This window comes from Triticum urartu, chromosome 6A (assembly GCF_056163025.1).
Source record: "Triticum urartu cultivar PI428250 chromosome 6A, HENAU_Tu73, whole genome shotgun sequence".
NCBI classification, from domain to species: Eukaryota; Viridiplantae; Streptophyta; class Magnoliopsida; order Poales; family Poaceae; genus Triticum; species Triticum urartu.
The window spans coordinates 510,552,897-510,624,985 of record NC_141878.1 but is presented as its reverse complement, the minus strand read 5'-3'; the positions used below and the strand labels follow the sequence as shown (position 1 = coordinate 510,624,985).

Below are 72,089 nucleotides of genomic sequence, written 5' to 3'. Positions count from 1 at the left end.
CGAATAGGTATTACACGTGGGAGTTTGAGAGAGTCGTTTCTTCCTTAATTTGGTCAGCAGTAATTCGCGAAATGCAAGCCAAAAAATGACGAATGGTCAGAAATTATGATGAAGAGCCAAGATGTTCATGCCAATTAACTTCTTTCTAATCCCCACTCTGCTATGTTAATAAAATGAGTTGTGGTAATAAAAAGAGTACAACCGTCCCAAAAGATCATGTCTTAATTAACTTCCTTTCTTAAAAAAAAACTGTTGCATAACGCGGCCCTAGCAATGAATGGTGCCGCGTCCCCGGCAGCGGAGCGTGGCGCCACACGGGATCCGGAACCCGTCGCTCCCCGGGGGCTGCAGCCAGGCGGGCACCGATTTCCTGGCAATTGTTTACTCCGGTCTGCCCGGGAATCTCTCCTCCTCTCCTCACGCGAACGGCAGCCAGTGGCCACCCCACCCCCAGCTCACCTCCCCTCCCCTCCCCTCCCGCACGGCCTGCACCTGCACCTCACCGGAGCCTCGCTCCTCCCCAGCTAGCTAGCTGCCGCCAACCCGAGCCCAGCCCCGCAATTCATTAACCCACAGCCCACCATCGTCGTCGCCATCATCACCCCTTTCCTTCCCCGAGCCCCCTCGCACCACGCGGCTGGCTGCGCCTGCGCGGGCGCTCCTCCCTACTCCTACATTACTGCCGACGTTGACATTGCAGATTGGCATGCCCCCTCCCCCCTCCGCTTCCCCACCGCCACCGTCACCGCTTCCACTTCCCGCGGAGTCCTGACCCGGGGCGTCGCGATGGCGGCGACGGCCGGGGCGGCAGCGGAGATCGTGCGGGAGATCGCGGCCGTGGGCGCCGCCGACCTGGCCGCCGCGCCGGAGCCGCTGCGGGCCGACTGCCTCCGCCTCGCGCGGAAGGTGTCACTGCTCACGCACCTCGTGGCCGAGGTCGCCGAGGCGGCGGGGGAGGACGGCGCGGCGGGGCCCGAGGCGGCGGCGTGGGTGGCCGACCTGCTCCGGGCGCTCCAGGCCGCCAGGAGGTTCGTCGCGCTCGGCCGCGTGCCGGCAGTCGACACGGGGGCCGCGGATCAGGTGACTGGCGGAGATCTCTCGGTCGAATCAAACCTTCTGCATTGCTCGCTTCTTGATGCGCGGCTCTTGGCGAGATTCCGTCGAACACTTGAGCGCGATTGCGCGGCGTCTAGTTCGGGCCTTCTCTATATAGTTCTCTTTTCGGCATGTGGTTCGTTTCCGTTGACGATTAGTATAGCGGGCAAGATTTTAGAAATTCATTCACGAAACTTTTAGTTTCTCTTGCGCATAGATCTTCCTGTCCAGCGGCTCCAGTTGCAGCTGTGATATTTTAAGTGCTACAGCTGTAGATCTTATTAGACTTGGGTGCATCTTGATATGTTCAAATCATGCGTGCCCTCCTATACTTCTACGATGCATCGATGAATATAAACTTGTGTGCACCAAGGAAGAAGAACGAAGGTGTCAAACAAGTAACGTCTTAGCATGCTTAGCAAGGACGACAGGTTTACGGTGTCATGTTGACCTGGTTTCCTACCGTCCCTTTTTTCCGTTATCCACCCGAAATCTCATTGCTATTTTGCAACCTTCAATATCTAATAAAGAATGCATATCAAGTCTACATGAACTCATCGAATGTATAAATTGGGTTAGGTGTTGCCTAAAAGTATTTATTAGGGTTTTCTTATCTAAATTGTTGTTGCTTACTGGAGCCTTTTGATCTCTGGTCTTGTATTTTGTCAAATTAGCTTTTGGTCTCAATACCACACTATGCTACTTGGGATAACATTGACAAATTTGAATGATTGTGTGCATGCGGTGGAGTAGATAAGCCAGTCATTTGACTGCTTGAAACCATCTCTCCTAAAATTGGTCCAAGTAAGATAAGTGTTTAGTAGTTGTCACTGTAAATTTGTAACTTCTAAATTTTCACGAGGTTCTTTGAGCTATTTGTCCCCAAGTTACTCTTTACTTCAGTCTTCAGGACTCAGGCGCACAAATGATCTTTAGCAAAATATATTAGTACTAGATTCTATCTTTAAGAGGAGACACAATAGTATGATACTTTTAGCTTGTGTTCCCTGCAGGATAGTTCTCTCCACATGATGTTTATATTTGTAGGGCCAAACTGATCTTGTTTGAAGTATATAAATAGCACATGTTTCCTTTTATCCGAAATCTCCTAGAAAGCTAGCACATGATTAAACTAACTGACAGGATTGGATGTAGGAAAAAACTTTTTCTTGTGTTAGTTCGTAATGCAAATCTGTCATGCCTAAATAATTAAACTTTCATACAACATGTGCATATGAAATCTAGTTCATTATTCTTTCCAATGCTGTATTCATATCGTATCGACATCCTGGGTTACTGCCAACTTAGATATGATTTTTAATGGCTTGGTACGTGCATGTCAGTCGGCTCAGTTGAGAACAACCTTTTGAATATGACCACAGATGCACTTGTATCGAATCTGTAGTCTGACCTGCTTCATGCCCTTTTATATAGTCATTTTGCATTCAATAACATGTTAGTATCTTTAATTCTTATGCTTCATTGTTTTCATTGTTAAGGATGTCAACGACAAGAATATTGCTGTTCAGTTCAAGTATGTGACTTGGCAGTTGCAAGCAGCTCTAACAAATCTACCGCATAGTTGTTTTCAAATATCTGATGAAGTTCAAGAAGAGGTATAGTTAACCTGATTGACCGATACATTTCTGAGATTGATCCTTCATTAATTAATCAAACCTGCTTTAATTTGATTAATCTGTAGGTTGATTTAGTGCGGGGTCAGCTTAAAAGAGAAATGGAGAAGAAGGGAGCCCTTGATCTAAATATTTTTTCAAAAATTCATGATATCTTAGCTCATCATGTTGATAATGTTGGATCACAATCTGAAGAACCACACAGCCAGCGAGAGACATTGTCGTTGGAAAACTTGAGCAGTGATCATCTGGAGTTGCAACATGTTGCTTTACTAATTTCAGAAATAAGCGGGATATCTAAATCTGACATTAAAAAAATAACGTCTGAGCTAATTGAAGGGCTTGAAAACGCTACAGTTGCTGATTCTGCAAAACCAACAAATGGTGATAACCAAACAAGTGATGAAGCAAAAGACTCACCTGACAATGTTAAGAAGCCTGACACTGTAGCTATGCCTGAAGATTTCCGTTGCCCAATATCTCTTGAGCTGATGAGAGATCCTGTCATTGTGTCAACAGGGCAGGTAAATTTCCACACCATCACTTATTATTTATTCGCCCTGCCCTTAGGGTGTTGCTGTTTACGATTCAAATATATTTGGCATCTTCTGACAATATTCTTGCTATTGTTGTAGACATATGAGCGTGCTTTCATTCAAAGGTGGATTGATGGTGGAAACCGGACATGCCCAAAAACTCAACAGAAGCTCCTAAACCTTACATTAACCCCAAACTATGTACTGAGAAGTTTGATATTGCAATGGTGTGAGGAAAAAGGGATCGAACCACCTACAAGATCGAAATATGAAGGTTCTTCCATAGAGGTCGGTGAGGACAGATTGGCAATTGAAGCATTAGTTCGCAATCTTTCTTGCAGCTCATTGGATGAACGGAAATCTGCTGCTGCTGAAATAAGATCCTTGGCCAAAAAAAGTACAGACAACCGCATGCTTCTAGCAGAGTCCGGTGCCATTCCTGCTCTAGTGAAACTTTTGTCCTCAAAAGACCCAAAAACCCAGGAACACGCAGTTACATCTCTTTTGAATCTCTCCATATATGATCAAAACAAGGAACTGATAGTGGTCGGTGGTGCCATTGTCCCAATCATACAAGTGCTTAGGACGGGTAGCATGGAGGCAAGAGAAAATGCAGCTGCAGCTATTTTCAGCCTGTCACTAATCGATGATAACAAGATAATGATAGGAAGCACCCCCGGGGCGATTGAAGCATTGGTTGAGCTGCTGAAGAGTGGTAGTTCAAGAGGTAGAAAAGATGCAGCAACAGCACTGTTCAATCTATGCATATACCAGGCAAACAAGGTCCGCGCGGTCCGGGCAGGAATATTGTCGCCACTGGTTCAGATGCTGCAAGATTCATCTAGCGCCGGAGCCACCGACGAGGCGCTCACAATCCTGTCGGTTCTCGTGAGTCACCACGAGTGCAAAACGGCGATAGCCAAGGCTCACACCATCCCCTTCTTGATCGATTTGTTAAGATCAAGCCAGGCCCGCAACAAGGAGAATGCCGCTGCCATTTTACTTGCACTCTGCAAGAAGGATGCCCAGAATCTCGCTTGCATAGGGAGGCTGGGTGCTCAAATACCATTAACGGAGCTGTCCAAGACCGGCTCGGACAGAGCCAAGCGCAAGGCGACCTCTCTCCTGGAGCATCTCAGTAAGTTGCAGGTGCTCTAGCCTGCTCGCCCGTCGCATACCATTTTTCACGTGTGCGTCTGTTATACATACGGGAAGTTGTAAACTCATCTGTTATTCAGTGTGAAAGTAGTGGGCTGGTGTGGAGGTTTCAGACACCCTCAGATGTGTTCATTGATGGCTACAATAAAAAGGGTCGGTGTTGCTGAATCTGAATGTGTTGTTTCTCATCTCATGTGCATGAAGTTCCATTTATGCCTTTTAGTTTATAGAAGAAAATTGTTGCGGTCTCCATCGAAACATCTATTCACGACCTCTTCGTTTTCCAGCCTACCAGTTTGACATAACTATATGTTTTTTTTCTAGGAGTACTTTTGTGCCGTTAACCCCCATTCCTCTGAAAGACCAGAGATTTTGACAGCACTGAGTGCTGGTATAAATCTTACGTCGCCATCATCTGTTGCAATCCAATTTGTTAGAGGTCCCGAGTATGCTCGTCTGGACATGACAGCAACAAAGGTGATTCCGGTTTGAAAATCCACACGGTAATTGTGACCCTTTTTGCTCCAAGATCCTGGTGATGCAGGTATGGATACTGACGATGACATGCATGGACCCCCTTTTCTTTAACAGTTTGAAACTGTGTAGTCTCTTGTGAACATTTGACTTCTCAGGGGTAAGAACTTTCCATTAACCAACGGGTGCAGCATCTGTTGAGAGAGCCTGTGGCCGTGATAGCATCTCCAACCGATTATGTATAACAGGCCAAGTGTCTAAAAAAACTGTTTTTTAGATCATTTGTACAAAAACACAGCTTCAGCAGATGCCCTATCTTTTTTTGGTGCTGCAAATTTTTTGGGGTGGCCTCATGTTTTGCCTCCAAGTACTGCAAATATGCAATAGCTGCAAAAAAGAAAAAAAAAATCAAAGCCGTGGGCATGCCAACCGCCACCCTTAAAACTTCCTCCACCCCTCCACCCTATCGATCGCCAACGTGTTAAGCAACATGGTCGATTCTTCGAGTAGAGGAGGTATTGCGCCAGAGATCTTGGGCATAACACTATCCAGAAGGTGACCACCGCATTGTGCATGATGACGTATGGTTATCGTGCAGATTTTATTGATGACAAATTGGCAATGGAAGAGATCACTTCAATTTTGTGTATCAAGAAATTTGCAAAGACGGTGATTAAAGTGTTTGGGCCAGAGTATTTGAGAGCAGTCAATGCTCATGACAGTGAGAGGATTCTTGTTCTTCTTTTGTGGCGTTAACCCCCATTCCTCTGAAAGACTTTTTTATTTTGAAACATAGGCATAAGATTTGCGCCACCTATTTATTAAGAAGATAATAGAGTTTTACAAGTGTTCCTCAATACAACACATGAATGTGTTGGGAAACGCAGTATTTCAAAAATTTCCCTACGATCACGCAAGATCTAACTAGGAGATGCATAGCAACGAGACGGAAGAGTGTGTCCACGTACCCTCGTAGACCGAAAGCAGAAGCGTTTAGTAACGCAGTTGATGTAGTCGAACGTCTTCGCGATCCAACCGATCTAAGTACCGAACGTACGACACCTCCGTGTTCAGCACACGTTCAGCACAATGACGTCCCTCGAGCTCTTGATCCAGTTGAGGATGAGGGAGAGTTCCGTCAGCACGACGGCGTGGCGACGGTGATGATGAAGTTACCGGCGCAGGGCTTCACCTAAGCACTACGACGATATGACCGAGGTGTTGAACTGTGGAGGGGGGCACCGCACACGGCGAAGAGATTGTCTGTTTTTCTTTGGGGTGCCCCCTTCGCACGTATATAAAGGAGGGGGAGGAGGAGGCCGGCCAAGGGGGGCGCGCACCATAGGGGAGTCCAACTAGGATTCCCAATCCTAATTGGAGTCCCCTTCCTTTTCCAAGAGGGGGAGAGAGGGAGAAGGAAAGAGGGGCGCGCCGCCCCCTCCCTAGTCCAATTCGGACTTGCCATGGGGGGGGGCACCCCTTGTGGCCCTTCTCTCCTTTCCACTAAAGCCCATTAAGGCCCAATACTTCCCGGGGGGGAGGGGGGGTTCCGGTAACCTCCCAGTATTCGGAAAAATACCCGAATCACTTCAGAACCATACCAGTGTCCGAATATAACCTTCAAATATATTGATCTTTACCTCTCGACCATTTCGAGACTCCTCATCATGTCCGTGATCTCATCCGGGACTCCGAACAAACTTCGGTCATCAAATCACATAACTCATAATACAAATCGTCATCGAACGTTAAGCGTGCGGACCCTACGGGTTCGAGAACTATGTAGACATGACCGAGACTCATCTCCGGTCAATAACCAATATGAGAACCTGGATGCTCATATTGGCTCCTACATATTCTACGAAGATCTTTATCGGTCAAACCGCATAACAACATACGCCATTCCCTTTGTCATCGGTATGTTACTTGCCCGAGATTCGATCGTCGGTATCATCATACCTGGTTCAATCTCGTTACCGGCAAGTCTCTTTACTCGTTCCGTAATGCATCATCCCGTAACTAACTCATTAGTCACATAGCTTGCAAGGCTTATAGTGATGTGCATTACCCAGAGGGCTCAGAGATACCTCTCCGATACACGGAGTGAAAAATACTAATCTCGATCTATGCCAACTCAACAAACACCATCGGAGACACATGTAGAGCATCTTTATAATCACCCAGTTACATTGTGACGTTTGATAGCACACAAGGTGTTCCTCCGGTATTCGGGAGTTGCATAATATCATAGTCAAATGAATATGTATAAGTCATGAAGAAAGCAATAGCAATAAAACTGAACGATCAACATGCTAAGCTAACAGATGGGTCTTGTCCATCACATCATTCTCCTAATGATGTGATCCTGTTCATCAAATGACAACACATGCCTATTTTGACCTTAATATGCAATGGTCTTAGATTTTATTAACCATTCTCAAATCAGTTTACCTTGTCAATCTCACAGCACACAATCTGTATAGCTAACTCGACTGCGATCTTTGACATTATTGCACACAGTTTGTTTCTTCCACCGTGTGCACTGTAGAGCGCAGAATTACTTATCGCACTCGAGTGTCCATCATCACCCTTCCGTGTAACTTTGACCTCATCACCCACGGGTAAACTTATTATCGAAGTCATTCCACACACTTCGTTTTTACAAAGCCTTTTGCCAATAAACGCCCATGATTTGTCCCTCTTCTAGCCGACGAGTGGCCAAACAAGTCGGGCGGGAAGCTTGCGTAGTAAACAGCACGGTAGCGCGGGAACAGGCTCACCAACGATACATTTGGCGCCTCTTCAAGCCCATGCGTGTGGGGCGGTGTTGTCAAGCGTGCACTGGAATCCTCCGCTATGAATGCCGTGACAAGACATGATGATTACAGGCCGACCGCCCCCATTTATTACAGCGGCCATTTAACCCTTGTGTCTCTTCAACCTTTCGATCGTGCTCCACCATTGCAAGAGGCACACCCACCCCGAGAAATTCTTAGAGGGTATCCTGCGCGGCTCCAATGGCGCTCCGAGCGACTGCCGACGACGAGCAACAGTTCACCATGCGTGCCATGGTGGACACCCACGCAAGGTTCATGGACCTCTCGGTGGTGTACACCAATGAGCCGGTATGGGTGGAGCACTCCATCCACATCATGGAGCTGTTGCTTGCCGCAGAGAAGTACAGGGTGGTCGGGTTCGACCTCGAGTACACCCGCGCTCGTGTCGGGTCTCGTCCCAAGGTCTTCGTCGCCCAGATGTACGTGCACCACCACGTCCTCGTCTACCACTACTGCCTGGCCACAAGGCCTTGCGAGCGTTTCGCTAGGTTTTTTAACAACCCCCACTACATGTTTGCTACGGTGGACATCACCAACGATGTAAAGGCGCTCGAGAATTCGGGCATCGCCTGCCAGAATCTTGTCGACATCCAGGGCCAATACAAGATCTGGGGCAGTAAGGAGCATGAGAAGGACTCACTGGTTCACCTTGCCGAGGCCATCATCGACCCCCACTACAGAGACATGAAGGACTCGTGCAACAAGGACAAGCGTGCCTGGCACTCGGCTTGGATGGAGAAACTCGACAAAGCTCACGTCGTGTACGCGGCCAAGGAGGCGTACACGAGCTGCGACATGTACAGTCGGATCGTTGACATGAGAATGTGCCTCCTTCCCCAAAACGGCCAGGGATCCAGCTGGAAGCAGAGCAATGGCAAGCGTCGTCGCAACAATAAGTAGATGATTAGATCCGCATTTCTCCTACTTTAGTATGCATGTAATTGCTTACTTTGGTGTGTGGAAATGTTATGTGTGTAGTCACTTGTGTAATTGTATGCTTAATTTGGTTATGCAATGCTGCCTTTTTAAGTATATATGTCGATGCTCTGTAGAGAGAGTGTAGATGTTGTGCGGACAAAGAAAATCACATCGCACACGGACTAAACAATGTAACCCGTCGGTGATGTTTTCATCAATCACTCACAATTGTATACCAGCAATCGTTTTCTCACAATACACACGGTTTCTTAGCAGTAATCGTCTATGTTGTTTTCGGTATTCGCACTCGTTTCCGATTACACACCCGTTTGCCTCATATCACACTCATCTTGTTCATTTGAACCGTTTCTGCTCTCATGTCTCAATGCAAACAGTTCATCCGAGTGAACCGCATGCCGTATATCACAGACACCTTTGATCTGGCTGACCGTTTCTTTTTTGTTACCTAATCACAAACAGTTCATCTGAGTGAACCGTATGATGTACATCGCACAGACCTTCATCTGGCTGCCCGTTTCTTTTGTTCCTCCTCATCACAAATAGTTAATTGAGCTGAACCGTATGCCCTGCATCGCACACGCAACTAAAATCTGAACCGTGTTTGATGCATCCATCATCGCAAACGTTTTGCACCTTTTTTGACAGGTTTTTTACACCACTATTTGCGATTATGGCATCACACACAGTTTCGTCGAAGGGTCTCTGATCGTAGTGTTGCGTTAGCAGCATCCTGCAGTAGTGGATATGCTATTTAATACCCCTCTGATCTTGAGCATGATTATTATGTGTGAGTAGTTACTTTTATTATGTGTGTGTAAGCATGTGAATTTGATATGTGTTTGATATTTTGATAGTATGTATGTTGTGATTCCCTTAGTGGTGTCATGTGAACGTTGACTACATGACACTTCACCATATTTGGGCCTAAGGGAATGCATTGTGGAGTAGTAAATAGATGGTGGGCTGCGAGAGTGATAGAAACTTAAACCCTAGTTTATGCACTATTCCGTAAGGGACCGATTGGATCCTAGAGTTTAATGCTATGGTTAGAATTTATTCTTAATACTTTTCTCGTAGTTGTGGATGCTTGCGGGAGGGTTAATCATAAGTAGGAGGTTTGTTCAAGTAAGAACAACACCTAAGAACCGGTCCACCCACATATCAAATTATCAAAGTAGCGAACACAAATTGAACCAACATGATGAAAGTGACTAGATGAAATTCCAGTGTACCCTCAAGAACACTTTGCTCATTATAAGAAACCGTTTTGGAATGTCCTTTGCCTCAAAAGGATTGGGCTACCTTGATGCACACTTGTTACAGTTATTGTTACTTGCTCGTTACAAATTACCTTGCCATGAAACTACTCGCTACTTACAATTTCAGCACTTGCACACACTACCTTACTGAGAACTACTTGTCATTTCCTTCTGCTCCTGGTTGGGTTAGACACTCTTACTTATCGAAAAGAGATACAATTTATCCCCTATACTTTTGGGTCATCACCCATGAGGCATCGTTCGCAAGCATCAAATGATTCATAATCAAGTGATTCCAAAAGTCCATCCACATGGAGTTTCTTCATGCGCTTTACACCAATATAACCTAAACGGCAGTGCCACAAATATGTTGCACTATCATTATCAACTTTGCATCTTTTGGCATCAATATTATGAATATGTGTATAACCACAATCGAGATTCAACAAAACATTCACATTGGGTGTATGAACATTGAAGGTTTTGTTCATGTAAACAGAACAACAATTATTCTCCGACTTAAATGAATAACCATATTGCAATAAAAACATGATCCAATCATATTTATGCTCAACGCAAACACCAAATAACATTTATTTAGGTTTAACACTAACCCAAAGGTAGAGGGAGTATGCGATGGTGATCTTATCAACCTTGGAATCACTTCCAACACTCATCGTTGCCTCGCCCTCAACTAGTCTCTGTTCATTTTGTAACTCTTGTTTCAAGTTACCAATCATAGCAACTGAACCAATATCAAATACCCAGGGGCTACTATGAACACCAGTAAAGTACACATCAATACCATGTATATCATATATACATTTGTTCACTTTGCCATCCTTCTTATCCGCCAAGTATTTGGGGCAGTTCCGCTTCCAGTGACAATTTCCTTTGCAGTAGAAGCACTCAGTTTCAGGCTTGAGTCTAGCTTTGGGATTCTTCATGGGAGTGGTAACTTGCTTTCCATTCTTCTTGAAGTTCCATTTCTTTCCCTTGCCCTTTTACTTGAAACTAGTGGCCCTGTTAACCATCAACACTTGATTCTTTTCTTGATTTCTACCTTCACCGATTTCATCATCGCGAAGAGCTCGGGAATCGTTTTCGTCATCCCTTGCATATTATAGTTCATCACAAAGTTCTAGTAACTTGGTGATAGTGACTAGAGAACTCTGTCAATCACTATCTTATCTGGAAGATTAACTCCCACTTGATTCAAGAGATTGTAGTACTCAGACATCCTGAGCACATGCTCACTGGTTGAGTTATTCTCCTCCATCTTGTAGGCAAAGTACTTGTCAGAGGTATCATACCTCTCGACTCGGGCATGAGTCTGAAATACCAATTTCATCTCTTGGAACATCTTATATGCTCCGTGGCGTTCAAAATGTTTTTGAAGTCCCAGTTCTAAGCTGTAAAGCATGGTTCCCTAAACTATTAAGTAGCCATCATACCGAGCTTGCCAAACGTTCATAACGTCTGCATATGCTCCTGCAATAGGTCCGTCACCTAGCGGTGCATCAAAGACATAATTCTTCTTTGCAGCAATGAGGATAATCCTCAGATCATGGATCCAGTCCGCATCATTGCTACTATCCTCTTTCAACTTATTTTCTCTAGCAACATATCAAAAATAAACGGGGAGCTATAACGTGAGCTATTGATCTACAACATAATTTGCAAATACTATCAAGACTAAGTTCATGATAAATTAAAGTTCAATTAGTCATATTACTTAAGAACTCCCACTTACACTACAGGAATCAGGCACTTTGCCGTCTGCCATGGCTGACGACAAAGGCATGCCTGGCGGACGGTGAAGGCCTTTGCCGTCCGTCAGCAGGTGGCAACAGGTCCGGCTGAATAGGCTACGGGAAGGGCTCTTTGCCGTCTGCTGGCGGACGACAAAGATGAAATGGTATTTTCCGTCCGCTAGCGGACGACAAAGGACCTGGACGACACACGTGGCAGCTTATGGCCGTTAGGGGGTTAACAGTGTGCTTTGCCATTTGCTGGCAGACAGCAAAGACCATTGCACCTTTGCCGTCTGCCAGCGGACGACAAAGTAACCAAATAGGCCAACCCCCAGGTGCTGCCAGTGCCCCAGGTTGCACAGGTAGCTGCCACGTGGCAACTTTGCCGTCTGCCAGCAGACGGCAAATAGCCTGTATAGCCCCTGTTTTTTTTGTTTTTTCTTAAATCCATTCAATTTCAACACACAAGTTTCAACACACAAATTTCACAGCAGACATATGACATATCCAACACACAAGTTTCATCATATATACATACATAACCAACACATAGTTCCATCCATACATATTACAATAGTTTCACATTGTTCATCCAACACCTATCCATCATCCATCCATATAACAAGTTCCACATTGTTCATCGATACAAAAGAAGAGCGGAAAGGGAAAATAAGCACTCCATCCATGCAAGCTTCCGTGAAGTAAATGAAATCTGCAAAATGGGAAACAAGAAAGTTAGAAGAAGAAGACTAGAAGAAGAAGAAGAAAATGAAGAAGAAGTAAGCATACTTAGGTAAAATGGAGCTAACCTAGCTAATTATGCCATTTTTGAGTGAACTAAGCATATTATGCCATTTTTGATATAAAGCATCTAACTATAGGTCTTTATTGAGCTAACCTAGGTAACTAAGCATATTAGAGCTAACTTAGGTCATTTTGGGGAAGAAGAAGAAGAAGACTAAAAGAAGAAGAATAAGAAGACTAGAAGAAGAAGGTTTTTACCCTTTTCCTTCTCATTCTTCTTCTTTTATTCTTTCTTTTTCTTCTCTTTCTTCTTCTATTCTTCCCTTTTCTCCTCTTTCTTGTTTTTCTTCTTCTTATTCCTTATTTGTGTCATTTTAGAGCTTACATAGGTAATTATGCCATTTTAGCTAACTAATAAGCTTATTATGTCAATTTGGAGGAAAGTAAGGTAAGTATAGGTCATTTTTGTGCTAACATAAGTAATTATGCCATTTTTGAGCTAACATAGGTAAAATGGATCATTTTGTAGCTAACTAGCTAAAATGGATCATATTGGAGCTAACCTAGGTAAACTTACTCATTTTGGAGCTAACCTATGTCATTTCGGAGGAAACAAAGCTAAGTATAGATCATTTTGGAGATCTGGCATACCTGACATAGTTCACTCCTTCTTCTCCTTCTCCTTCATCATCCTGATGCGCTTAGAGCGGCGAGGCAGTGGGATGTAGTCTTCTACCACAATTGGCATGGTCATGTCGCCCAGCTGTGGGATTGCCGGCGCCACCACCATCGCGAGGTCATTGTCAGGCACCACCACCATCGTGAGGCCATCTTCAAGTAGCACCATCGCTAGGTCATCCTCAGCCACCACCATCTCTTGCCCATCGTCAACCACTACCATTTCTTGGCCATCATCAGCTACCACCATCGTGAGGTCATCGTTAGACAGAATAGGCTGCACCTCCTCATCCCCACTCTGCTCCTCTTCTTCCCCACTCCATTCCGTATCATCCTCGCTGCTGCTTTCGCTGTAGCCAGACTCGCTGCTGCTTTTGATGTAACCAGAGTCGTTGCCGCTGCTCCGATTGCCTGACCAAATGCAACAAAGTTTTTTAACAATCAGTGTGAGTGTCGGTGTCAAAACCGGCGGATCTCGGGTAGGGGGTCCCGAACTGTGCGTCTAGGCCGGATGGTAACAGGAGGCAAGGAACACGATGTTTTACCCAGGTTCGGGCCCTCTTGATGGAGGTAAAACCCTACGTCCTGCTTGATTAATATTGATGATATGGGTAGTACAAGAGTAGATCTACCACGGGATCAAGGAGGCTAAACCCTAAAAGCTAGCCTATGGTAAGATTGTTGTATGATGAAGTTGTCCTACGGACTAAAACCCTCCGATTTATATAGACACCGGAGAGGGTTAGGGTTACACAAAGTCGGTTACAATGGTAGGAGATCTTGAATATCCGCATCGCCAAGCTTGCCTTCCACGCCAAGGAAAGTCCCATCCGGACACGGGACGAAGTCTTTAATCTTGTATCTTCATAGTCATGGAGTCCGGCGGAAGGTATAGTCCGGCTACCCGAACACCCCCTAATCCAGGACTCCCTCAGTAGCCCCTGAACCAGGCTTCAATGACGACAAGTCCGGCGCGTAGATTGTCTTTGGCATTGCAAGGCGGATTCCTCCTCCAAATTCCTCATAAAAGTTTGTAAACACCAAGAGTAGTGTCCGGCTCTACAAAATAAGTTTCCACGTATTGCCACAGAGAGAATAATATTAACACAAATCTAATCCGCTGACGTATTCCACAGCATGACACCACACTACGGCCAAGCCTTTATTTGAATCGTTTTCACTTTTCCACCTCAGCGTGTTTTGCGAGGCGGTTTCCTTGGCACGTCTTGTCAAAGCAGAGATCGTGTCCCCCATTTACGGGATTCTCATCAATACGGACGTGGGTAACCCAACCGCGCCATTTATCACGGCGCTTGGGAGGCAAGTGAGTTTTACTAGGCTGGTGGGGACGCATAGTCGCATCCGCTCATATAAGGGGATAAGGATCCACCTTTTTACCTACGCCTTCTTCCTCCTTTGCCTATCCATCTTCTGCGCACCCGAGCTCCAGCGCCCAAGCCCGCACTTCCTACCTCAACCTTCTCCAACAATGTCCAGAGCGGGAGGCAAGTGGATGGTCTCCTCCGTCACGGAGGGCCATGTCAAAAAGCTAAGGAAGGCCGGATACCTGTCCAAAGACATCGTGCACCGGCTTCCTGAGGAGGGGCAGCTTCTCCCCACCCCAAGGCCCCATGAGAGGGTAGTATTTCTTCCCCACTTCCTCCGCGGACTGGGTTTTCCTCTCCACCCATTTGTCCGCGGGCTCATGTTCTACTATGGCCTAGATTTCCACGATCTGGCCCCGAACTTCACCCTCAATATCTCGGCGTTTATCGTCGTGTGCGAGGCTTTCCTCTGCATCCGCCCCCATTTCTTCCTCTGGCTCAAGACCTTCAACGTCAAGCCAAAGGTGGTGCGCGGCAACCAGGCGGAGTGTGGAGGTGCCATGGCGGGCAAAATAGCCAACGTCCTATGGCTCGAGGGCTCCTTTGTGGAGACCTTGAAGGGGTGGCAGTCAGGGTGGTTTTACATCACTGAGCCACGTGATCCGAAGTGGATCGCAGCCCCTGAATTCCGATCCGGATCCCCTACGCGGCTCACGTCCTGGAAGGAGACGGGCTTGTCGTGGGGCGACGAAGAAGAGGTGACCGGACTGCAAAAATGCATCCAGTCCCTAGTGAACAAGCAGCTCAAGCTTGTCAACGTAGTCCAGGTCATGCTCGTCCGCCGGATCCTTCCGTGTCAAGAACGGGACTTCAATTTGTGGGAGTTCAACCCGGCGCAGCACCGAACTCTGAGCAGGCTCTTCAACACGACGTACGAAGATGTCTGGAAGGGGCTAACCAAAGGCGCCAAGGCTCCCACATCCGCCTCCGAAGACCGCGGATTCAGCTTGCAGCGTCCTGCTGGCGAGGTAAAATATTTTAATCTTTTACAGGATGTTAAGTTTTCTTCAGTTTGACTCTATGCGGGATCTAAACTCCCTCACCTTTGACAGGATTGGTAGGCGAAGTCCAGACTGATTAACTGTCCGGCTCCCTTGTCCGAAGACCCAGCCCCTGCTCTCCTAGTGAAGCTGCTGGTTTCGGCACCTTATGTGGTGCCGGAGAAGAAGGCCAAGAAGAAGAAGGCCACGGGGACTCGAAAGAGTTCCCGGCATATGGTGGTGTCGGACTCGTCGTCCGATGAGTCCGAGACGCACTCCTCCCGTGAAGACGAGGAGGAGGAAGAAGAGACCTCTCCCCCTCCAGCGGGGGGAGGAAAGAAGAGGAAGGCCGCCCTAGTAGGGGAGGCCGAAGGGTCCAAGAAGAGGAAAACCCCTCCGCCGGACTGCGCCCCCGACGCCGACGAGGACGAAGAGGAGTGGCCGGATAGGGCCAAGCGTCCGGCGAAATCGTAAGTGTTCGGGTACCAGAGTAACTCATGATATTCCTTTTGTTGCGCAGCTTTCCCTAATGTCGAATATAATCATGCAGCCCACCCAAGGACGGGCTCGACGAGTCGTCGAGCGGCTCCCTGGATTCATCGGACGTGAATTCAGTTCCGCCCGCTGCCTCCCCCTGTGCTGCGGATGACGCCGAAGTGGCGTCACGACAAGCTCCGGGGCAAGAGGAGGTGGTCCAGGAGGAGCCGCGAGGCGACCTCCCGGACTCCAGGAGTAAAGGGGACAAGACCCCCCAGGGCTCCAAGTCCAGCTTTAGGCCGGACACCGCGCCAGAATCATCGACGGTTCCGGACCACGGCAGGCGAACTCCTGCCAAGAGGAGCAAGCCTATTGAGCCGGCGTCCTCCGTCCAACCGGAGGCGCCGGACAATCTGCTAGAGGTGCTTAAGGGCGCCTCCATCGACGAGGAGCACCGTACCATCATGAGTACGGTGGTCCAGAAGGTTCGGTCCGCCAAAAGTGGACTGACTGCAGCTTGTGCTAGCCTTCTAACAGGCTTCGAGGTAAGTAAAAATATGCAAAAATATTACCGCATAGACAGTAGCCCCTGATGCTCTGTTTGGCGTTCAGAAAGAAAAGCCAAATAGAGGATCTATTAAATATCGCAGGAGTCTAACTAAAAAGTAGTCAATATACGTATGCAGGCTTCGCTGCTGGCCACCGCCGCACTAACTGCGGAGGTGGGTGCCCTGAAGCAGGGCCTCGAGCGGACCGAGCAAGAGCTCGGCCTTGCCAAACGGCAGCTCAAGGAGAAAGAAGGTAAGAGATACCTTATAGAAAAAATGCCTATAACAAGACGCAATTGCAAAAAATGACAGGAGTATACTGCTTATTGTAGGGGCCACAACTGAGGTGGCGACCCTCAAGCAGGCGCTGTTCGAGGCCGAGAAGAAAGCGGCCACCGAGCGCACCGAGCGGGAGAAATTTGAGGCGCAGGTCGGCGAGGTGCAGCAAGAGCTTTAGGCTCTCATGAAAAAACATGAGAGTTTGGAGCTCGACTCGAAGACGCGAGCGTCCGAGCTTGCTGCGGCCCTTAAAACTGCCAAATCTGCCAAGGCCGAAGCCCAGAAGGCCCTCCAGGAATTGGATGCGGTGAAAAAGATAGCGGCGGGTAAGGCATTCTCTATGCAAAGCAGACATATAGAAGTAAACTACTTGTTACTTACCCGAATCCCGATCTCTCCAGGGGCATTCGCAGATCTTCCCCGCAGCATATCCGATGCCGCCGCATTCTACCGAGCCGAGGAAGGCAGCTCGACGGAGAAGGTGTTCTGGTCTCAGTACGCTGAGGCCGGACACCCTGTGCCCTTGAGCGACTAGCTGAAGCAGCTGGTCGAGCTCCACAAGGCGGCCGAACAGGCCCTGAAGGGCTTCATAGTTCGGCTGTGGCCTGGAGAGGCCCTGCCTGGGAGCTACTTCGGACTGGTGCGGCGGCTGGTGGAGGCTTGTCCAAGGCTCGAGGTCATCAAGCGCTCCATCTGCATCGAAGGTGCCCGTAGGGCCCTTGCCCGTGCAAAGGTGCACTGGGGTAAGCTGGACGGTGAGAAGCTTGTGAGGGACGAGCCGCCGCCGGGGAAGGAGCATCGCAAGCCCGAGAACTATTACAAGGATGTTCTGGCCGGTGCCCGCCTTATGGCGGATGAATGCACCAAGGATGTAATTTTTGAATGAACTCGCTCGTGTTATCCTGTGCGCTGAAAACTTGTTCATATGCGCTAAGCAATGCTTGAATTTAAAATATTACTTTCTGTGTGGCCGTTTATCAAAAAATTGAGAGATGGCCAGTCGTCGGCCTCTGCCCCCATGCCACTAGTGCTGGGGTGTTCAGGATAAACCTGAGTGCTCTTTTTCCCATGATTGGGTCCGTCGAGGGAGGCGCTCAGCACAACGAACAAGGCAATCGGACTATAATGCTTGAACACTCTCACTTAGCCATAGAACTCTATAATTTTAAATTTCGGCGAAGCCCCTAGTATTCGGAAGACCGAGTTCGGGGCGCTATCCACGCCTTGGCCGGACAAAGCCAGTTCCTCGCTCGAAGCGGCATAAGTCTTTAAGGACTCGAAAAACCTCTCGAACAGCGACCGGTCTCTCGCCTCATCATGACAGTCAGTTTTAGCTTTCTCTACCGAGGTGCTCAGCCTAGCTCAACTGGGGCACAATCGCAATAGTTCTCCTAGTGCTACCTTAGCCGATATAGCGGAACGTAAGGCACCAAAACATAGGAGTCGGGCAAACCCAACTATTGACCCAAATCATGATTCGGAGCTGATGCATATAGTTCTATAAGTTCGGGGTGCCGCACTTGTGAAAGTGTACGGACTTCTCACGCCATATTGATGGGTACTGAAGCCCCTGGCGTATTTTTGCCGTACCACAGTGTACGGATGCAACATGTTATTGATAAACATATATATAAAAAGAGGATAATGCAAAAAATAGACAAAAGCTATGCATTGTTTATAGAAAGGCTGCTATGAAAGCGGAACGATACAAATAGTGCGATAAGCAAAAGAAATTGGACTATTTAACATGTCCTGGCCAGGGGCAGGCCGCGGAATTGTATTAAAAAACAGGTATACTGCTCGCAATAGAGACCACCTGGGAGTTCCATAATGCGGCGTGGCTTGTCTGCTTTCCTGGATCTTGCATCGTTTGTGCGGCAGTTGAATTGCCGAACGGGTCATCCGAAGTATCCAGTCCTGAGAGTAAGAGAAAAAAGGAAAAAAAGGAATCCGGCAGCCCCTGGTGCGGTTTAAGCCGTATTTCGGGCGTGCCATGATAGTGCCCCTTCCCCTGTGCCCATGGTATTTCAAGAGCGTAGTTATGTACGCGAAGCACTGGTTCGCTATATCGTGAGGGCTAGGGTTGGGGCCGCATTGCTACGCTAGCTCAGAACGTGCCAGGCGGTCTTGTTGTAGGGTACTCCGGGCGCGCTTGACAGTGTCCGGCTTTTTGAAGGCCGAACTGGAGAACTGCCTAGAGAGGCTGCTTTGTACTTCTGCTGCGAGCGCTGCCGTGTGCTCCTCCGTTCGGAGGGAGCGTTCAGTGTTCCCATTGACCATGATTACTCCTCTAGGGCCTGGCATCTTGAGCTTGAGGTATGCATAGTGCGGTACCGCATTGAATTTTGCGAATGCGGTTCGCCCGAGCAGTGCGTGATAGCCACTACGGAATGGGACTATGTCGAAGATTAACTCCTCGCTTCGGAAGTTATCCGGAGATCCGAAGACCACTTCCAGTGTGACTGAGCCTGTACAGTTGGCTTCTACACCTGGTATGACACCTTTAAAGGTCGTTTTGGTGGGCTTGATCCTCGAGGGATCTATGCCCATTTTTTGCACTGTATCCTGGTAAAGCTGGTTCAGGCTGCTGCCGCCATCCATGAGGACTCTTGTGAGATGAAATCCGTCAATGATTGGGTCTAGAACCAATGCGGCGAAGCCGCCATGACGGGTGCTAGTGGGGTGGTCCCTTCGATCAAAGGTGATCGGGCAGGAGGACCATGGGTTGAACTTTGGGGCGACTGGCTCCATCGCATATACGTCCCGTAACGCATGCTTCCGCTCCCTCTTGGGGATGTGGGTTGCGTATATCATGTTCACCGTCCGCACTTGCGGGGGAAATCCCTTCTGTCCACCATTGTTCGGCGACCTGGGCTCCTCCTCGTTGTCGCTATATAGCCCCTTGTCTTTGTTTTTGGCTCTTAACTTGCCTGCCTGCTTGAACACCCAACAATCCCTGTTGGTGTGATTGGCTGGCTTTTTGGGGGTGCCATGTATCTGGCACAAGCGGTCGAGTATTCGGTCCAAACTGGACGGGCCCTGAGTATTTCTTTTGAATGCCTTTTTTCGTTGACCAGATTTGTAGCCTCAGAATCCGGCATTAACTGCCGTATCCTCGTTGCCGTCGCTGTTAACGCGGCGCTTTTGTTTGTTCCGACGCGACCTGTTGCTTTTGTCCTTGGTATTCGAATTACCAGGGTTCTTGGTTAAATTGTTGCTGCGAGCTAGCCATCTGTCTTCTCCCGCGCAAAAGCTGGTCATGAGTGTCGTGAGGGCTGCCATAGATTTCGGCTTTTCCTGTCCCAAGTGCCGGGCAAGCCACTCGTCACGGATATTATGCTTGAAGGCCGCTAAGGCCTCTGCGTCCGGACAGTCGACTATCTGGTTTTTCTTTGTTAGGAACCGTGTCCAGAATTTCCTGGCCGATTCCTCTGGCTGCTGAATTATGTGGCTTAGGTCATCGGCGTCCGGTGGTCGCACATAAGTGCCCTGGAAGTTGTCAAGGAATGCGGCTTCCAGGTCCTCCCAAGAACCGATTGAGTCTGCTGGCAAGCTGTTAAGCCAATGCCGGGCCGGTCCCTTAAGTTTGAGTGGGAGGTATTTGATGGCGTGTAGATCATCACCGCGGGCCATGTGGATATGAAGGAGATAATCCTCGATCCATACCGTAGGATCTGTTGTGCCATCGTACGATTCGATGTTTACGGGTTTGAAGCCCTCAGGGATTTTATGATCCATTACTTCATCTGTGAAGCATAGTGGGTGTGCGGCGCCTCTGTATTGGGCTATATCACGATGCAGCTCGAAGGAGCCTTGTCTGTTGAGTTCGGCCCGGCCGGATTTATTGCATCCAGAGTGACGATCACCGTCACGTGCCGTGGGGCGCCTGCGCGATCCGTAAATGGATCTTGTTTGCCTTGACTTGTCCTCCAGTATGTCGCGCAGGTCGGGTGCATTTTCCCGTGCCTTAGTATGCTTGACGCGGCGTCGGGGCATGGCTTGAGTGGAGGGCCAAGAGGCCTCTTTGTCGCGGCCACGAGGTGGCCGGTCGGCCATGTCATGCGCTGGTGATGTAGGTGCTTCCTCCTCTAGTCGGGGTAGCAGCCTGTGCTTTGGGTAACTCTTGGAGGGGCGTTCGAGTTCATACTCTTCGTCCACAAGGACTTCAGTCCATCTGTCAGCTAACAAATCCTGATCAGCTCTAAGCTGTTGCTGCTTTTTCTTGAGGCTGCTTGCCGTGGCCATAAGCCTGCGTTTAAAATGCTCTTGTTCGGCGAGATCCTCTGGCACGACGAACTCGTCGTCGTCGAGGCTTGCCTCGTCTTCGGAGGGAGGCGTATAATTATCGTCCTCAACCTCTTGGTCCGCCGCCCTCTCGTGAGGGCTGGCTTCTCTGTCCTCCTGTGCTGAATCTTGCTGGAGGGGGTGTTCTTCGGCGCTATCCGGAGTAGTATTATCTCCCGTGCCGGAATCACCGTTTTTGCTTTGGCGGGATTTAGAGCGGCGCCGCTGACGCCGGCGCTTGGGCTGTTTCTTAGAGGTATCGTCCCCCGCTGTTCCATCGCCATCTCCATCCTTTGGAGTGTCCACCATATATATGTCATATGACGAGGTGGCCTTCCAGCGCCCTACAGGTGCTGGTTCTTGTTCGTCTCCTGCATCGTCGTCCATGCCGTCGATGTCTTCGGAGTCGAAGTCAAGCATGTCGGTTAAGTCGTCGACAGTGGCTACGAAGTCGGTGGTGGGTGGGTTTTGAATTTCTTCATCGTCCGTATCCCAACCTTGCTGACTGTAGTCCGGCCAGGGCTCTCCTGATAAAGAGAGAGACTTTAGAGAATTCAGGATGTCGCCGAAGGGCGAGTGCTGAAAGATGTCCGCGGCGGTGAACTCCATTATCGGCGCCCAATCGGATTCGATCGGCAGGGGCGCGGGGGGCTCGGAGTTCGAAGAGGAATCCGGCTCCTTGGAGTCATGGGCCATGCGGAGTGCGGGGCTGGAGTTCGGCTCGATCGCCTCTGAGATCGCAGCCCCTGAGGCAGCGTCCAACCGCTGATCCTCGATCGGCGCAGTAGGCTCCGAATCAATGGTCGGAACCGATGCGTGTGCGGCCTCCAAGGCGCTGTTCGGCGGCAGAGCTATATCATGCCCATCGAGACAGTGCGGCGCGCTTGGCTATGGCTCGAATCCGTCGAAGATCAAGTCTCCGCGAATGTCAGCCGTGTAGTTTAGGCTTCCAAACCTGACCTGATGGCCAGGGGCGTAGCTTTCGATCTGCTCAAGGTGGCCAAGCGAATTGGCCCGCAGTGCGAAGCCACCGAAGACGAAGATCTGTCCGGGGAGAAAAGTCTCACCCTGGACTGCATCATTGTTGATGATCGAAGGAGCCATCGGGCCTAAAAGCGACGACACAGAGGAACTCTCAATGAAAGCACCAACGTCGGTGTCAAAATCGGTGGATCTCGGGTAGGGGGTCCCGAACTGTGCGTCTAGGCCGGATGGTAACAGGAGGCAAGGAACACGATGTTTTACCCAGGTTCGGGCCCTCTTGATGGAGGTAAAACCCTACATCCTGCTTGATTAATATTGATGATATGGGTAGTACAAGAGTAGATCTACCACGAGATCAAGGAGGCTAAACCCTAAAAGCTAGCCTATGGTATGATTGTTGTATATTGAAGTTGTCCTACGGACTAAAACCCTCCGATTTATATAGACACTGGAGAGGGTTAGGGTTACACAAAGTCGGTTACAATGGTAGGAGATCTTGAATATCCGCATCGCCAAGCTTTCCTTCCACGCCAAGGAAAGTCCCATCCGGACACGGGACGAAGTCTTCAATCTTATATCTTCATAGTCCTGGAGTCCGGTGGAAGGTATAGTCCGGCTACCCGAACACCCCCTAATCTAAGACTCCCTCAGTGAGACAAAGCCAAATGGAGAGGAAGAAGAGGCAGAGTGTACTGGCATCGTCATCATCCTGGTAGCGCATGCGACACATAGTCGTGTTGAACACCTTCACGGTGAGCATGGCGTCGCCGTCGTACCCGAAGACAAGGAAGTACCAGTGCCTCAGGTCATAGGCACGGAAGAACTGCTCCCAACCACGACACAAGTACATGTAGTCGTTCCTGATCACCACCTCCACGTCCCAAAGCCTGCGAAGCCCGCTGCCGGCCTGTCGCGGCTTCACATTCTTTGGCCGATGGCCATCCAACATCTCCATAAAAGTGGCAGGCAACCTCTACAACGTGGGTCAAGGAGTGATGTAGCAAACAATAGAGTTATGATAAAGAGATGAGTGAAGGGGATATCTCTCCTTTTATATACCTGCCTCTTGGAGGAATTCTCAAGTATGATCGTGAAGAACTCAAAACCTTCCAAGTCGTACTCCGGTGTGGCAGAGTGTAGCCTGCGGTGGCGGCCTCCCCCATCTCTGATAATCAACAACATCAAAAACACTTCATTAATTTCGTAGGTTACTAGGCAATGGCAATTGGCACTGTGGGAGTCCTGGATTAGGGGGTCTCCGGACAGCCGGACTATATCCTTTGGCCGGACTGTTGGACTATGAAGATACAAGATTGAAGACTTCGTCTCGTGTTCGGATGGGACTCTACTTGGCGTGGAAGGCAAGTTAGGCAATACGGATATGTATATCTCCTCCTTTGTAACCGACCTTGTGTAACCCTAACCTCTCCAGTGTCTATATAAACCGGAGGGTTTTAGTCCGTAGGACAACATACAATCATACCATAGGCTAGCTTCTAGGGTTTAGCCTCTCCGATCTCGTGGTAGATCTACTCTTGTACTACCCATATCATCAATATTAATCAAGCAGGACGTAGGGTTTTACCTCCTTCAAGAGGGCCCGAACCTGGGTAAAACATTGTGTCCCCTGCCTCCTGTTACCATCCGCCTTAGACGCACAGTTCAGGACCCCCTACCCGAGATCCGCCGGTTTTGACACCGACATTGGTGCTTTCATTGAGAGTTCCTATGTGTCGTCGCCGTTAGGCTTGATGGCTCCTACTATCATCGATAGCGATGCAGTCCAGGGTGAGACATTTCTCCCCAGACAGATCTTCGTGTTCGGCGGCTTTGCACTGCGGGCCAATTCGCTTGGCCATCTGGAGCAGATTGAAAGTTACACCCCTGGCCACCAGGTCAGGTTTGGAAGCTTAAACTACACGGCCGATATCCGTGGAGACTTGATCTTCGACGGATTTGAGCCTCTGCCTTGTGCGTCACGCGGTCACGATGAGTACGATTTAGCTCTACCATCGGACAGTGTTCAGGAGATCGCACACACAACCGCCCCGACCCTCAATTCGGAGCCAGTTGCGCCGTCCATGGACGGGTGGATGGACCTCGCCACGGAGGCCTTACCCTCAGTGGCGATCGAGCCAAACATCGACCTTACCTTGCATGAGAGCCGTGTTGTTAAACTGCCGGATCCTTCTCCGGCCATGGACTCCTAACCGCCTGCGCCCGTTCCTATCGAATCTGATTGGGCACCGATCATGGAGTTCACCTCCGCGGATATTTTTCAGCACTCGCCCTTTGGCGACATACTGAACTCATTAAGGCCTCTCTCCTTGTCAGGAGGATCCTGGCCGAACTATGTCCGGTAGGACTGGGATGCAGATGACGAAGAAATTCGTGGCCCACCCACCACCCACTTAGTAGTCACTGTCGATGACTTAACTGACATGCTCGACTTCGACTCCGAAGACATCGACGGTATGGACGACGATGCGGGAGACAAAGAGGAACCACTGCCCACAGGGCACTGGACAACCACCTCATCATACGATATATACATGGTGGATACACTCAAAGAAGGCAATGGCGACGGGATAGCGGAGGATGACCCCTCCAAGAAGCAACCCAAGCGCCGACGTCAGCGACGCCGCTCTAAGTCCCGCCAAAGCAAAAGTGGTGATACCAGCACAGGAGATAATAACACTCCGAATAGTGCCGAAGACAACAACAATCCCCTCCAGCAAGATTTAGAGGAGGATGGAGGAGCCAGCCCTCCTGAGAGAGCGACAGATGGAGAGGCGGAGGATGATAATTACATGCCCCCCTCCGAAGACGAGGCAAGCCTAGACGACGACGAATTCGCCGTGCCAGAGGATCCCGTCGAACAAGAGCACTTCAAACGCCGGCTTATAGCCACGGCAAATAGCCTCAAGAAAAAGCAGCAGCAGCTTCAAGATGATCAAGATCTGCTAGCTGATAGATGGACTGAAGTCCTCGCGGCCGAGGAATATAAACTCGAGCGCCCCTCCAAGAGTTACCCAAAATGCAGGTTGCAACCCCGACTGGAGGAAGAAGCGTATGACGCAGCTGATCGGCCACCTCGTGGCCGCGATAGAGAGGCATTCCAGCCAAAAACTCAGCCTACACCCCGACGCCATTCAAATAAAAAGGCATGGGGAGATACGCCAGACCTGCGAGACATATTGGAGGACAAAGCAAAGCATGTAAGATCGATCTACGAATCACGAGGGCACGCCACTATGCGAGACGATAAACGTCACGCCGGATATAGTAAAAGTAAATCCGGCCGGGCCGAACACAGCGTGCAAGACCCATTCGAGCTACGTCGCGATATAGCCCAATACAGAGGCGCCGCACACCCCTTATGCTTCACAGATGAAGTAATGGATCATCAAATCCCAGAAGGTTTCAAACCTGTAAATATTGAATCATACACGGCACAATAGATCCCGCGGTATGGATCGAGGATTTCCTCCTCCACATCCACATGGCCCGCGGTGATGACTTACACGGCATCAAATACCTCCCACTAAAGCTCAAGGGACCAGCGCGGCATTGGCTTAATAGCTTGCCAACAGAGTCCATTAGCTGTTGGGAAGATCTGGAAGCCGCATTCCTCGACAACTTTCAGGGCACTTATGTACGGCCACCAGATGCCGATGACTTGAGCCACATAATTCAGCAGCCAGAAGAATCGGCCAGGCAATTCTGGACTCGGTTCCTAACAAAGAAAAATAAAATCGTCGACTGTTCGGATGCAGAGGCCCTAGCGGCTTTCAAACACAACATCCGCGACGAATGGCTAGCCCGGCACCTTGGTCAGGAAAAGCCGAAATCTATGGCAGCCCTCATGACACTCATGACCCGCTTTTATGCGGGAGAAGACAGCTGGCTGGCTCGCAGTAATAACATATCAAAGAACCATGGTACTTCGGATACCAAGGACGGCAATAGCAGGTCACGTCGCAACAAACATAAGCACCGCATTAACAGCGATAATACCGAGGATACGGCAGTCAATGCCGGATTCAAAGGCTCTAAACCTGGTCAGCGGAAAAAGCCATTCAAACAAAGTACGCCAGGTCCGTCCAGCTTGGACCGTATACTCGATCGCTCGTGTAAAATACACGGCACCCCAGAAAAGCCAGCCAATCACACCAACAGGGACTGTTGGGTTTTCAAGCAGGCCGGCAAGTTAATTGCCGAAAACAAGGACAAGGGGCCACATAGCGATGACGAGGAGGAGCCCCGGCAGCCACACACTGGAGGACATAAGAGGTTTCCCCCACAAGTGCGGACGGTGAACATGATATACGCAACCCACATCCCCAAGAGGGAGCGAAAGCGTGCGCTCAGGGACGTATATGCGTTGGAGGCAGTCGCCCCAAAGTTCAACCCATGGTCCTCCTATCCGATCACTTTCGATCACAGGGAGCATCCCACTAGTATCCGTCATGGCGGATTCGCCGCACTGATTCTGGACCCAATCATTGACGGATTTCACCTCACTCGAGTCCTTATGGATGGCGGCAGCAACCTGAACCTGCTTTATCAGGACACAGTGCGCAAAATGGGTATAGACCCCTCAAGGATCAAACCCACAAAACAACCTTTAAAGGCGTCATTCCAGGCATAGAGGCCCATTGCACAGGCTCAATTACGCTGGAAGTGGTCTTCGGATCCCCGGATAACTTCCGAAGCAATTAATCTTCGATATAGTCCCGTTCCGCAGTGGTTATCATGCACTTCTCGGGCGAACCACATTTGCGAGATTCAATACGGTACCGCATTATGCATACCTCAAGCTCAAGATGCCAGGACCTCGTGGGGTTATTACAGTCAATGGAAACACAGAGCGCTCTCTCCGAACGGAGGAGCACACCGCGGCCCTCGCAGCAGAAGCGCAAAGCAGCCTCTCAACGCAATCCACCAGTTCGGCGTTTCAAGACCCGGACACCTTCAAGCGCGCTTGGAGCAATCGGCAACTAGACCACCTGGCGCGATATGAGCTCGCGTAGCAATGCATCCCCCACCCCCAGCCACACGGCGAAACTCGTGCCACACGTACATAAGTACGCATTAAAAATACCATGGGCACAGGTGGGGAGGGGGCACAACTGCGGCACGCCCCAAGACGCGGCTTAAACCGCACTAGGGGCTTCCCGTTTGGTTATTTTTCTCTTTTTCAGGACCTTAATCTCTGGAAACCATGTCCGGCAGCACTATTGTCGAACACATGATGCAGCAACCAAGGAGGCAGAAAGCTATGTCACACCACGGAATTCCCAGGTGGCTTACAATAACGAGCAAAATATTTGATTTAATACTGTTCCTCAGCTTGCCCTTGGAAGGGACATAGTCCTACTCTTTGCTTATCGCACCATCCGTATGATTCTGCTTTAACACACCTTTTTGAATAAACAACGCATAACATTACGACTATTATTGCATTCTTGTTATATATATGTGTTCATTAATGAGGCCTTGCAACCGTACACTTTGGTACGACCAATACACCAGGGGCTAACGTACCCCACAATATGGTGTGAAAAGCCCGAACACTTTCACAAGTGCGGCACCCCGAACTTATAGCATCATATGCATCAGCTCCGAATCATGTCTTTGGTCAAATGTTGGGTTTGCCCGGCTCCTATGTTTTGGTACCTTACGTTCCGCTCTATCGGCTAAGGTAGCGTTAGGAGAACTACTGCAATTGTGCCCCGGTTCTGCTGGGCTAAGCACCTTAGTAGAGAAAGCTAAAACTGACTGTCATGATAAGGCGAGAGACTGGTCGCTGTTCGGCGAGGTTTTCGAGTCCCTAAAGGCTTATGCCGCTTAGAGCGAGGGGCCGGCCCTGTCCGGCTTAAAGGCGTGTATCGCACCCCGAATTCGGCCTTCCGAATACCAGGGGCTTCGCCGAAATTTAAAATTATAAAATTCTATGGCTAAGTGAGAGTGATAAAGCATTATTAGTCCGGTTGCCTTGTTCGTTGTGCTGAGCACCTCCCTCGAAGGACCCAAACATGGGAACAAGAGTGCTCAGGTTTATCCCGAACACCCCAGCACTCGTGGTATGGGGGCAGAAGCCAAGGACTAGCCATCTCTCAGATTGGATAAACAGCCAAACAGAAGGTAATATTTTAAATTCACACAAGCGTTGCATAGCGCATATGAAACAAGTTTTCATCATACAGGATCACACGAGCAAGTTTACTCAAATATTACATCCGTTGAACATTCGTCCGCTACAAGACGGGCACCCTTCAGGACACCCTCATAATAAATTTCGGGGGTGCGATGCTCCTTGCCCTGCGGCGGCCCTTCCTTGATCAGCTTCACGACGTCTAGCTTAGCCCACTGCACCTTCACACGGGCGAAAGCCCGGCGTGCACCTTCGATGCAGACGGACCGCTTGACGACCTCCAGCCGTGTGCAGGCATCCACAAGCTGCCTCACCAGGCCGAAGTAGCTGTTCGGAAGGGCGTCGCCAGGCCACAGCCGGACTATAAGGCCCTTCATGGCCTGTTCGGCCGCCTTGTGCAGCTCGACCAGATGCTTTAGCTGGTCGCTCAGAGGCATCGGGTGTTCGGTCCCAGTATATTGAGACCAGAATAGCTTCTCCGTTGAGCTTCCCTCCTCGGCCTGGTAAAACTGTGCGGCATCCGACACGCTGCGGGGTAAATCCGCGAATGCTCCTGGAGAGCTCCGAATTCGGGTAAGTAATCGGTAGTTTACTTTTACATGCTTGCTCTGCATATAGAATGCCTTACCCGCCGCTATCTTCTTCATTGCGCTGATCTCCTGGAGGTCCTTTTGGGCTTCGGCCTTGGCACTTTTTGCGCTCTCGAGGGCCGTGGCAAGCTCAGACTCTCGCGTCTTCGAGTCAAGCTCCAACACCTCATGCTTCGTCACGAGAGCCTGGAGCTCTTGCTGCACCTCGCCCACCCGAGCCTCTTGCTTTTCTCGCTCGGTGCACTCCTTGGCCGCTTTATCTTCGGCCTCGGACAACGCTTGCTTTAGGGTCGCCACTTCGGTCATGGCCCCTGACAAATTCATGATGATCCTGTCATTTTGCAATCGCACTCTTTTTATACATATCCACAGACTAGTTACTACTTACCTTTGTTCTCCTCGAGCTGCCTCTTGGCAAGACCGAGCTCGTCCTGGGACCCTTTAAGGTCCTGCTTCAGTACGGCGACCTCCGCAGTCAGTGTGGCGGACGCCAGCAGTGAAGCCTGCATATGCATATTGACATACTCATATTAGACTCCTGCGATATTGTTTGATCCTCTGTTCGGCTTTTCTTTGTGAACACCGAACAGAGCATCAGGGGCTACTGTCTATGCGGTAATATTTTCCTATATTTCAAACACTTACCTCAAAGCCTGTTAGAAGGCTGGAACAAGCTTCAGTCAATCCGCTCTTGGCGGACTGAACCTTTTGGATCACCGCACTCATGATAGTGCGGTGCTCCTTGTCGATGGAAGTGTTGCGAAGCGCTTCCAGCAGGTTGTCCAGCGCCTTTGGATGGACAGAGGTCACCGGTACAGGCGTCTCGCCCCTATTAGAAGGACGCCGCCTGCCCGAGCCCGGAACCACTGGAGGTTCCGGCGCGGTGTTCGGCCGAGGGCCGAACTCGGAGCTCTCAGGGGCCTTGTCCCCTCGGCTCCTGGAGTCCGGGAGGCCGCCTTGAGGCGCCTCCGGGACTGTCTCCCCTCGACCCGGTGCCTCGTGAGATAGCACCTCGGCGTCGTCCGCAGGATGAGGGGGGATGGCGGTCCCCACTGGATCGCTATCCATATCCGACGAGCCCAGGGAGCCGTCCGATGATACATCGATACGGGCTCGGGGCGGCCTGCATAATCATATTTCGGCGTTAGGTGAAGTAGTGCGACAAAGGAATACTATGAGTTACTCTGGTATCCGAATACTTACGACTTCCCTAGGGGCTTGGCCCTGGGCAGCCACTCGTCTTCGCCGTCGGCGGCGGTGGTAGAGCTGTCCAGAAGGAGAGTCCTCCCCTTCTTGGACCCTTCGGCCTCCCCAGTTGGGGCGGCCTTCCTTTTCTTGTCTCCCCCGTCTGGAGGGGGAGCATCTTATTCTACCTCCTCGTCTTCGGGGGAGGATTGTGCCGTAGAGTCCTCGTACGGTGAGTCTGATGACGCCTGGCATCGCGAACTCTTTCGGGTTCCCTTGGCCTTCTTGGTCTTCTCCGGCACCATATAAGGAGCCGGAGTCAGCATCTTCGCCAGAAGAGCGTCTGCTGGGCCTTTGGGCAAAGGAGCCGGACAGTCGATCTGTCCGTCTGTCTCCTGCCAGTCCTGTCAAAGGTACGGGAGTTTAGATCCCGCATGTAATCAATCTATGAAAAATAGGTATCCTGTAAGAGGTAAAGCAGCTTATCGCGCTGGCTTGGCGCTTCGCGCTGAATCCGCGATCCTTAGTAATGGGAGGGGGGACCTCGGCGCTCTTGAACAGCACCCTCCAGGCATCTTCATAAGTTGTGTCGAAGAGCCTGTTCAGAGTTCGGTGCTGCGCCCGGTCGAACTCCCACAAGTTGAAGGCCCGTTGTTGGCACAGGAGGATCCGGCGGTGGAGCATGACCTGGACTACGTTGACGAGTTTGAGATTCTTGTTCACCATGTTTTGAATACATGTTTGGAGTCCGGTCAGCTCTCCTGAACTACCCCAGGATATGCCCTTCTCTTTCCAGGAGGTGAGCCGCGTGGGGAAGCCAGATCGGAACTCGGGGGCCGCTACCCATGTAGGGTCACGTGGCTCGGTGATGTAGAACCACCCCCATTGCCACCCCTTTATGGTCTCCACGAAGGAGCCCTCGAGCCATGTGATGTTGGGCATCTTGCCCACCATGGCGCCTCCGCACTCCGCCTGGCGGCCGCTCACTACCTTCGGCTTGACATTGAAAGTCTTCAGCCATAAGCCGAAGTGGGGCTTGATGTAGAGGAAAGCCTCGCACACGATGATAAACGCCGAGATGTAGAGGATGAAGTTCGGGGCCAGACCCTGGAAATCCAGGCCGTAGTAGAACATTAGCCCCCGAACAAATGGGTGGAAAGGAAATCCCAGTCCACGGAGGAAATGGGTGAGGAACACTACCCTCTCATGGCGCCTAGGGGTGGGGATGAGCTGCCCCTCCTCTAGGAGCCGGTGCGCGATGTTGTCGGGCAAGTATCCAGCTCTCCTTAGCTTCTTGACGTGTCCCTCCGTGACGGAGGAGACCATCCACCTGCCTCCCACTCCGGACATGGTTGGAGAAGGTCGAGGTGGGAAATGCGAACTTGGGCGCTGGAGCTCGAGTGTGCGAAGGTGGATGAGCAAAGGAGGAAGAAGGCGTGGATGAAAAAGTAAATCTTTATCCCTTTATATGGGCAGACGAAACTATGCGTCCCCACTAGCCTGGTAAAACTCTCTTGTCCCCCAAGCGCCATAATCGATGGCACGGTTGGGTCTCCCACACCCGTACTGATGAGAATCCCGTGATAAGGGGACACGATCTCTGCTTTGACAAGACGTGTCAAAAAACTGCCCTGCGTTATGTGCGGGGCTAGTTAAAGGAAACGGTTTGAATAATCACCGGGCCGTGACATAATTTCATGTTGCCAAAACAAGTCAGCAAATTGGATTTGTAGAAATATTATTCTCTCTACGGTGGTATGTGGAACTTATTTTGAAGGGTCGGACACTATCCTTATATTCAAATTCTCCCGTGGTATATTCGGAGGAGGAACCCGCCTTGCAATGCCGAAGACAATACTGTGCGCCGGACTCATCGTCATTGAAAGCCTGGTTCAGGGGCTACTGTGGGAGTCCTAGATTAGGGGGTCTCCGAACAGCCGGACTATATCCTTTGGCCGGATTGTTGGACTATGAAGATACAAGATTGAAGACTTCGTCTCGTGTCCAGATGGGACTCTACTTGGCGTGGAAGGCAAGCTAGGCAATACGGATATGTATATCTCCTCCTTTGTAACCGACCTTGTGTAACCCTAACCTCTCCGGTGTCTATAAACCGGAGGGTTTTAGTCCGTAGGACAACATACAATCATACCATAGGCTAGCTTCTAGGGTTTAGCCTCTCCGATCTCGTGGTAGATCTACTCTTGTACTACCCATATCATCAACATTAATCAAGCAGGACGTAGGGTTTTACCTCCTTTAAGAGGGCCCGAACCTGGGTAAAACATTGTGTCCCCTGCCTCCTGTTACCATCCGCCTTAGACGCACAGTTCGGGACCCCCTACCCGAGATCCGCCGGTTTTGACACCGACAGGCACCCTTCAAAACTAGGGATTTTTTAGACATGAAAGAAAACTAAAAATGTTGAAAAACAAAGCATAGTAATCTAAAAAATAGAGCATATTTTAGGTGGCTCTGGGTTGACATACTAGAGCTGAGCACAAGATATATTGCCATTGCCACTATAAATGCCAAAGCTAAGCTAAGCTTGTGGATTCATACTTTTATAACATTGCCACTTATACTGTTTGTCAGCATCAAGCACCAGTATCGGTATTAGGAATATTTCAATTTTTTTGAAGCACATCACGTCCTAAAATTCACGTAGTTCACAACATCAGTGCTAGGAATATCTCAATGAACCAACCAATATACACATGAAAATCAACTACAATGACCCCTTCAACAGCTGCAACTTGCAACCAGCTCACAATTATGATTATGGATGAAACACAAAAATATGTATACCTAGACATCCCCAACAAAATTATTGATATAGCTAATCATACTAACATAGTAGCATACCATCATGACTAATAGAGTACTTGCAGTTAAGCATCCATATGACAACGAATCCATAAACACGGTTGTGTAAAAAAATCAATAAAAGCACAACCAAAATAACAACCCAAAACTCCTAATACGTACAGAATGCACAAGTTGTTCTGAAATTTTGCACTCATTAGCAACCACTTCAGATAACACGAATGATACGTCTCCAACGTATCTATAATTTTTGATTGCTCCATGCTATATTATCTACTGTTATTGGACATTATTGGGCTTTATTATCCACTTTTATATTATTTTTGGGACTAACCTATTAACCGGAGGCCCAACCCAGAATTGCTGTTTTTTGCCTGTTTTAGGGTTTCGAAGAAAAGGAATATCAAATGGACTCCAAACGGAATGAAACCTTCGGGAACGTGATTTTCTCAACAGATAAGACCCAGGAGACTTGGACCTTATGCAAAGGCACGTAACAGGAGGCCACGAGGTAGGGGGGCGTGCCCTACCCTACCAGGCGCGCCCCCACCCTCGTGGGCCCCCTGTTGCTCCACCGACGTACTTCTTCCTCCTATATATATATCCACATACCCCCAAACAATCTAAAACGGAGCCAAAACCCTAATTCCACCGCCGTAACTTTCTGTATCCACGAGATCCCATCTTGGGACCTGTTCCGGAGCTCCGCCGGAGGGGGCATCGATCACGGAGGGCTTCTACATCAACACCATAGCCTCTCCGACGAAGTGTGAGTAGTTTACCTCAGACCTACGGGTCCATAGTTAGTAGCTAGATGGCTTCTTCTCTCTTTTTGGATCTCAATACAATGTTCTCCCCCTCTCTTGTGGAGATCTATTCGATGTAATCTTCTTTTTGCGGTGTGTTTGTTGAGGCCAATGAATTGTGGGTTTATGATCAAGTCTATCTATGAATAATATTTGAATCTTCTCTGAATTCTTTTATGTATGATTGGTTATCTTTGCAAGTCTCTTCGAATTATCAGTTTGGTTTGGCCTACTAGATTGATCTTTCTTGCAATGGGAGAAGTGCTTAGCTTTGGGTTCAATCTTGCAATGTCCTTTCCCGGTGATAGTAAGGGCAACAAGGCACGTATTGTATTGTTTCCATCGAGGATAACAAGATGGGGTTTTCTTCATATTGCATGAGTCTATCCCTATACATCATGTCATCTTGCTTAAGGCATTACTCTATTTCTAACTTAATACTCTAGATGCATGCTGGATAGCGGTCGATGAGTGGAGTAATAGTAGTAGATGCAGGCAGGAGTCGGTCTATTTGTCTCGGACGTGATGCCTATATACATGATCATGCCTAGATATTCTCATAATTATGCTCAATTCTGTCAATTGCTCAACAGTAATTTGTTCACCCATCGTAGAATACTTATGCTCTCGAGAGAAGCCACTAGTGAAACCTATGGCCCCCGGGTCTATCTCTATCATATTGTTCTCCTACTACTTTGCTATTTACTTTGCCTTTATTTTACTTTGCATCTTTATCATAAAAATACCAAAAATATTATCTTTATCATATCTATCAGATCTCACTCTCGTAAGTGGCCTCATAGGGATTGACAACCCCTATTTGCGTTAGTTGCGAGGATTTATTTGTTTTGTGCAGGTACGAGGGACTCGTGCATAGCCTCCTACTGGATTGATACCTTGGTTCTCAAAAACTGATGGAAATACTTACGCTACTTTGCTGCATCATCCCTTCCTCTTCGGGGAAAACCAACGCAGTGCTCAAGAGGTAGCAAGAAGGATTTCTGGCGCCGTTGCCGGGGAAGTCTTCACAAAAGTCAACATACCAAGTACCCATCACATACCCTTATCTCCCGCATTACATTATTTGCCATTTGCCTCTCGTTTTCCTCTCCCCCACTTCACCCTTGCCGTTTTATTCGCCCTCTCTCTCTCTCTATCCTCCCTCTCTTTCTCTATTTGCCTCTTTTTGCCCGCTGATACTTCTCCAACGTATCTATAATTTTTGATTGCTCCATGCTATATTATCTACTGTTTTGGACATTATTGGGCTTTATTATCCACTTTCATATTATTTTTGGGACTAACCTATTAACCGGAGGCCCAGCCCAGAATTGCTGTTTTTTGCCTGTTTTAGGGTTTCGAAGAAAAGGAATATCAAATGGAGTCCAAACGGAATGAAACCTTCGGGAACGTGATTTTGTCATCGAATACAACTCAGGAGACTTGGACCCTACGTCAAGACACGTAACAGGAGGCCACGAGGTAGGGGGGCGCGCCTACCCCCCAGGTGCGCCCTCCACCCTCGTGCGCCCCTTATTGCTCCACCGACGTACTTCTTCCTCCTATATATACCCACGTACCCCCAAACGATCAGATACGGAGCCAAAACCCTAATTCCACCGTCGCAACTTTCTGTATCCACAAGATCCCATCTTGGGGCCTGTTCGGGAGCTCCGCCGGAGGGGGCATCGATCACGGAGGGCTTCTACATCAACACCATAGCCCCTCCGATGAAGTGTGAGTAGTTTACCTCAGACCTACGGGTCCATAGTTAGTAGCTAGATGGCTTCTTCTCTCTTTTTGGATCTCAATACAATGTTCTCCCCCTCTCTTGTGGAGAACTATTCGATGTAATCTTCTTTTTGCGGTGTGTTTGTTGAGACCGATGAATTGTGGGTTTATGATCAAGTCTATCTATGAATAATATTTGAATCTTCTCTGAATTCTTTTATGTATGATTGGTTATCTTTGCAAGTCTCTTCGAATTATCAGTTTGGTTTGGCCTACTAGACTGATCTTTCTTGCAATGGGAGAAGTGCTTAGCTTCGGGTTCAATCTTGCGGTGTCCTTTCCTGGTGACAGTAAGGGCAGCAAGGCACGTATTGTATTGTTGCCATCGAGGATAACAAGATGGGGTTTCCTTCATATTGCATGAGTCTATCCCTCTACATCATGTCATCTTGCTTAAGGCGTTCTCTGTTTTTAACTTAATACTCTAAATGCATGCTGGATAGCGGTCGATGAGTGGCGTAATAGTAGTAGATGCAGGCAGGAGTTGGTCTACTTGTCTCGGACGTGATGCCTATATACATGATCATACCTAGATATTCTCATAACTATGCTCAATTCTGTCAATTTCTTAACAGTAATTTGTTCACCCACTGTATAATACTTATGCTCTCGAGAGAAGCCACTAGTGAAACCTATGGCCCCCGGGTCTATCTTTATCATATCAATCTCCTACTACTTAGTTATTTACTTTGCCTTTATTTTACTTTGCATCTTTATCATAAAAATACCAAAAATATTATCTTATCATATCTATCAGATCTCACTCTCGTAAGTGGACCTATAGGGATTGACAACCCCTATTTGCGTTGGTTGCGAGGATTTATTTGTTTTGTGCAGGTACGAAGGACTCGCTCATAGCCTGCTACTATATTAATACCCTGGTTCTCAAAATTGAGGGAAATACTTACGCTACTTTTCTGCATCATCCCTTCCTCTTCGGGGAAAACCAACATAGTGCTAAAAGAGGTAGCACCCGCTTGCTTTTTGTTTGCATGTGTGTTAGTTTTTTGCTTGTCGTTATGGCTAGTCCCCTATCTTTTCCGTTGTCTCCCGAGAATGAAATCCTAAATTTTAAGCAAAGGGAGGGAGAAAATCTAAAAGATTCTTGGTATAGAATTTGCAATGCTCAAAATAAATCTACTAGGAAGCAATCTACTTCCGTTCTTCTTCGCAATTTTTATGTAGGCATTACTCCTTGGCACCGTTATGTTCTTGATACTATTACCGGAGGGAGTTTTTTTGGGTAGCCATACTTTTGATTCTTATAATGCTATGTTAGATTTATTTGGCTCACCTCCTCTCTTGGTTAATGGAACTATATTAACTTTGGAGCATGTAATGCAAAGGCTTGAAATTATTGAAAATAAGGTTGCTACCGTAGAATTAATTGAAAATTTGGATAAAAAGATCCACAGCCGAATCTCTCAATATGGATCTAAAGTAGGAGTTACTTTGAAAGATATTAAAGAAAAGGAACCCATAGTTAATGAGAAAATAAATCACGATTCCGTTAGGAGCGATAAACTTGAGAATATTATTACCAACTTGGGAACCGCTTTTTCTTCCGCTAAGAATACTCCAAGTTCTTCCACTAAAGTTGCCAAGCTTATGTACGTTCCTAAAAATAAGGGTGAATCCTCCAGTAAGGATGCAGATCTCAAATCTATAAGTATTCATCCCAATCTTTTTGCTGTCTTTAAGGAACCATTTGTTACAAATGAATTTTTAGATCTTGTCCCTAAAAGTTTGATAATCAATAAAAAGAAAGAAATTCCTAAAGATGGTAGATGCCTAATTGAAGAATTGCCTACCTAGATCTATTCTTGCTTGTTATGCCTAGCTAGGGGCGTTAAACAATAGCGCTTGTTGGGAGGCAACCCAATTTTATTTTTATTCCTTGATTTTTGCTCCTGTTTAGTAATAAATAATTTATCTAGCCTCTGTTTTGGTTTTGTTTTTTTGTGTTTAATTAGTGTTTCTGCCAAGTAGAACCGTTGGGAAGACTTAGGGAAAGTCTTGTTGAACTTGCTGTAAAAAACAGAAACTTTAGCGCTCACGATAACTGCTATAATTTTTATTTGGAAAGAGCTATTTAGTTAATTATTTTTGTAGATGATTAATAGATAAATCCCTCACGCCCAGAAATTTATTTTAGAATTTTTGGGGTTCCAGATCTTGCGCTAGCTACAGATTACTACAGTCTGTTCTGTTTTTGACAGATTCTGTTTTTCGTGTGTTGTTTGCTTATTTTGATGAATCTATGGCTAGTAAAATAGTTTATAAACCATAGAGAAGTTGGAATACAGTAGGTATAACACCAATATAAATAAATAATGAGTTCATTACATTACCTTGAAGTGGTCTTTTATTTTCTTTCGCTAACGGAGCTCACGAGATTTTCTACTTTAAGTTTTGTGTTGTGAAGTTTTCAAGTTTTGGGTAAAGATTCAATGGATTACGGAACAAGGAGTGGAAAGAGCCTAAGCTTGGGGATGCCCATGGAACCCCCAAGATAATCTAAGGAGACCTAAAAGCCAAAGCTTGGGGATGCCCCGGAAGGCATCCCCTCTTTCATCTACTTCTATTCGTAACTTTACTTGGAGCTATATTTTTATTCGCCACATGATATGTGTTTTGCTTGGAGCGTCTTCTATGATTTGAGTCTTTGCTTGTTAGTTTACCACAATCATCCTTGTTGTACACACCTTTTGAGAGAGCCATACATGATTTGGAATTTGTTAGAATACTCTATGTGCTTCGCTTATATCTTTTAAGTTATATAATTTTGCTCTAGTGCTTCACTTATATCTTTTAGAGCACGGTGGTGGATTTGTTTTATAGAAACTATTGATCTCTCATGATTCACTTAGATTATTTTGAGAGTCTTAAATAGCATGGTAATTTTCTTAAAATCCTAATATGCTTGGTATACAAGATTAATAATAAAACTTTCTTATGAGTGTGTTGAATACTATGATAAGTTTGATACTTGATAATTGTTTTGAGATATGGAGATGGTAATATTAAAGTTGTGCTAGTTGAGTAGTTGTGAATTTGAGAAATACTTGTGTTGAAGCTTGTGATTCCCTTAGCATGCACGTATGGTGAACCGTTATGTGATGAAGTCGGAGCATGATTTATTTATTAATTGTCTTCCTTATGAGTGGCGGTTGGGGACGAGCGATGGTCTTTTCCTACCAATCTATCCCCCTAGGAGCATGCGCGTAATACTTTGCTTTGATAACTTGTAGATTTTTGCAATAAGTATATGAGTTCTTTATGACTAATGTTGAGTCCATGGATTATACGCACTCTCACCTTTCCACCTTTGCTAGCCTCTCTAATACCGCGCATCTTTTGCCGGTATCATACACCCACCATATACCTTCCTCAAAACAGCCACCATACCTACCTATTATGGCATTTCCATAGCCATTCCGAGATATATTGCCATGCAACTTTCCACCATTCCGTTTATGACATACTCCATCATTGTCATATTGCTTAGCATGATCATGTAGTTGACATAGTATTTGTGGCAAAGCCACCGTTCATAATTCTTTCATACTTGTAACTCATGCATCATTGCATATCCCGGTACACCGCCGGAGGCATTCACATAGAGTCATATTTTGTTCTAAGTATCGAGTTGTAATTGTTGAGTTTTAAGAAAAATAAAAGTGTGATGATCATCATTATTAGAGCATTGTCCCAGTGAGGAAAGGATGATGGAGACTATGATGCCCCCACAAGTCGGGATGAGACTCCGGACGAAAAATAAAAAAAGAGAAATAAAAGAGGCCATAAAAAAAGAGAAAGGCCCAAATAAAAAAAGGAAAAAGAGAAAAAAAATGAGAGAAAAATAGAGAAGGGACAATGCTACTATCCTTTTACCACACTTGTGCTTCAAAGTAGCACCATGATCTTCATAGTAGAGAGTCTCTCATGTTATCACTTTCATATACTAGTGGGAATTTTTCATTATAGAACTTGGCTTGTATATTCCAATGATGGGCTTCCTCAAATTTCCCTAGGTCTTCATGAGCAAGCAAGTTGGATGCACACCCACTTAGTTTCTTTTTGAGCTTTCATATACTTATAGCTTTAGTGCATCCGTTGCATGGCAGTCCCTACTCACTCACATTGATATCTATTGATGGGCATCTCCATAGCCCGTTGATACACCTAGTTGATGTGAGACTATCTTCTCCTTTTTGTCTTCTCCACAACCACCACTCTGTTCCACCTATAGTGCTATATCCATGGCTCACACTCATGTATTGCGTGAAGATTGAAAAAGTTTTGAGAATGTCAAAAGTATGAAACAATTGCTTGGCTTGTCATCGGGGTTGTGCATGATTTAAATATTTTTTGTGGTGAAGATAGAGCATAGCTAGACTATATGATTTTGTAGGGATAACTTTCTTTAGCCATGTTATTTTGAGAAGACATAATTGCTTTGTTAGTATGCTTGACGTATTATTATTTTTATGTCAATATGAACTTTTGTATTGAATCTTTCGGATCTGAATATTCATACCACAATTAAGAAGAATTACATTAAAATTATGCCAAGTAGTACTCCTCATCAAAAATTCTGTTTTTATCATTTACCTACTCGAGGACGAGCAGGAATTAAGCTTGGGGATGCTTGATACGTCTCCAACGTATCTATAATTTTTGATTGCTCCATGCTATATTATCTACTGTTTTGGACATTATTGGGCTTTATTATCCACTTTTATATTAATTTTGGGACTAACCTATTAACCGGAGGCCCAGCCCAGAATTGATGTTTTTTGCTTGTTTTAGGGTTTTGAAGAAAAGGAATATCAAACGGAGCCCAAACGGAATGAAACCTTCGGGAACGTGATTTTCTCATCGAATACAACTCAGGAGACTTGGACCCTACGTCAAGACACGTAACAGGAGGCCACGAGGTAGGGGGCGCGCCTACCCCCCAGGCGCGCCCTCCACCCTCATGGGCCCCCTGTTGCTCCACCGACGTACTTCTTCCTCCTATATATACCCACGTACCCCCAAACGATCAAATACGGAGCCAAAACCCTAATTCCACCGCTGCAACTTATTGTATTGTTGCCATCGAGGATAACAAGATGGGGTTTTCTTCATATTGCATGAGTCTATCCCTCTACATCATGTCATCTTGCTTAAGGCGTTACTCTGTTTCTAACTTAATACTCTAGATGCATGCTGGATAGCGGTCGATGAGTGGAGTAATAGTAGTAGATGCAGGCAGGAGTCCGTCTACTTGTCTCGGACGTGATGCCTATATACATGATCATGCCTAGATATTCTCATAATTATGCTCAATTCTATCAATTGCTCAGCAGTAATTTGTTCACCCACCGTAGAATACTTATGCTCTCGAGAGAAGCCACTAGTGAAACCTATGGCCCCCGGGTCTATCTCTATCATATTGTTCTCCTACTACTTTGCTATTTACTTTGCCTATATTTTACTTTGCATCTTTATCATAAAAATACCAAAAATATTATCTTTTTCATATCTATCAGATCTCACTCTCGTAAGTGGCCTCATAGGGATTCACAACCCCTATTTGCGTTGGTTGCGAGGATTTATTTGTTTTGTGCAGGTACGAGGGACTCGCGCGTAGCCTCCTACTAGATTGATACCTTGGTTCTCAAAAACTGAGGAAAATACTTACGCTACTTTGCTGCATCATCCCTTCCTCTTCGGGGAAAACCAACGCAGTGCTCAAGAGGTAGCAATGAAGCAGAACCATTTATATACAATCAAAGAAAGGCCTCAATAATGTTTCCAAATTAGTGGGTTTTTGGACCACCAGATCACAACTTAACATAAAACAACAACTTATAAGAAATAACCCTACCATCTAAAACCCTAAAAATGGTAGGATCCTAAAAGCGCCAAATAATAGTGCACTACACTCAGGAGCACAACACTTTTCCTCAAAGATCAGTGTTAACAAACAAACGCAATAACTCCACATCAACTTGTAAAAAAAATCCAACATCAGCATCACCCCCCAGTCTAACGGTAAGAGCATCCGGACAAACCACAAGACAAGCGCAACAAGGGGTCTTACCGTAGCCCATAACTGGCCTTCCCCTGATATCTTTGTTTATAGCTTTTATAAGAGTGCCATTACAAGGCTTCCCGCTATCTAATGTAGTGTGAGGTTGACATGCTTAGCTTTCCTATATAAATCAGAAAATGCTTCACGCACTACTGAAAACTTTATGGAAAATGCAAACCACTCGCAACAAAAAGCAATTCCCTGTATTCAGAGTCTTACTGAATCTTGATATACAGCATTGGTTGTACATGGATGGTTAGCCCAAGGAAACTCTATCTATATCTAGGTCTAGCAAGCAATGTGCGCGATGGTGTGCCTCTGCCAGGTTGTGCATTCAGATCTAGTGAGTTGTACTACGGGAAGTGGTAGGTCTGAGCATGGATGAAGGCCAAACCGATGTACCCTTAAGACTGATTTACCACACTCAGGCACACGATCAAAAATAGCCATCTACCTGTCCAACCACAACTCCTAGGAACACATTCCTAGCGAGCAAAGCAATTGCCTTATTACAACAAGCATACCGGCAACACGAGAGCATCTAAGTGATTTTACAGAAGTCAATACTCAATAAACATGTGTTTATAACTCCTCAAATTTTGGGGTCGGGATCGGGGTAAACTAAACCTAAATCTAAACAGAGAGAGAGAGAGAGAAGAGGGAGGGAAGAGGGAGGGGTGGTGTTGGGGAACACAGTAATTTCAAAAAAATTCCTACACACACGCAAGATCATGGTGATGCATAGCAACTAGAGGGGAGAGTGTTGTCTACGTACCCTCGTAGACCGACAGCGGAAGCGTTATGACAATGTGGTTGATGTAGTCGTACGTCTTCACGGCCCGACCGATCAAGCACTGAAACTACGGCACCTCCGAGTTTTAGCACACGTTCAGCTCGATGACGATCCCCGGACTCTGATCTAGCAAAGTGTCGGGGAAGAGTTCCGTCAGCACGACGGCGTGGTGACGATCTTGATGTTCTACCGTCGCAGGGCTTCGCCTAAGCACCGCTACAATATTATCGAGGAGTATGGTGGAGGGGGGCACCGCACACGGCTAAGAAAACGATCACGAGGATCAACTTGTGTGTCTAGAGGTGCCCGCTGCCCCCGTATATAAAGGAGCAAGGGGGGAGGCCGGCTGGCCCTTGGGCGCGCCAAGGAGGAGGAGTCCTCCTCCTAGTAGGAGTAGGACTCCCCTCTTTCCTACTCCTACTAGGAGGGGGAAAGGAAGGGGGAGAGGGAGAAGGAAAGGGGGGCGCCCCCCCTCCTAGCCCAATTCGGACCAGAGGGGGAGGGGGCGCGCGGCCCACCCTGGCCGCCCCTCTCTCTCTCCACTAGGGCCCATAAGGCCCATAACTTCTCCCGGGGGGGGGGGTCTGGTAACCCTCCAGCACTCCGGTTTTCTCCGAAATCACCTGGAACACTTCCGGTGTACGAATATAGCCGTCCAATATATCAATCTCTATGTCTCGACCATTTAGAGACTCCTCGTCATGTCTGTGATCACATCCGGGACTCCGAACAAACTTCGGTACATCAAAATATATAAACTCATAATGAAACTATCATCGTAACGTTAAGCGTGCGGACCCTACGAGTTCGAGAACAATGTAGACATGACCGAGACACGTCTCCGGTCAATAACCAATAGCGGAACCTGGATGCTCATATTGGCTCCCACATATTCTACGAAGATCTTTATCAGTCAGACCGCATAACAACATACTTTGTTCCCTTTGTCATCAGTATGTTACTTGCCCGTGATTCGATCGTCGGTATCTCAATACCTAGTTCAATCTCGTTACCGGCAAGTCTCTTTACTCGTTTCGTAATACATCATCTCGCAACTAACTCATTAGTTGCAATGCTTGCAAGGCTTATGTGATGTGCATTACCGAGAGGGCCCAGAGATACCTCTCCGACAATCGGAGTGACAAATCCTAATCTCGAAATACGCCAACCCAACAAGTACCTTCAGAGACACCTGTAGAGCACCTTTATAATCACCCAGTTACGTTGTGACGTTTGGTGGCACACAAAGTGTTCCTCCGGCAAACGGGAGTTGCATAATCTCATAGTCATAGGAACATGTATAAGTCATGAAGAAAGCAATAGCAACATACTAAACGATCGGGTGCTAAGCTAATGGAATGGGTCAAGTCAATCACATCATTCCCCTCATGATGTGATCCCGTTAATCAAATGACAACTCATGTCTATGGTTAGGAAACATAACCATCTTTGATCAATGAGCTAGTCAAGTAGAGGCATACTAGTGACATACTGTTTGTCTATGTATTCACACATGTATTATGTTTCCGGTTAATACAATTATAGCATGAATAATAAACATTTATCATGATATAAGGAAATAAATAATAACTTTATTATTGCCTCTAGGGCATATTTCCTTCAGTCTCCCACTTGCACTAGAGTCAATAATCTAGTTCACATCGCCATGTGATTTAATACCTATAGTTCACATCACCATGTGATTAACACCCATAGTTCACATCGACATGTGACCAACACCCAAATGGTTTACTAGAGTCAATAATCTAGTTCACATCGATATGTGATTAACACCCAAAGAGTACTAAGGTGTGATCATGTTTTGCTTGTGAGAGAATTTTAGTCAATGGGTCTGCCACATTCAGATCCGTAAGTATTTTGCAAATTTCTATGTCAACAATGCTCTGCACGGAGCTACTCTAGCTAATTGCTCCCACTTTCCATATGTATCCAGATTGATATTTTCAGTCATCTGGTCCAATGTCAAAATTTGCATCGACGTAACCCTTTACGACGAACCTTTTGTCACCTCCATAATCGAGAAACACATCCTTATTCCACTAAGGATAATTTTGACCAATGTCCAGTGATCTACTCCTAGATCACTATTGTACTCCCTTGTCAAACTCAGGGCAGGGTATACAATAGGTCTGGTACACAACATGGTATACTTTATAGAACCTATGGCTGAGGCATAGGGAATGACTTTCATTCTCTCTCTATCTTCTGCCGTGGTCGGGTTTTGAGTCTTACTCAACTTCACACCTTGTAACACAGGCAAGAACTCCTTCTTTGATTGTTCCATTTTGAACTACTTCAAAATCTTGTCAAGGTATGTACTCATTGAAAAACTTATCAAGCATCTTGATCTATCTCTATAGATCTTGATGCTCAATATGTAAGCAGCTTCACCGAGGTCTTTCTTTAAAAAAACTCCTTCCAAATATTCCTTTATGCTTTGCAGAATAATTCTACATTATCTCCGATCAACAATATGTCTTTCACATATACTTATCAGAAATGTTGTAGTGCTCCCACTCACTTTCTTGTAAATACATGCTTCACCGCAAGTCTGTATAAAACTATATGCTTTGATCAACTTATCAAAGCATATATTCCAACTCCGAGATGCTTGCACCAGTCCATAGATGGATCGCTGGAGCTTGCATATTTTGTTAGTACCTTTAGGATTGACAAAACCTTCTAGTTGCATCATATACAACTCTTCTTTAATAAATCCATTAAGGAATGCAGTTTTGTTTATCCAATTTGCCAGATTTCATAAAATGCGGCAACTGCTAACATTATTCGGATAGACTTAAGCATAAATACGAGTGAGAAACTCTCATCGTAGTCAACACCTTGAACTTGTCGAAAAACTTTTTGCGACAATTCTAGCTTTGTAGATAGTAACACTACTATCAGCGTCCGCCTTCCTCTTGAAGATCCATTTAATCTCAATGGCTCACCGATCATTGGGCAAGTCAATCAAAGTCCATACTTTGTTCTCGTACATGGATCTCATCTCAGATTTCATGGCCTCAAGCCATTTCACGGAATCTGGGATCATCATCGCTTCCTCATAGTTCGTAGGCTCGTCATGGTCAAGTAACATGACCTCCAGAACAGGATTACCGTACCACTCTGGTGCGGATCTCACTCTGGTTTACCTACGAGGTTCGGTAGTAACTTGATCTGAAGTTACATGATCATCATCATTAGCTTCCTCACTAATCGGTGTAGTAGTCATAGGAACAGATTTATGTGATGAACTACTTTCCAATAAGGGAGCAGGTACAGTTACCTCATCAAGTTCTACTTTCCTCCCACTCACTTCTTTCGAGAGAAACTCCTTCTCTAGAAAGGATCCATTCTCAGCAATGAATAACTTGCCTTCGGATCTGTGATAGAAGGTGTACCCAATATTTTCTTTTGGGTATCCTATGAAGATTTACTTCTCCAATTTGGGTTTGACCTTATCATGTTGAAACTTTTTCACATAAGCATTGCAGTCCCAAACTTTAAGAAACGACAGCTTAGGTTTCTCGCCAAACCACAGTTCATACGGTGTCGTCTCAATGGATTTAGATGGTGCCCTTTTTAACGTGAATGTAGTTGTCTCTAATGCATAACCCCAAAACGATAGTGGTAGATCGGTAAGAGACATCATAGATCGCACCATATCTAGTAAAGTACGATTACGACGTTCGGACACACCATTACACTGTGGTGTTCCCGGTGGCGTGAGTAGTGAAACTATTTCACATTGTTTTAACTGAAGGCCAAACTCGTAACTCAAATATTTTACTTCTGCGATCATATCGTAGAAACTTTTATTTTTGTTACGATGATTCTCCACATCACTCTGAAATTCTTTGAACTTTTCAAATATTTCAGACTTGTGTTTCATCAAGTAGATATACTCATATCTGCTCAAATCATTTGTGAATATCAGAAAATAATAATACCTACCACGAGCCTCAATATTCATCGGACCACATACATCAGTATGTATGATTTCCAACAAATCTGTTGCTCGCTCCATTGTTCCGAAGAACGAAGTCTTAGTCATCTTGCCCATGAGGCATGGTTCGCAAGCATCAACTGATTCATAATCAAGTGATTCCAAAAACCCATCAGCATGGATTTTCTTCATGCGCTTTACACCAATATGACCTAAACGGCAGTGCCACAAATAAGTTGCACTATCATTATTAACTTTGCATCTTTTGGCTTCAATATTATGAATATGTGTATCACCATGATCGAGATCCAACAAACCATTTTCATTGGGTGTATGACCATAGAAGGTTTTATTCATGTAAACAGAACAACAATTATTCTCTAACTTACATGAATAACCGTATTGCAATAAACATGATCCAATCATATTTATGCTCAACGCAAACACCAAATAACACTTATTTAGGTTCAACACTAATCTCGAAAGTATAGGGAGTGTGCGATGATGATCATATCAATCTTGGAACCACTTCCAACACACATCGTCACTTCACCCTTAACTAGTCTCTATTCATTCCGCAACTCCCGTTTCGAGTTACTACTCTTAGCAACTGAACTAGTATCAAATACTTAGGGGTTGCTACGAACACTAGTAAAATACACATCAATAATCTGTATATCAAATATACCTTTGTTCACTTTGCCATCCTTCTTATCCGCCAAATACTTGGGGCAGTTCCGCTTCCAGTGACCAGTCCCTTTGCAGTAGAAGCACTTAGTCTCAGGCTTAGGACCAGACTTGGGCTTCTTCACTTGAGCAGCAACTTGCTTGCCGTTCTTCTTGAAGTTCCCCTTCTTCCCTTTGCCCTTTTCTTGAAACTAGTGGTCTTGTCTACCATCAAAACTTGATATTTTTCTTGATTTCTACCTTCGTCGATTTCAGCATTATGAAGAGCTTGGGAATCGTTTCCGTTATCCCTTGCATATCATAGTTCATCACGAAGTTCTACTAACTTGGTGATGGTGACTAGAGAATTCTGTTAATCACTATTTTATCTGGAAGATTAACTCCCACTTGATTCAAGTGATTGTAGTACCCAGACAATCTGAGCACATGCTCACTGCTTGAGCTATTCTCCTCCATCTTTTAGCTATAGAACTTGTTGGAGACTTCATATCTCTCAACTCGGGTATTTGCTTGAAATATTAACTTCAACTCCTGGAACATCTCATATGGTCCATGACGTTCAAAACGTCTTTGAAGTCCCGATTCTAAGCTGTTAAGCATGGTGTACTAAACTATCAAGTAGTCATCATATTGAGCTAGCCAAATGTTCATAACGTCTGCATCTGCTCCTGCAATAGGTCTGTCACCTAGCGGTGCACCAAGGACATAATTCTTCTGTGCAGCAATGAGGATAATCCTCAGATCACGGATCCAATCTGCATCATTGCTACTAACATCTTTCAACTTTGTTTTCTCTAGGAACATATCAAAAATAAAACAGGGGAGCTAAATGCGAGCTATTGATCTACAACATAGATATGCTAATACTACCAGGACTAAGTTCATGATAAATTAAAGTTCAGTTAATCAAATTAATTAAGAACTTCCACTTAGATAGACATCCCTCTAATCATCTAAGTGATCACGTGATCCAAATCAACTAAACCGTAACCGATCATGACGTGAAATGGAGTAGTTTTCAATGGTGAACATCACTATGTTGATGATATCTACTATATGATTCACGCTCGACCTTTCAGTCTCAGTGTTTCGAGGCCATATCTGCATATGCTAGGCTCGTCAAGTTTGACCTGAGAATTCTGCGTGTGCAAAACTGGCTTGCACCTGTTGTAGATGGACGTAGAGCTTATCACACCCGATCATCACGTGGTGTCTGGGCACGACAAACTTTGGCAACGGTGCATACTCAGGGAGAACACTTTTATCTTGAAATTTAGTGAGAGATCATCTTATAATGCTACCGTCAATCAAAGCAAAATAAGATGCATAAAAGATAAACATCACACGCAATCAATATAAGTGATATGATATGGCCATCATCATCTTGTGCTTGTGATCTCCATCTCCGAAGTACTGTCATGATCACCATCATCACCGGCGCGACACCTTGATCTCCATCGTAGCATCGTTGTCGTCTTGCCAACTATTGCTTCTACGACTATCGCTACTGCTTAGTGATAAAGTAAAGCATTACAGGGACATAATTCTTCTGTGCAGCAATGAGGATAATCCTCAGATCACGGATCCAATCTGCATCATTGCTACTAACATTTTTCAACTTAGTTTTCTCTAGGAACATATAAAAAATTAAACGGGGAGCAATATTGCGAGCTATTGATCTACAACATAGATATGCTAATACTACCAGGACTAAGTTCATGATAAATTAAAGTTCAATTAATCATATTACTTAAGAACTCCCACTTAGACAGACATCCCTCTAATCTTCTAAGTGATCACGTGATCCAAATCAACTAAACCATGTCCGATCATCACGTGAGATGGAGTAGTTTCAATGGTGAACATCACTATGTTGATCATATCTACTATATGATTCACGCTCGACCTTTCGGTCTTCGTGTTCCGAGGCCATATCTGTTATATGCTAGGCTCGTCAAGTTTAACCTGAGTATTCCGCGTGTGCAACTGTTTTGCACCCGTTGTATTTGAACGTAGAGCCTATCACACCCGATCATCACGTGGTGTCTCAGCACGAAGAACTTTCGCAACGGTGCATACTCAGGGAGAACACTTGTACCTTGATAATTAGTGAGAGATCATCTTATAAAGCTACCGTCGAACTAAGCAAAATAAGATGTATAAAAGATAAACATCACATGCAATCAAAATATGTGACATGATATGGCCATTATCATCTTGTGCCTTTGATCTCCATCTCCAAAGTATCATCATGATCTCCATCGTCACCGGCATGACACCATGATCTCCATCATCTTGATCTATATCAATGTGTCGTCACATGGTTGTCTCACCAACAATTGCTGTTGCAACTATTGCTATCGCATAGCGATAAAGTAAAGCAATTATTTGGTGCTTGCATCTTATGCAATAGAGAGATAACCATAAGGCTTTTGCCTATTGCTGATAACTTCAACAAAACATGATCATCTCATACAACAACTTATATCTCATCACGTCTTGACCATATCACATCACAACATGCCCTACAAAAACAAGTTAGACGTCCTCTACTTTGTTGTTGCAAGTTTTACGTGGTTGCTACGGGCTGAGCAAGAACCGTTCTTACCTACGCATCAAAACCACAACGATAGTTTGGCAAGTTGGTGCTATTTTAACCTTCGCAAGGACCAGGCGTAGCCACACTTGGTTCAACTAAAGTTGGAGAAACTGACACCCGCCAGCCACCTGTGTGCAAAGCACGTCGGTAGAACCAGTCTCGCGTAAGTGTGACATGCTGATAAGCAGTATGACTTATATCGCCCACAACTCACTTGTGTTCTACTCATGCATATTACATCAACGCATAAAACCTGGCTCGGATGCCACTGTTGGGGAACGTAGTAATTTCAAAAAAATTCCTACGCACACGCAAGATCATGGTGATCCATAGCAACGAGAGGGGAGAGTGTTGTCTACGTACCCTCGTAGACCGACAACGGAAGCGTTATGACAACGCGGTTGATGTAGTCGTACGTCTTCACGGCCCGACCGATCAAGCACCTTAACTACGGCACCTCCGAGTTTTAGCACACGTTCAGCTCGATGACGATCCCCGGACTCCGATCCAGCAAAGTGTCGGGGAAGAGTTCCATCAGCACGACGGTGTGGTGAAGATCTTGATGTTCTACCATCGCAGGGCTTCGCCTAAGCACCGCTACAATATTATCGAGGAGTATTGTGGAGGGGGGCACCGCACACGGCTAAGAAAACGATCACGAGGATCAACTTGTGTGTCTAGAGGTGCCCCCTGCCCCCGTATATAAAGGAGCAAGGGGGGAGGCCCGCCGGCCCTTGGGTGCGCCAAGGAGGAGGAGTCCTCCTCCTAGTAGGAGTAGGACTCCCCTCTTTCCTACTCCTACTAGGAGGGGGAAAGGAAGGGGGAGAGGGAGAAGGAAAGGGGGCGCCGCCCCCCCTCTCCTAGTCCAATTTGGACCAGAGGGGGAGGGGGCGCGCAGCCCACCCTGGCCGCCCCTCTCTCTCTCCACTAGGGCCCATAAGGCCCATTACTTCTCCCGGGGGGTTCCGATAACGCTCCGGCACTCCGGTTTTCTCCGAAATCACCCGGAACACTTCCGGTGTCCGAATATAGCCGTCCAATATATCAATCTTTATGTATCGACCATTTCGAGACTCCTAGTAATGTCCGTGATCACATCCGGGACTCCAAACAAACTTCGGTACATCAAAATATATAAACTCATAATGAAACTATCATCGTACCGTTAAGCGTGCGGACCCTACGGGTTCGAGAACAATGTAGACATGACCGAGACATGTCACCGGTCAATAACCAATAACGGAACCTGGATGCTCATATTGGCTCCCACATATTCTACGAAGATCTTTATCGGTCAGACCGCATAACAACATACTTTGTTCCCTTTGTCATCGGTATGTTACTTGCCCGAGATTCGATCGTTGGTATCTCAATACCTAGTTCAATCTCGTTACTGGCAAGTCTCTTTACTCATTTTGTAATACATCATCTTGCAACTAACTCATTAGTTGCAATGCTTGCAAGGCTTATGTTATGTGCATTACCGAGAGGGCCCAGAGATACCTCTCCGACAATCGGAGTGACAAATCCTAATCTCGATCTATGCCAACTCAACAAACACTATCTGAGACACCTGTGGAGCATCTTTATAATCACCCAGTTACGTTGTGACGTTTGGTGGCACACAAAGTGTTCCTCCGGTAAACGGGAGTTGCATAATCTCATAGTCATAGGAACATGTATAAGTCATGAAGAAAGCAATAGCAACAAACTAAACGATCAAGTGCTATGCTAACGGAATGGGTCAAGTCAATCACATCATTCTCCTAATGATGTGATCCCGTTAATCAAATGACAACTGATGTCTATGGTTGGGAAACATAACCATCTTTGATCAATGAGCTAGTCAAGTAGAGGCATACTAGTGACATACTGTTTGTCTATGTATTCACACATGTATTATGTTTCCGGTTAATACAATTCTAGCATGAATAATAAACATTTATCATGATATAAGGAAATAAATAATAACTTTATTATTGCCTCTAGGGCATATTTCCTTCAGGTGGGGCACCTCGGTGTTGGGGACGGTCGGGGTCGGAGGCAGAGGCAGAGGGTGTTGGGCATCCTTCTCGAGGTAGGGGCCGGGCCGAGGGGTCGACGGTGACGAAGTCGGGGTCTGGTGCGACGTCGGAGGGGTCGGAGCTCGAGGCGGCGGTTGTTGATGACGGGACGGTGACATCGCGATGAGGTGGCTGCGTTCGGTGACGGTGTCGGAGGGCAATGTGCGGGGGCAAAGGAGGGGCGAGGAGGCGACGGGGAGGCGATGAGGAGGCGGTGACGGGGCGGGGCGGAGCTCGGGGCGACGGTGGCAGGGGGTCGGGGGGTTGGGGCGGCAGGGTCGGGGGTGGGGGCAGCGGCACGGATGAGGTGTGGTGAGGGCTGGGAGAGAGAGAGGGAGAGAGAGAGAGAGGAGGGAGACAGGGGTGGGGCGCCGACACTTAGTGGGGTGGGGCCGGGGGGAAACGACCATTAAAACAACCAATTTGTTTGCTGCCACCCACCATCTTTGCCGTCTGCTCGCAGACGGCAAAGATTCTATGCCGTCAGCTAGCAGACGGCAAAGAGCAGGCTGACGGCAAAGAGCAGGCTGACGGCAAAGAGGGGCGAGAGGGGGTCCCCTTGCCAGAGGCCACACCCATGCTTGATGGGCTAGGGTGGGGTGGGGCGGCCATTCCATTCAATAGGATCAATGAGGAGGATGTACATTGATACGTCCATTTTGCATCATGCTTTTATATCGATATTTATTGCATTATGGACTGTTATTTCACTTTATGTCACAATACTTATGGCTATTCTCACTTATTTTACAAGGTTTACATAAGGAGGGAGAATGCCGGCAGCTGGAATCCTGGGCTGGAAAAGGAGCAAATATTAGAGACCTATTCTGCGCAACTCCAAAAGTCCTGAAACTCCACGGAACATCTTAAAATAAATAAAGAAAAATCCTCGCCAAAGATGAAGGCCAGGGGGCCCACACCCTGCTCACGAGGGTGGGGGCGCGCCCCCTACCTCGTGGGCCCCCTGGTGGCTCTCCAACGTCCATCTTCTCCTATATGAAGTCTTTCGATGAGAAAAAAATAAGAGGAACTTTTCGGGACGAGACTCCGCCGCCACGAGGCAGAACCTTGGCGGAACCAATCTAGAGCTCCGGCAGAGCTGTTCTGCCGGGGAAACTTCCCTCCGGGAGGGGGAAATCATCACCATCATCATCACCAATGCTCCTCTCATCGGGAGAGGGCAATCTCCATCAACATCTTCACCAGCACCATCTCATCTCCAAACCCTAGTTCATCTCTTGTATCCAATTCTTGTCTCAAAGTCCGGGATTGGTGCTAGTAGGTTGCTAGTAGTGTTGATTACTCCTTGTAGTTGATGCTAGTTGGTTTATTTGGTGGAAGATCATATGTTCAGATCCTATATGCATACTATTACCCCTCTGATTATGAACATGAATATGCTTTTTGAGTAATTACATTTGTTCCTGAGGACAAGGGAGAAGTCTTGCTATTAGTAGTCATGTGAATTTGGTATTCGTTTGATATTTTGATAAGATGTACGTTGTCTAGCCTCTAGTGGTGTTATGTGAACGTCGGCTACATAACACTTCACCATTATTTGGGCCTAGAGGAAGGCATTGGGAAGTAATAAGTAGATGATGGGTTGCTAGAGTGACAGAAGCTTAAACCCTAGTTTATGCGTTGCTTCATAAGGGGCTGATTTGGATCAATATGTTTCATGCTATGGTTAGGTTTACCCTAATACTTTTGTTGTAGTTGCGGATGCTTGCAATAGAGGTTAATCATAAGTGGGATGCTTGTTCAAGTAAGAACAGCACACAAGCACCGGTCCACCCACATATCAAATTATCAAAGTATCGAACGCGAATCATATGAACGTGATGAAAACTAGCTTGACGATATTCCCATGTGTCCTCGGGAGCGCTTTTCCTATTATAAGAGTTTGTTCCGTCTTGTCCTTTGCTACAAAAGGATTGGGCCACCTTGCTGCACTTTATTTACTTTTGTTACCTGTTGCTCGTTACAATCTATCTTATCGCAAAACCATCTGTTACCACTTATTTCAGTACTTGCAGAGAATACCTTGCTGAAAACCGCTTATCATTTCCTTCTGCTCCTCGTTGGGTTCGACACTCTTACTTATCGAAAGGACTTGTGGGTCATCAAGACTCTTTTCTGGCCCCATTGTCGGGGAGTGTAGCGCCTTTGGTAGGTGGAATTTGGTAAGGAAAAATTTATATAGTGTGCTGAAATTTACTGTCACTTGCTACTATGGAAAGTAATTCTCTGAGGGGCTTGTTCGGGGTATCTTCACCCCATCCAGTAGAGCAAAGAGTTGCTCCTCAACCTACTGAACCTATTGAAAATGAAACTCCTTTTGAATTTCCTTCGGGTATGATGGAAAAACTGCTAGCTAACCCTTTTACAGGAGATGGAACAAAGCATCCTGATGAGCACTTAATATATGTGGATGAAGTTTGTGGGTTATTTAAGCTTGCAGGTATACCCGATGATGTTGCTAAGAAGAAGGTCTTCCCTTTATATTTCAAGGGAGACGCATTGATATGGTATAGGCTATGTGATGATATGAGATCATGGGACTATAAAAGATTGAAGCTGGAATTTCATCGAAAGTATTACCCTATGCATCTTGTTCATCGTGATCGCAATTATACATATAATTTCTGGCCTCGTGAAGGAGAAAGCATCGCTCAAGCTTGGGGGAGGCTTAAATCAATTTTATATTCATGCCCCAATCATGAGCTCTCAAGAGAAATGATTATTCAAAATTTATATGCTCGGCTTTCTGAAAACAATCGCACCATGCTCGATATTTCTTGTGCTGGCGATTTTATGATGAAGACTATTGAATTCAGATGGAATTTATTGGATATAATTAAACGCAACTCTGAAGATTGGGACCTCGACGAAGGTAAAGAGTCAGGTATGACACCTAAGTTTGATTGTGTTGAGTCTTTTATGGATACCGATATTTTCCGTAAGTTTAGCACTAAATATGGACTTGACTCTGAGATAGTAGCTTCTTTCTGTGAATCTTTTGCTACTTATGTTGATCTCCCTAAGGAGAAGTGGTTTAAATATCATCCTCCCATAGAAGTAAAAGTAGTTGCACCTATTAAAGTTGAAGAAAAGACTGTCACTTATAATGATCCTATTGTTCCTACTTCTTATGTTGAGAAACCACCTTTCCCTGTAAGAATAAAGGATCATGCTAAAGCTTCAAATGTTGTTCGTAAAAGCAATATTAGAACTTATACACCTCCTGAGAAAGTTAAAGTAGAACCTAATATTGCTATTGTTGAAGATCTCTTGTCTAATAATATTGATGGGCATGTTATTCAGTTCGAAGGTGAAACTGCTAGAATTGCTAAACCTTGTGATAAAGATAAACATAGACCTGTGGTAGGCGTGCCTGTTATTTCTGTTAAAATAGGAGATCATTGTTATCATGGATTATGTGATATGGGTGCTAGTGCTGGTGTAATACCTATTGACTTATACGAAGAAATTAAGAATGAAATTGCACCTGCTGAGTTAGAAGGTATTGACGTCACAATTAAACTTGCCAATAGAGATACTATTTCACCAATTGGAATTGTTAGAGATGTCGAAGTCTTGTGTGGGAAAACTAAATATCCTGCTGAGTTTCTTGTTCTTGGTTCCCCACAAGATAGCTTTTGTCCCATTATATTTGGTAGACCCTTCTTAAATACTTTCAATGCTATCATAGACTGCACAAAGAATGTTGTTACTATTGGCTTGGATGATATGGTTCATGAGTTTAATTTCTCTAAATTTAGTAAACAACATCGTGAGGAAGAATTACCTAGTAAGGATGAAATTATTGGTCTTGCTTCTATTGCCGTACCTCCTAGTGATCCTTTAGAACACTATTTGCTAGACCATGAAAATGATTCTTTCATGAATGAAAGAAGGGAAATAGATGAAGTATTCTTTAAACAGGAACCTATTCTGCAACATAATTTGCCTGTTGAAATCTTAGGGGATCCTCCTCCACCCAAGGGTGATCCCGTGTTTGAGCTTAAACCTTTGCCTAATAATCTTAAATATGCTTATCTTGATGAAAAGAAGATATATCCTGTTATTATTAGTGCTAACCTTTCAGAGCATGAAGAAGAAAGATTATTGAAAACTCTAAAGAAGCATCGTGCTGCTATTGGATATACTCTCGATGATCTTAAGGGCATTAGTCCCACTCTATGTCAACATAAAATAAATTTGGAAGCAGATGCCAAACCAGTTCATGATCCTCAACGATGTCTGAATCCTAAAATGAAAGAAATGGTAAGAAAAGAAATAATAAGCTTCTGGAGGCAGGTATAATCTATCCTGTTGCTGATAGTGAGTGGGTAAGTCCTGTCTATTGTGTCCCTAAGAAGGGAGGTATTACTGTTGTTCCTAATGATAAAGATGAATTGATTCCACAAAGAATTATCACAGGCTATAGGATGGTAATTGATTTCCGCAAATTAAATAAAGCTACTAAGAAAGATCATTACCCCTTACCGTTTATTGATCAAATGCTAGAAAGATTATGCAAACATACACATTATTGCTTTCTAGATGGTTATTCTGGTTTCTCTCAAATACCTGTGTCGGCTAGAGAGCAATCAAAGACTACCTGTACATGCCCTTTTGGTACTTTTGCTTATAGATGTATGCCTTCTGGTTTATATAATGCACCTGCTACCTTTCAAAGATGCATGATGGCTATATTCTCTGACTTTTGTGAAAAGATTTGTGAGGTTTTCATGGACGACTTTTCCGTCTATGGTTCCTCTTTTGATGATTGCTTGAGCAATCTCGATCGAGTTTTGCAGAGATGTGAAGAAACTAATCTTGTTTTGAATTGGGAAAAGTGCCAATTTATGGTTAATGAAGGTATTGTCTTGGGGCATAAAGTTTCTGAAAGAGGGATTGAAGTTGATAAAGCCAAGGTTGATGCTATTGAAAAGATGCCATGTCCCAAGGACATCAAAGGTATAAGAAGTTTCCTTGGTCATGCCGGATTTTACAGGAGGTTCATTAAGGAATTATCAAAAATTTCTCGGCCTTTGACTAATTTACTACAAAAAGATACACCATTTGTCTTTGATGATGATTGTGTAGAAGCATTTGAAATACTTAAGAAAGCATTAGTCTCTGCACCTGTTGTTCAGCCACCGGATTGGAATTTACCCTTTGAAATTATGTGTGATGCTAGTGATTATGCTGTAGGTGCTGTTCTAGGGTAAAGAGTTGATAAGAAATTAAATGTTATTCATTATGCTAGTAAGACTCTAGACAATGCTCAAATAAATTATACTACTGCTGAAAAAGAGCTTTTAGCAGTTGTATTTGCTTGTGATAAGTTCAGATCTTATATTGTTGATTCTAAAGTAACTATTCAAACTGATCATGCTGCTATTAAATATCTTATGGAAAAGAAAGATGCTAAACCTAGACTTATTACATGGGTTCTCTTGCTACAAGAATTTGATTTGCATATTGTTGATAGAAAGGGAGCTGAGAACCCCGTTGCAGACAACTTGTCTAGGTTAGAAAATATTCTTGATGACCCACTACCTATTAATGATAGCTTTCCTGATGAACAATTAAATGTTATAAGTACTTCTCGTAGTACTCCATGGTATGCTGATTGTGCTAATTATATTGTTGCTAAGTTTATACCACCTAGCTTCACATACCAGCAAAAGAAAAAGTTTTTCTATGATTTAAGACATTACTTTTGGGATGACCCACATCTTTATAAATAAGGAGTAGATGGTGTTATTAGAAGTTGTGTACCTGAGCATGAACAGGAACAGATCCTACGCAAGTGTCATTCTGAGGCTTATGGAGGACACCATGCTGGAGATAGAACTGCACATAAGGTATTGCAATCTGGTTTTTATTGGCCTACTCTCTTCAAGGATGCCCGTAAGTTTGTCTTGTCTTGTGATGAATGTCAAAGAATTGGTAATATTAGTAGACGTCAAGAAATGCCTATGAATTATTCTCTTGTTATTGAACCGTTTGATGTTTGGGGCTTTGATTATATGGGACCTTTTCCTGCCTCTAATGGATACACACATATTTTAGTTGCTGTTGATTACGTTACTAAGTGGGTAGAAGATATTCCAACTAGTAGTGCTGATCATAAAACTTCTATTAAAATGCTTAAAGAAGTTATTTTCCCGAGGTTTGGAGTCCCTAGATATTTAATGACTGATGGTGGTTCACACTTTATTCATGGTGCTTTTCGTAAAATGCTTGCTAAATATGATGTTAATCATAGAATTACATCTCCTTATCACCCTCAGTCTAGTGGTCAAGTAGAGTTGAGCAATAGAGAGATCAAATTAATTTTGCAAAAGACTGTTAATAGGTCTAGAAAGAATTGGTCCAAGAAACTTAATGATGCATTATGGGCTTATAGAACTGCATACAAAAATCCTATTGGTATGTCTCCGTATAAAATGGTTTATGGAAAAGCATGTCACTTACCTCTCGAACTAGAACATAAGGCATATTGGGCTATTAAAGAGCTCAACTATGATTTTAAACTTGCCGGTGAGAAGAGGTTATTTGATATATAGCTCACTTGATGAATGGAGAACCCAAGCTTATGAAAATGCCAAGTTGTTTAAAGAAAAAGTTAAAAGATGGCATGACAAAAGGATACAAAAGCCTGAGTTTAATATAGGTGATTATGTATTGCTACACAACTCTCCTTTAAGATTTTTTGCAGGAAAACTTCTCTCTAAATGGGAAGGCCCCTATGTTATCGAAGAGGTCTATCGTTCCGGTGCCATAAAAATCAACAACTTCGAGGGCACAAATCCGAAGGTTGTAACATCCCAAATTTTCAATTTGGAATGTTATACATTAGATCATCATGCATATCTTATTTTTCTTGCATTTTGGTCGATCCTAGAAATTTCACGCAACTCAAGGACCTTCGGAGAGAGTTGGAGATTTCGTTATTTTCATATTTGAGAGTTTTCTCGAATTTGAAAAGAGGATCATTTGATTTATTTATTTCATCCTCAATTATTTTTCCGATATCAAAATATGAGAGAGGGAATCATATGACTTTCCCAAAATATAGGAAAAATGAAGATTTAATAAATAGATCAAATTTCGTTTTTCCGGTGTTTGTTTGTTTTTCTTTGGATAGGGAAAAATGCGCGTTTTCGAAAATTGCATTTTAGGTCCGTAGAAAAGTTCATTTTGTTCAACTCAACTTTAGGAGTCGGGGAAAATTTACTTTAGGGTTTTTGGAGCCCGTTTAGTTTTTCTTTTTCTTGTTTTTCTGCGCCCGGAACTAGTTAAAAAAAATCCGCAGGCCAGCCGGGCCAAAGGCCCAGCCCGCCGCCGCTCCACCCCAGCCGCGCGCAGCGCCAGGCGCCAGGCGCCAGGCCAGCCGCCGCCTCTTCCCTGGCCGAATCCTATTAGGATTCTAGGCTAGCCCCTTTTCCTTGTTTCGTTTTTCCTTTTCCTACTCTATTTCTTGTCCCCTACCCCAAGTAATCTCTCCCCTCTCCTATATAAATACCCCCATAGACCCCCCCTCTCCTCACACCAAAAACCCAAACCCCCTCTCCTCCCTAAGCCGCGCCCCACCCCACGCCCTTCACCCGCCGCCGCCGCCGCCGCCCTAGCACGCCGCCATCGCCACCGTTCGCCCCGCCTCGCCGGAGGGCCTCTCTTTTTCTTCCCCGCGGTTCGGTTCTTTTAAAAGAAACTGTTCCGGTTTTCTTTTCCGGTTTTCTCTCCGATTCTTTGTTTCGGTTTCTTTTCCGAAAACCCTAGATCAGTTTTCCGTTTTCTTTTTTGGTTTCTTTTCCGAAAACCCTAGATCGGTTTTCCGTTTTCTTTTTTGGTTTCTTTTCCGAAAACCCTAGATCGGTTTTCGTTCTTCTTTCGGACCGTTCGTCTCAACGAACGTGATCACCGATTATTCCCGGTTAACGACGCCCGTTCATTTAACCGTTCGTCTCTTTCTTTTCGTCGGATTTATTCCGCGATCGCGATCTCAGATCCGATCTTTGTTCTAGTTTATCTTCTCGCCCGTTTATCGGAATCAGGTGATTCAAGCGCCTGGAGTTTCGTCTCGAAACCGCCGTTCCGTCTAATCAACTTGAACAAGTTTTTGCTATGGTAAAATTTGACCTAGTTTCAACTTGCTAGAACCGAGTTGTTTTCTTCCGCCGTTTGTTTTCCGTCGTTTGTTCGGTTCGTTCTTTCTTTGCAACCGGAGTTCTGAAGTTGAACTTTCTGGTTCGTTCTCTCGTTCGAGTTTTACTTGTGCATTAGATGAGTACTTATTGTGTGGTTACTATTGTTTGCTTACGATAGATTGACCGGAGTGTGACGAGTAGATCTATCAAGAGTTTTAAGTGCGAATCATCTTCATCTACATTGCAGGCAAGTTCACACTTTGATCATACCTTTTCTACAACCCATGTTTTATTGCATTAGACCAATCCTCTCACATTGCATGATTAGGATCTAATTAAATTGTGGGATGGGAAGTAGATGAGGTAGTACCTATTACCTGTATTATTATGAAACCTTTGGGAGTTACTTCTACGTTTGCTTATTATGCCATGCTATGCTAGTAGACGTGGATTGGGTGAGTGATATCCATGACAGATGTGAGTTGATAATTTTAATGGTTTATCTAAGGTGGCCACTTAAACACACATTTGGGTGGATTGAGGCACCTGATGTCTATCAGGACTTGCCTGTTTTTTTTGGGACCGCCACCCAGGCTCAAAGGGATCATAAGATAATTCATGCTAGAAACTTCCGTGTGCAGCCACATGCTACTATGGGCTCTGGCATAGTTGACTAAGTTGTGCGAACTCTTACGGGGTGGACTAGCAGATGTAGGGGTTGTAGGTGGTACGGTCTACCCCACATGTAAGGTGCTAGCGCTTCTGAAAGACTATGTCTCGGTCATCCGTTTCTCAAACACCATCTAGTGCGAGAAAACAAACGGAGGCGATCGAGTCATGTGGGGAAAAGTGCGCAAACCTCTGCAGAGTGTACAAACTAATCATGATTAGTCGTGTCCCCGGTTATGGACAACTTGAGTATCTAGTACTTGAATATCATGTGAATCTCAACATGTTACTTCTAATTAATATTGTTGGGTTTAATTATTCACTTAATTGGGATTGAGAATGCTGTCAACCATTCTCAATGTTCAACAACCACCATGATAGTTAAATAAATTTATTCCTTTGCAGTAGGGAAAAATTGGCTTTATGCAAAAACCTTATAACCATAGAGCTTTTCCACCAGCCAAATATGCATGTAGTGATAGCCATTGTTCATCATTCTCTATGGTGTGAATTTGCCAGTACATTCAATGTACTGACCCGTTTCGGGCTGCAACGTCTTATGTTGCAGGTTTCTTACGACGAGTAAGTGATACGTTAGGGTTACGATTTTTGCACTCAACTTTGCCGTTGGTGTTGATGGGAATGCACAACCTTGTTGCTTCCGCTATTTGGATTGAGGTAATAGTATTTACGTTACTTTATACATGTGATTTACCTCTGTTATAAATCCTTCGAGTACTGTGTGTGTCAGCATACCGATCCAGGGATGACACCTAAGCACAGAGACTTGATCCATTCGGGTCGGGTCGTTACAAAGGTGGTAAACAGTCAAAGAATTAAACATTATATCTCAGGTAGTCCCATAAATGTTGAAACCAATATTATTGAAACCGTAACCCCGGAGGAATACATAAGGGACACTTTCCGGAACATTTCAGACTCCGAAAAGGAATAGGTATGTGGTACAGTAAGTAAACTGACTCCAAAACAATTTTTAAGGCAATACTTCTCCGTTTTGGAATATTTAGAAAAATAGAAAAATAAGTAGCAGTCCGGGAAGGACACGAGGGCCCCACGAGGGTGGTGGGCGCGCCCTACGCCCTGGGCACGCCCCCCTACCTCGTGACCACCTCGTGTGCCTTCCGGACTCCGTTTTCTTGCACGATACGTATTTTGGTCGGTAAAAATTCATTATATATTCTCCCGAAGGTTTTGACTCCCTTATCACGTAATTATTCTCTGTTCTTGTTTCGAGCTGTTTTTCTAACAGATCTAGATTATCATGACGTCCCCAAGTGCTTCCAAGGACAAGTTCTTCAATAAGGTCATCAACCCTTACCTCGCGGAGGTGCTGCGACACCCTCAAACCATTGAGATGCGTGATGGGTTGTTGCACATCCACGATGTTGAGGGACCAAAGGGAACCGGAAGCGTGGAGACGAGGCTCAAAGTAATGGAGCAACAAGTTTTCAAGTGCCGAGGGATGGTGGAGCGTGGAATCAACGCTAGCCACACGATGCTCGCGGATTTCACTAACAACTACAAGCCAGATGCCAAGAACACCGAGGAGGCCATCTTCAAGCTATATGAGAAGATCGAGCACCTCCAAGCCCAAATCTATGACCTGCAAAACCAAAACTGTGAGTATGAATATAGATTCAAAAGAATGAGTTTGGCTGCAGATTCGAGGATTCCGGAGACTCGATCATCCTTCTATGATGGTGAACCTATGCCTTGGAAGATGGATGACAAGCCTGCATCATCAACAACACCTCCACCTTCTTCACCAACCAAGGAGATATAATCACATGGGTATGGGCACTCCCCTTGGCAACTTCCAAGCTTGGGGGAGGTTCCCCGGTATCGTATCACAATCACAACTCCTATCTTTACCGTTTTTCTTAGTTCAATCCTATTAGTAGTATCTTGATCTAGTAGAATAAAGTTTATGGCATGATCTAGTTTTGAGTTTTGCTTTATGATATCTCTTTGTAATCGAGTCCGTGAGCTATATATAATAAAGATAAGTGTTGAGTCAAGGGCTTGATTATTTTGCCATGATCTTGGGCGAATGAAAGAAAAGAGAAAAAGAATAAAAAGAAACAAAGAGTTCATATTGATCTTATTGAGAGTAATGACTTCACATAGAAAGAGTATGATGATTAAAAGTTGTCGGGAGTTGGCAAACATAGTTTTGGTCATTGTTGCAATTAATAGGAAGTGATAAGGAAAGAGAGGTTTTCACATATAGATATATTATCATTGACATCTTTTATAATTGGGAGCACTCATTAAAATATGACATGCTAAAGAGTTGATGTTGGACAAGGAAGACAACATAATGAGTTATGTCTTTCTTATATCCGAGATAAAGTATGTTGTCATGGATCCTCTAACTTGTTGAGCTTGCCTTTCCCCCTCATGCTAGCCAAATTCTCAGCACCAAGTAGAAATACTACTTGTGCTTCCAAATACCCTTAAACCAGTTTTGCCATGAGAGTCCACCATATCTACCTATGGATTGAGTAAGATCCTTCAAGTAAGTTGTCATCGGTGCAAAGCAATAAAAATTGCTCTAAATATGTATGATTGATTGGTGTGGGAGAAATAAACTTTATACGATCTTGTGATGTGAAAGTAATAAAAGCGACGGACTGCATAATAAAGGTTCATATCACAAGGGGCAATATAAAGTGACATTCTTTCGCATTGAGATTTTATGCATCCAACCATAAAAGCACATGGCAACCTCTTCTTCCCTCTGCGAAGGGCCTATCCTTTATTATTATCTTCTACCTTATGCAAGAGTCATGGTGATCTTCACCTTTTCTTTTTCATTTTATCCTTTGGCAAGCTCAGCATGTTGGAAAGAACATGATATATATATCTAATTGGATGTAGGGGAGCATGAACCATTATTGTTGACATTACCCTTGAGGTAAAAGGTTGTGGGGCAAAACTATAAGCCCCTATCTTTCTCTGTGTCCGATTAAAACTCCATAACCACAAGTATTTCGTGAGTGTTAGCAATTATGGAGGATTAAATGATAGTTGAGTATGTGGACTTGCTTTTTAGCTCTGACATAGACTCTTACCGATGTTATGATAAATTGCAATTGCTTCAATGACTGAGATTATAGTTTGTCGGAGCCCAATAAGGTTTATGATTTATACTTTTGCATTGTGAATAGATCATCACTTGAACATAAGTAATCATATGACAAAATCTATATATGTTGCTATTATGAGAATAATCATGCTGCCTTCATGTCCGTATTTTATTTTTATCGACGCCTCTACCTCTAAACATGAGGACATATTTATTGTTATCGGCTTTTCGCTTGAGGACAGCGAGGTCTAAGCTTGGGGGAGTTGATACATCCATTTTGCATCATGCTTTTATATCGATATTTATTGCATTATGGACTGTTATTTCACTTTATGTCACAATACTTATGGCTATTCTCTCTTATTTTACAAGGTTTACATAAGGAGGGAGAATGCCGGCAGCTGGAATCCTGTGCTGGAAAAGGAGCAAATATTAGAGACCTATTCTGCGCAACTCCAGAAGTCCTGAAACTCCACGGAACATCTTAAAATAAATAAAGAAAAATCCTCGCCAAAGATGAAGGCCAAGGGGCCCACACCCTGCTCATGAGGGTGGGGGCGTGCCCCCCTACCTCGTGGGCCCCCTGGTGGCTCTCCGACGTCCATCTTCTCCTATATGAAGTCTTTCGATGAGAAAAAAATAAGAGGAACTTTTCGGGACGAGACTCCGCCGCCACGAGCGGAACCTTGGTGGAACCAATCTAGAGCTCCGGTAGAGCTGTTCTGCCAGGGAAACTTCCCTCCGGGAGGGGGAAATCATCACCATCGTCATCACCAACGCTCCTCTCATCGGGAGAGGGAAATTTCCATCAACATCTTCACTAGCACCATCTCATCTCCAAACCCTAGTTCATCTCTTGTATCCAATTCTTGTCTCAAAGTCTGGTATTGGTGCTAGTAGGTTGCTAGTAGTGTTGATTACTCCTTGTAGTTGATGCTAGTTGGTTTATTTGGTGGAAGATCATATGTTCAGATCCTATATGCATATTATTACCCCTCTGATTATGAATATGAATATGCTTTGTGAGTAATTACATTTGTTCCTGAGGACAAGGGAGAAGTCTTGCTATTAGTAGTCATGTGAATTTGGTATTCGTTTGATATTTTGATAAGATGTATGTTGTCTAGCCTCTAGTGGTGTTATGTGAACGTCGACTACATAACACTTCACCATTATTTGGGCCTAGAGGAAGGCATTGGGAAGTAATAAGTAGATGATGGGTTCCTAGAGTGACAGAAGCTTAAACCCTAGTTTATGCGTTGCTTCGTAAGGGGCTGATTTGGATCAACATGTTTCATGCTATGGTTAGGTTTACCTTAATACTTTTGTTGTAGTTGCAGATGCTTGCAATAGAGGTTAATCATAAGTGGGATGCTTGTTCCAGTAAGAACATCACCCAAGCACCGGTCCACCCACATATCAAATTATCAAAGTATCGAACGTGAATCATATTAACATGATGAAAACTAGCCTGACGATATTCCCATGTGTCCCCGGGAGCGCTTTTCCTATTATAAGAGTTTGTTCCGGCTTGTCCTTTGCTACAAAAGGATTGGGCCACCTTGCTGCACTTTATTTACTTTTGTTACTTGTTGCTCGTTACAATCTATCTTATCACAAAACCATCTGTTACCACTTATTTCAGTACTTGCAGAGAATACCTTGCTGAAAACCGCTTATCATTTCCTTCTGCTCCTCATTGGGTTCGACACTTTTACTTATCAAAAGGACTACGATAGATCCCCTATACTTGTGGGTCATCATACATGAAAGGGCGGTGATCCAATTCCGGAATTTTCTTGGGAACCCTTTTTCTTAGTAGCCGATGATGAATTCCCACTTGACCGAACCAGAGGCCGTGTCAATGTCAAGCTTTAAAAGGAGCGATGGTTTTTTGCCCTTACAAAGCCTTCGGGAAAGGTTCCTGATGTACATGAAGTTGTCGTGGATGCTTCTCCTTTTGATAAATGCATTTTGGGCATTGGTGACAAGTTCATCCATGTGAGGGCTTAACCGGATGGTTAACACCCTGGCCATGATTTTAGCAATCGTGTGAATGAGGCTAATGGGCCTATAGTCTCGGACCCCCCCCTCCGCACCATCTTTCTTGGGCAAGAGCCCGTCATTTGCGGAGTTGAGCCAGTGGAGGTTGGTGGTATGCAAGAAGAGATGAACCACTCTCATGATGTCGCCTTTCATGGCGTTCCAACACTTTTTGAAGAACATTCTTGTGAAGCCGTCAAGCCCGGGCGCCTTGTCACTTGGCATCTCTTTGGTAGCCTCAGGAATCTCGTCCTCGGTTATGGGAGCCTCAAGCTAATGTAAATCTTTGGGATCAATGTTTAGATCCTCCCAATTAAGGTCCTTGAAGCTCCCTTGGCCCTTGCCCCTTGCCCATGACTTTGGAGAAGTGGTAATGTATGATGGATTCCTTGGCCTCATGCTCGTTTACCCAACCAGACTGGTGCATGATCATCCTATGGATGTGGCTCTTATGCCTTCTTGCATTAATGAGATGATGGAAGAATTTGGTGTTGCATGACCCTCTCGCAAGTTTGCGATCCTAGCAGACTGCCTCTTTCTAGATCTCTCAATCACGACAAGACTTATGACCCATCTTTTAAGCCTCGCCCGGAGATCTTGCTCCTCAGCGGAAAGTTGTCGGTCTTCCTATGTAACAGCGAGACGAAGAATCACAAGAAGGGCGACATGAAGGTGGGTCTTCACCTTAAAGAAGATGCCCCTACTCCATTCAGTGAGACGAAGCCTTCTTGAGCCTATTAAACAAGACTTTAGTCGGGCTCCGTATGATGGACGAGTTCGTTCCAAGCCTTTTGCACCACCTTGTTGAACCCGGGCATTGATGCCCAAAAGTTCTCAAATTTGAAGCTCCTAGGTGTCTTGGCCCCTCTGTGATTGGAAAGCTCCTAGGTCTCCTCAGCCCCCTGTCAAAGACGAGAGATTTTGGCAGCACCGAAAGTTGGTATAAATCTCACATTGTCATCATTTCTTCCTTATTTTAAACATAGTACATTCGCACAAGCTCATAAATATGCACATACACACATCCCTATAAACGCATGCACGCACACACACGCTACCCCTATGAGTATCTCCGACAGAATGAGACGGCACATCATCTTGAGATTACCAAAGTCATCACACGTTGGGGTAGCTGTAAATTTTTTTTGATGCAAGTTTTGCGTCACGTCCCCCGCGCGTCGCCTCTGGCGCACAGGGGAAACCCTAACAGCGCCGCCAGCCGCCCCTCCCCGCTCCTCCCCCGCTTCGCCGCCACCAGAGGGGACACCGACGAAGCCCGCGTGGTCCCCAGGGAAGGTGGTGGCGGGGTGTCCTCGTCGTTCTCGCGTAGATCTCGCGACGGCCGGTGGCGATCTCGCGGCGGTGTTCCGCCGGTGGCTGGCGCCCGCTGCCCGTGGGGCGACATCCCTCACGGTGGCGGGGCTGCCCCTAAATGACGCCTTGTGGTGGCCACGTGGCGGTGCGCAGGTGGGCCGGATCTGGGCTTCTGGTGCGCGGGTGGCAGCGCTTGCCGTTGCCCTCGGCCATGAGGCGTGGTCCGGGACGGGCCGAGCGCCGGTGGTGCTGGCCAGGATGCACGCTGGCAGCGCCCTACTTCATCTCGCGTCGTCTCGCTGGCCAATGGTGGTGGTCATCTTCTTCGTCAAAGATGGCCGGCCAGAGGCTGGGTGATCGGATCTCGAGATCCATCATCTAGTCCTGGCTGCGAGTTGGGGAGACATGGTTGCCGGTGAAATCCGAGCCATTGGCAGCTGATGGCGGTGTTCTACGTCGTTACCTTGATAGAGGCATCGTCGTGTAACTACTGTTGACCCACTCGTGCTGCTTTGGGGGAAATCCTAGGATCTGGTGTTCCAGATCGGACGATGGCGGCACTGCGGTGTCGTTTCTCTCTTGGGAGCATCGTTTCTGGAGTAGCGCTAGAAGTCAGAAGCAGGAGGTGGAGCGGCTTCGTCTTGCACGGAGCTTCTATGGAGATGTTAAGTCTGAAGGAAATATGCCCTAGAGGCAATAATAAAGTTATTATTTATTTCCTTATATCATGATAACTGTTTATTATTCATGCTAGAATTGTATTAACTGGAAATATAATACATGTGTGAATACATAGACAAACAAAGTGTCACTAGTATGCCTCTACTTGACTAGCTCGTTGATCAAAGATGGTTATGTTTCCGAACCATAGACATGAGTTGTCATTTGATTAACGGGATCACATCATTAGGAGAATGATGTGATTGACTTGACCCATTCCATTCGCTTAGCACTTGATCGTTTAGTTTGTTGCTATTGCTTTCTTCATGACTTATACATGTTCCTATGACTATGAGATTATGCAACTCCCGTTTATCGGAGGAACACTTTGTGTGCCACCAAACGTCACAACGTAACTGGGTGATTATAAAGGTGCTCTACAGGTGTCTCCGAAGGTACTTGTTGGGTTGGCGTATTTCGACATTAGGATTAGTCACTCCGATTGTCGGAGAGGTATCTCTGGGCCCACTCGGTAATGCACATCACTATAAGCCTTGCAAGCATTGCAACTAATGAGTTAGTTGCGGGATGATGTATTACGGAACGAGTAAAGAGAGTTGTCGATAACGAGATTGAACTAGGTATTGAGATACCGACGATCGAATCTCGGGCAAGTAACATACCGATGACAAAGGGAACAACGTATGTTGTTATGCGGTTTGACCGATAAAGATCTTCGTAGATTATGTGGGAGCCAATATGAGCATCCAGGTTCCGCTAGCTATTAGTTATTGACTAGAGACGTGTCTCAGTCATGTCTACATTGTTCTCGAACCCGTAGGGTCCGCACGCTTAAAGTTCGATGACGGTTATATTATGAGTTTATGTGTTTTGATGTACCGAAGTTAGTTCAGAGTCCCGAATGAGATCGGGGACATGACGAGAAGTCTCGAAATGGTAGAGACGTAAAGATCGATATATTGGACGACTATATTCGGACATCGGAAAGGTTCCGAGTGATTCGGGTATTTTTCGGAGTATGGGAGAGTTACGGGAATTCACCGGGGAGTATATGGGCCTTCGTGCCTAGTCTGAATTGGACTAGGGGGAGGGGCTGCGCCCCCTCCTTCCTTCTCTTCTCTCTCCCCTTTCCTTGACTCCTACTCCTACTACTTGGAAGGGAGGGAATCCTACTCCCGGTGGGAGTAGGACTCCTCCTAAGGCGCGCCATAGAGAGGGCCGGCCCTCCCCCTCCTCCACTCCTTTATATACGAAGGAGGGGGGCACCCCATAGACACAACAATTGATCTCTTGATCTCTTAGCCGTGTGCGGTGCCCCCCTCCACCACAATCCACCTCGATCATATCGTAGCGGTGCTTAGGCGAAGCCCTGCGTCGGTAGAACATCATCATCGTCACCACGCCGTCGTGCTGACGAAACTCTCCCTCAACACTCGGCTGGATCAGAGTTCAAGAGACGTCATCGAGTTGAACATGTGCAGAACTCGGAGGTGCCGTACGTTCGATACCTGATCGTTCGGATCGTGAAGACGTACGACTACATCAACCGCGTTGTGCTAACGCTTCCGCTTACGATCTACGAGGGTACATGGACATACTCTCCCTTCTCGTTGCTATGCATCACCATGATCTTGCGTATGCGTAGGAATTTTTGAAATTACTACATTCCCCAATAGTGGCATCCGAGCCAGGTTTTATGCGTTGATTTAATATGCATGAGTAGAACACAAGTGAGTTGTGGGCGATATAAGTCATACTTCTTACCAGCATGTCACACTTTGGTTCGACGGTATTGTTGGATGAAGCGGCCCGGACCGACATTACGCGTACGCTTACGCGAGACTGGTTTTACCGCCGTGCTATGCACACAGGTGACTAGCGGGTGTCAGTTTCTCCAAATTTAGTTGAACCGAGTGTGGCTACGCCCGGTCCTTGAGAAGGTTAAAACAGCACTAAATTGACAAACTATCGTTGTGGTTTTGATGCGTAGGTAAGAACGGTTCTTGCTCAACCCGTAGCAGCCACATAAAACTTGCAACAACAAAGTAGAGGACGTCTAACTTGTTTTTGCAGGGCATGTTGTGATGTGATATGGTCAAGACGTGATGAGATATAAGTTGTTTTATAAGATGATCATGTTTTGTTGAAGTTATCGGCAACTGGCAGAAGCCTTATGGTTGTCTCTTTATTTCATAAGATGCAAGCACTAGATAATTGCTTTACTTTATCGTTATGCGATAGCAATAGTTGCAAGAGCAATAGTTGGCGAGACGACCATGTGACGACACATTGATATAGATCAAGATGATGGAGATCATGGTGTCATGCCGGTGACGATGGAAATCATGACGAAGCTTTGGAGATGGAGATCAAAGGCACAAGATGATGATGGCCATATCATGTCACATATTTTGATTGCATGTCATGTTTATCTTTGATACATCTTATTTTGCTTAGTTCAACGGTAGCTTTATAAGATGATCTCTCACTAATTATCAAGGTACAAGTGTTCTCCCTAAGTATGCACCATTGCGAAAATTCTTCAACGGGTGCAAAACAGTTGCACACGCGGAATACTCAGGTTAAACTTAACGAGCCTAGCATATAACAGATATGGCCTTGGTACACTGAGACCGAAAGGTCGAGCGTGAATCATATAGTAGATATGATCAACATAGTGATGTTCACCATTGAAACTACTCCATCTCACGTGATGATCGGACATGGTTTATTTAATATGGATCACGTGATCACTTAGAGGATTAGAGGGATGTCTATCTAAGTGGGAGTTCTTAAGTAATATGATTAATTGAACTTAAATTTATCATGAACTTAGTCCTGGTAGTATTAGCATATCTATGTTGTAGATCAATAGCTCGCGTTTAGCTCCCCTGTTTTATTTTTGATATGTTCCTAGAGAAAACTAAGTTGAAAGATGTTAGTAGCAATGATGCAGATTGGATCCGTGATCTGAGGTTTATCCTCATTGCTGCACAGAAGAATTATGTCCTTGATGCACCGCTAGGTGACAAACCTATTGCAGGAGCAGATGCAGATGTTATGAACGTTTGGCTGGCTCAATATGATGACTACTTGATAGTTTAGTGCACCATGCTTAAACGGCTTAGAATCAGGACTTCAAAGACGTTTTGAACGTCATGGACCATATGAGATGTTCCAAGAGTTGAAGTAAATATTTCAAGCAAATACCCGAGTTGAGAGATATGAAGTCTCCAACAAGTTCTATAGCTAAAAGATGGAGGAGAATAGCTCAAGCAGTGAGCATGTGCTCAGATTGTCTGGGTACTACAATCGCTTGAATCAAGTGGGAGTTAATCTTCCAGATAAAATAGTGATTGACAGAATTCTCTAGTCACCACCACCAAGTTAGTAGAACTTCGTGATGAATTATAATATGCAAGGGATAACGGAAACAATTCCCAAGCTCTTCGTGATGCTGAAATAGATGAAGGTAGAAATCAAGAAAAGCATCAAGTGTTGATGGTAAAAAAAACCACTAGTTTCAATTAAAGGGGCAAAGGGAAGAAAGGGGAACTTCAAGAAGAAAGGCAAGCAAGTTGCTGCTCAAGTGAAAAAAACAAGTCTAGACCTAAGCCTGAAACTGAGTGCTTCTACTGCAATAGGACTGGTGATACGTCTCCAACGTATCTACTTTTCCAAACACTTGTGCCTTTGTTTTGGACTCTAACTTGCATGATTTGAATGGAACTAACCTGGACTGACGCTGTTTTCAGCAGAATTACCATGGTGTTATTTATGTGCAGAAACAAACATTCTCGGAATGACCTGAAACTTCACGGAGCAACTTTTTGGAAAATATAAAAAATACCTGCAAAAGATGAAGGCCAAGGGGCCTACCACCTCTCCACAAGGGTGGGGGCACGCCTGCCCCCCTAGGGCGCGCCTCCCTACCTCCTGGGCCCCCTGTTGCCTCTCTGACTCCAACTCCAACTCTATATATTGTGTTTCGGGGAGAAAAAACCAGAGATAAGAATTCATCGCGTTTTACGATACGGAGCCGCCGCCAAGCCCTAAAACCTCTTGGGAGGGCTGATCTGGAGTCCGTTTGAGGCTCTGGAGAGGGGAATCCGTCGCCATCGTCATCATCAACTATCCTCCATCACCAATTTCATGATGCTCACCGCCGTGCGTGAGCAATTCCATCGTAGGCTTGCTGGACGGTGATGGGGTGGATGGGATCTATCATGTAATCGAGTTAGTTTTGTTAGGGTTTGATCCCTAGTATCCACTATGTTCTGAGATTGATGTTGCTATGACTTTGCTATGCTTAATGCTTGTCACTAGGGCCCGAGTGCCATGATTTCAGATCTGAACCTATTATGTTTTCATCAATATATGAGTGTTCTTGATCCTATCTTGTGAGTCTATAGTCACCTATTATGTGTTATGATCCGTTAACCCCGAAGTGACAATAATCGGGATACTTACTGGTGATGACCGTAGTTTGAGGAGTTCATGTATTCACTATGTGTTAATGC

At 45.6% G+C, this 72,089-nt stretch overlaps 2 protein-coding genes across 2 annotated transcripts; one reads left to right on the top strand and one right to left on the bottom strand.

Moving 5' to 3' along the window:
- Window positions 1-440: 440 nt before the first annotated feature.
- On the top strand, window positions 441-4,611 carry LOC125514507 (U-box domain-containing protein 11). Its single transcript, XM_048679848.2, has 4 exons — window positions 441-1,080; window positions 2,595-2,711; window positions 2,798-3,253; window positions 3,365-4,611. The coding sequence occupies exons 1-4, from the start codon at window positions 787-789 to the stop codon at window positions 4,421-4,423; spliced, it is 1,926 nt and encodes a 641-aa protein (XP_048535805.1). The 5' UTR covers window positions 441-786; the 3' UTR covers window positions 4,424-4,611.
- An 8,480-nt stretch (window positions 4,612-13,091) lies between these two features.
- Window positions 13,092-66,979, bottom strand: LOC147965980 (uncharacterized). The gene is made up of 4 exons (XM_087530676.1): window positions 66,777-66,979; window positions 23,105-23,210; window positions 22,739-23,018; window positions 13,092-13,519 (listed from the first exon to the last, which is right to left on the bottom strand). The coding sequence occupies exons 1-4, from the start codon at window positions 66,977-66,979 to the stop codon at window positions 13,092-13,094; spliced, it is 1,017 nt and encodes a 338-aa protein (XP_087386802.1).
- Window positions 66,980-72,089: the final 5,110 nt, after the last annotated feature.

Excerpts from the sequence above, each read along its gene's own strand:
- LOC125514507 (XM_048679848.2), top strand. The coding sequence starts at position 787 with ATGGCGGCGACGGCCGGGGCGGCAGCGGAGATCGTGCGGGAGATCGCG. Across the intron at positions 2,712-2,797 it reads CTGATGAAGTTCAAGAAGAG|GTTGATTTAGTGCGGGGTCA; the intron begins GTATAGTTAACC and ends ATTAATCTGTAG. Across the intron at positions 3,254-3,364 it reads TCATTGTGTCAACAGGGCAG|ACATATGAGCGTGCTTTCAT; the intron begins GTAAATTTCCAC and ends CTATTGTTGTAG.
- LOC147965980 (XM_087530676.1), bottom strand. The coding sequence starts at position 66,979 with ATGTCGCCCCACGGGCAGCGGGCGCCAGCCACCGGCGGAACACCGCCG. Across the intron at positions 23,019-23,104 it reads AGAATTCCTCCAAGAGGCAG|AGGTTGCCTGCCACTTTTAT; the intron begins GTATATAAAAGG and ends CCCACGTTGTAG. Across the intron at positions 13,520-22,738 it reads CCAGGATGATGACGATGCCA|GCAATCGGAGCAGCGGCAAC; the intron begins GTACACTCTGCC and ends GCATTTGGTCAG.